The sequence below is a fragment of the Alnus glutinosa genome, chromosome 7 (genome assembly GCF_958979055.1).
Source record: "Alnus glutinosa chromosome 7, dhAlnGlut1.1, whole genome shotgun sequence".
Classification (NCBI taxonomy): Eukaryota; Viridiplantae; Streptophyta; class Magnoliopsida; order Fagales; family Betulaceae; genus Alnus; species Alnus glutinosa.
Window position 1 is genome coordinate 14,078,652 of NC_084892.1, and position 72,089 is coordinate 14,150,740.

Here is a 72,089-nt window from a genome sequence, read left to right on the forward strand (position 1 = left end):
AACGAAAGAACCCCAACACAGGTTCTTGGATTAATCAACATAAAGACAACTGGAATAGATACCATATTCCAATCTGAGTGTGTTTACCGATTTCCATAGATTTATGCTTTCTTGAAGAACAACTTAATAGATACCATCCTAAATCCTTCAAGGAAGAAAAGAGTTAGAGTAGATACCATGCCTAACTCGTTGCTTAGGGAAATCAATAGCTTTAGGAGAAGATACCATTCTCTTGTGGCTGGTAAACATTAAGCATCATGTTATGATTGTAGTATTGTGCATATTGCGAATCTTATTTGAGTATGATTAGCGGAGGATATTGAAGCCCTACCTTTTCTTCTTATTATTTTTAATTAAATATTTTATCTCTTCTTATTCAACATATCTCTTTCAGGAATTTCTCTTTAAATACAATTTATACCAATCCTCGTGGGAATGATCTCGTATTTGCCTGCTATACTATTGTTTTGATTTTGTGCACTTGGGAGTAAAATGTATAAGTATTTGCCTATTTATTTAGGTAGATATTTGCACAACAACACACTATACAATATGACAACGATCGTTTGTGAAAGGGATCACGATCGTTTGCGAATGGATAAGGATTGACTGGCCATGTCAGCTAGGGTTTCTCGCGATCGTTTGTGAAGGGGATCACGATCGTTTGTGAATGGATAAGGATTGACTGGCCATGTCAGCTAGGGTTTCTCACGATTGTTCATGAAAGGGTGAGAAACGTTCATCAAAGGTATAACGAACGTTTCAGTAAAAAATAGAGAATGTTCATGGAGGAAAATAAATTGATTAAAAGCTTTCTATTTATTTGTAGAAAATGTTTTTGGTGGTTGTGTGACTAGATTAATCTTTTACAAAAATATTGATTTTTTATATAGGGCATCACAGCTATCTTGATTCTTTTACTGAAGTGAATTCTTCCGTTGCATGAATTCTCTCTTGAGGGAGGGATTTTTAATGTCCCCATGTGTCAATAAGATGACGCGTCGTGGAATCAATTACCATTTAATTTTCCTCAAGGCGTTACAGTTGGTATTAGAGCCCGTTTTGTGCTCTGAGGATTTTTGGATTAGTAAAGATAGCCTTAGGAGGAGAATCATACTAGATTTAGGTAGGTTACGTATAGGGTTTAGCTAGGACTTGTTTGCTTCTAATTCTTTATGAGGATTTTGACTCGGCTATTTTTGCAGAAGAATGCCTCCTTGTAGAAACCCAACTACTGGACCTAACGCCATTGAGCTAGGAGACAATGGTGAGAGTAGCCTATGGTGGAACCGGGTTGTACCTTGAAGAACTTTTGTAGCCATAATTTCTCCAGCTTTGACGGGTATTAATAACTGTCTGAAAGACATTGAGGAGCTTCTGGAGACTGCTGGTTGTACTAACGAATAGAAGGTGACTTACATTTCCTTTAAGCTATCAGGGAGGCTAAGAGGTTGTGGCAAGCAAGGAAGACGTTGCTTGTTATGGAACTTGGTAATGAAGAAGCTATTTCTTGGGCTATGTTCTAGGACAAGTTCAATGGACATCTCTTTGAAAAGGTAGTGCAAGAGGCTAAGGCTCGGGAGTTCATGGACTTAGTACAGGGAGGGATGACTGTGACTAAGTATGCTGCTAAGTTCACCCAGCTGTCAAGGTTTGCTACATACCTTATTCCCAACGAACCTAAGAAGGCCAAGAAGTTCGAAGAAGGGCTGAATCCACGAATCAGAAACGATGATAGCTTGTTTCAACATTCTTAACTTCTCCAAGTTGGTGGATCATGCCTCTCTTTATAAGGAGAGGTTGAAGGAAAATGTTGCATAAGGCTTTCGTCCCTGGTACTTTATCTTGAGGGACTAGATTTGAGACGAAGATTTTGGTGGGAGGTTAACTGTCCTAACGGCCATCTCAAGGACGTGCTCTAGCATCCCTCAGCATCAGTAATATTAGAGGAATCAGGCACAAATTCTGTGCCGGCATTGCAATATTGTTTCAATAGGGAACTTGTAAGGTTGGCTCAGAAGTATGCAATGGTGTGGCCAGCTTTGTCACTTTAGCAAGGATTGCACAAATAAGTTGGCCGTACCACATCAAGGCAATGCATAGAGGCCATTGGCTCCAACTTGGATTTCTTCAATCGTTCCAAGAGAACCTAAAGGAGGATCAAATGTGGTAACTGTGATGACCCATTTTTTTTATATATACAACACACAGTCCTCATAGTGGCATGACGATTACTCATTAAGCCAACATCAACCTAATACATCTCATAACATATGCACAATATATTAGAGATAACACATTGTAGTAGAAACTAAAAAGAGTAATACAACATCAGAGCCATACATTTGTCCATTTATTTAGGCTTAATCAAAATATTAATTACATCAATGAATGGCTATATAAAATAAGTGTCACATGCGACATAAGTCATATACAAAATTTCTATACAAAAGATGGACTATTTGAGCCTGACACACATACGACCAAATGCGAAGAGCCTCAGTCGTAGTATCCCAAATATAACACCACATGGTCCTCATCAACGTCTGTGGCACCTGCAGTCAAAGTATGAACAACTATACGATTGTGGTGGTAGCCACATTCGCATAGGTAAAAGTATGAGTTTACCAACTTAGTTGTACAAAACTCCCTAAATTTTCAAAATGAGCCAACTCCTTTATTCCTGTCGTGTGTTTATGATAACGACTACTTTATGGATTGATGATTTTCATAAAAATGTTTCATAGCCGATAAGGTAAACAATGGCATTTATAAGCATAAGGCAATATTCTGCAATATACACACCATTACATATATATCATGTGACTCAGATATATTCGTATACAAGTTTTCCAACCTTTGGAAAAACACAGGCATATAGATATATCTAAGTAAGGAAACAATTGACACTATATTTTGGCTTTATGCGCAAACAAGTCTTCCAAACCTTTGAGGAACACAGATAGACGTATACTCCTAAGCATAACAGCACAAGAAAGCAATTGATATAATATTACGGCTTTACATGCATACAGGTCTTCTGAACATTTGGGAAATGCAAGTATACGTGCACACCCAACATTAAATTACAGGAAATAATTCGACATAGTATTTCGGCTATATACGCATACAGTTCTTCCAAACATTTGGGGAATACAAGTATATGTATACTACCAAACATTACATCTCAATAAATCATTAGCCTCACAAGCATACAAGTCTTTCGAACCTTTGGAGAATATAGGTATACGTGCATTCCAAATGCATGATATCTCATAAAACACATACGCAAAATAGCCGATTATCACTATACATATGATCTGTCTCATTCAAACTCATATGTTTACTAGTACGTCTAGCATGAAATACTTTACTAAAACATGTCACACACCATCATGCTATGCATGCTCTTATTATATTTCTTGGTTTCTAGTGCCTGCGGGCTTCAACCCCAAGTGTTGTTTCTAATGCCGTTGGGCTTTATACTCATTAGTTTTACACATGCTCTGCCAAGGTGCCTTTAAACTAGGGTCTTATGATCAGTGTTCTTGATTTCGTAACATGCTCATGCTCCCACACCATTATGCTTTGTATACATGCTTTCACACTTATGCAACTCATATCATCATATGCTTTTTTTAATCTTTCCAACACAATGTGAATTCTTAAATTCTCTAAAGCACATAAAACACAACCCAATCCACATATTCACAAGCACGTCTTAAAACTCATAAACATCATCAAATCATCTTTTTAACATAGTTAAAGGTATTGAAACAATCACAACCATATATCATACTAAAATATCGTTAGCTCGAATTTATAAAATTATAACATTTTATCATCTTAAAATATAACATCTCTTCTTAGTGAGTAAAATACTCACTTTCGCTGCTTGGTAATTGGCTTAAAGAATGATTTCTATTGAAAGCCTTGCAATGCACCACTGCATTATCACAATACATGACACATTAAAACTAACACATAACAATACTAATCCATAAGATCATCTTAGGGTTAGACACAAAATCTACCCATTTTCAACATTTAGTAAAAATCTAGGGTTTTGGGTCTTACCTTGATTTCTCACCAAAATGCAACCCAATGCTTGAAATTTGTTTGCTACACTCCAAACTACACAATACCTAAAGAAAATTAAGAGATCAAACTCAAACTCTTAAAAATCTACATAAAATTTAGAGGAACTAGGATTTTCAGATTTACCTAAAAAAAAAATCAGTGAAAACATAGATCTTGCTACGAGGATCACGTTTTCGGTGTTGGATTTGAGTTTGGAGGCTTCAAATACCAATATCTAGATTTTTGTCTCAAAAGCATAAGGAAAGAGAGAGAAATCAAGTGGGAGGGAGAGAGAAAATGATAGAAATGAGCTGGAAATCATCGTCCAACAACTGCCATAAAAGCCCGTTCGGATAGGCAAGTGAATTGTCCGAACACGCGTGTGTGAGGTGCCGCTCTTGGGTAAAGCTGTTCAGACACATAAATTGTCCGCCCAACACGCATAATAACTGGGACTCTTGGGAAGTCCTGTCCGCAGACCGTCCGGACATGGCAGTAGATAGAGACCTACTATTAACCCGTATGGATACAAAATTGGTCCATCCTAGGGGTGGGTGCGGGCCGGATTGGGCAGGATTTACATGTTTTCTACAATCCGCCCTCAATGAACAACTTTGAAAATTGGGATCCGCAACCTACGTATTGAATGGTCAATCCGATGGGCCACAGGTAGCACGAATTGGGGGCAGGTTTTGCGGGTTCGGGTATTCTTTTATATATATATATATAACAGGCTAGCAAGCAATCACACAAGTTCACTGCTCGTCTGCTAATGAATCGCTGATACAAGTCTTCAATCACACAAGGTTACCTAGCAATCACACAAGTAATATATATTGTAGTTCACTGCAGGATGCATCAATAATCAGAACAAATTTTAAATCAATAGCTAACTAAGCTAAGCATGAACACCAAAAAAAAATTTAAAGTTCCAACAAGAAAAAACATAAACTTGGTCCAACAAAAATTAAAAGTTCCAACAAAAAAATTAGAAACTTAGTCCAACAAATTTAAAGTTGCAACAAAAAAGTACAAAAAATTAGTCCAATAAATTTAAAGTTCCAACCAAAAAAAAAAAAAACTGAAACTTAGTCCAACAAAAATTAAAAGTCCCAACAAAAGAACAGAATCAGTAATTTAGTAGAATCAATGAACACAAAAAAAATCAATAGTCCCATCAACAGCTGAATGCTCTAAACCAGCAACAAAAAACAAGAAACCCTGCATGGCAGCATCTTCAACTAATCATCTTCAAGCAAAATGCTGATGTTCTTCAAAGTTATTTCTACAATGGAGAATAATAAAAAAAATTAATTTACAATCATATTTCAAATTCGATAAATAGAGTTAGTGAATATTTAAATAATAGAAAGCTTTCTTGATTCGAGCTTATAACTTTGAACATCATCAATTATCTTTGCATCATAACCATTGCCACTGCTTATGGGTTTTGACCTTAACCAATTCTGTGAACATATCAACGCTTCAACTGTTGTTGGAGCCAACGAACTTTGAAAAGGGTCCAAAACATGCCATCCAGTGCTAAATGCTGACTCTGAAGCAACCGTTGTAATGGAAATTGCTAAAACATCTCATACTATTTAGGCAATTACTGGGAATTTGGTTGAGTTCACCTTCCACCAATTCAAAATATCAAAATTAACATTCATTTTCTCTACATCCTCTATCAAATACCGATCTAGTTTCGATTTGCTTTCTACATCACTTTTAGAAGCGCGATACTTATGGAACTTACTCATGAAGTGAAATGAATGGTCACTGCTCTCACTTTCATCTATTGTGGTTGACGAATCACTACCGTGATGAACCCGAGAGGAACTCCCACCAATGTTATCATAGTGATCATATAATTTGTCCAAGTGGTACCTCAATTTTGTAATCATTCAAGTTGCTTGCTCAACTTTGAGAACTTCTTTGAACCAATAATCTAATGAATCCAATTTTGTGCGTGGATCAAGAACAACCGCAACAAACAACATCAAGTTAACCCTATCAAGATCTCCCCAATACTTGTTGTACTTCATCTTCATTTTCTCCGCCATGGCACTTAATATAGAATCCCTACTCTCACTAAAAGCCTGTAAATGTGATTGGATGCCACAAATCTCTTGGAAGTACATGTTAGATATCACATATAAAGAACCCGAAAGTCACATGGTCACATCATAAAAAAGTTTTAAAAACTTGAGAAAAACCCTAACATTTTCCCAATCCTCAAAAGTAGGAGGTCCCAAACCCCTTCTCCTTTGCCCTCCCTCAAACAACATAAAAACAAAGTATCCATCTTCTTCTTCCATAGATGTAAAACATTTTGACATTTTTCAGCTGCTTCTAACATCTTATATGTGGAGTTCCATCTAGTTGGAACATCAAGACACAACAAACCCTTAAATTTATCAAATCTTGAAGGTGAAGACTTCCCATATTTCACTGCATTTCGAACCTTCACAATAGAGTCACTAACTTCTTTTAAACCATCAGTCACAATAAGATTTAGTATGCGTGCACAACACCTCATATGCATAAACTCATTATCCAATATGGCGCCCACCTTATCTCTACTTCTCCTCTTCAAGTACTCAATAACAGTATCATTGGCACTAGCATTGTCAATCGTGACAGTAAAAATGCTACTAATACCCCACTCAAGCATACAAGACTCTATCTTTTTCCCAATAGTCTCTCCTTTGTGATTAGGAATTAAAGAGAAATTTATAATTTTTTTATGTAGATTCCAATCACTATCAATAAAATGGCAAGTGACACACATATAATTAAGGTTTTGAACTGAAGTCCACGTATCAGTGGTAAGACAAACCCGAGCACCAGTTGTCAAGAATATAGCCCTAAGCTTTTCCTTCTCAGATATAAAGATCTTCACACAATCCTTCATCACAGTGTAACGAGAAGGAATTTTAAACCTAAACTCAACCGTCTTCATGAAATCGTGAAACCCTTCACCCTTCACAAATTTAAAAGGCAACTCATCCACAATTACCATCCAATGCCTCCCTTTTTTTTTTAACATTATATTTCACAATGACAAGATTGCCAACAGATCCTTCTCCCACTTGTCCTTCCTTCTTAGCATAAAAAATCAGCATTGATTGTGACTTATCTAATTTGCCAAACCTACCAAGATATTTCTTGCAACTATTTCTGATACATGATAACATGGATGAAATGCCTAGCCTTCTGGGGTGACAACTAAACAATTTGCTACAATAGTTGCATTTTGATTTAGGATCTTCAGGATCACCCCCTTTACCTTGGTAAAATGTTCCCATACAATTGATTTTTGCACATTTGTTTTAGGTTATGGTGGGAAAGCTTCAATTGAATTAGGATTCTGAGTACCGACATTTGTTGTAGGTCCATTACCAACACATTCAACATTCTTATTATTAATGGGGGGCATAGTGCTATCTAAAAGACTAGGAGCAGGACTAGGTGAAACCGAAGCACCAACAATAGAACCAATATTCTTAGCACCACTAAATGTATTACGATCCATGAATCTACAATTAGTTTGAAAAAAACAAAAACAAAAATCATCAACAATTTATACAATATTGAACTTTATATATAAAAAAAGTAAGATTCATAACAAATACATGTACAAATTGTACAATCCAGATAATTGTGAAAATTAATAAGATTCATAACAAAATTAATTCATCCCTTACTACTTTATCCCCAATTTATCAAATGGCTAATTAAACAAATTCAATATTGTTTGCCTAGTTTGGAGCATCCTATTGATCATGTCCATTCCAAATGCAGAATCCGATGAACTGACCAATGGCAGCAAAATGTAATCTCAACACTCTAAACATGAGCTTTAGCTAAATTTTCTAACATAAATAATTATAATAAATAGGACATTATTAAAAGAGCAAGGCATGAAGGGCAGCCAATAAATTTAATCTGACCCCAAGGAACATACTTCTAAATACACTTTGTTCCAAAAAGATTCAGCTTGTTCAGTCACAAGAATAGTAACAAAGGATTAACACATAGTTATGAAATAAGCTTGAATTCATTATCAAGTAAACAATAGCTTGCCAACATCAAACCTACTAGTACTCCCTGGTTTTCCTAAATAGAACAGGCAGAATGTGAACCACATCAAATCCTTTATGAGACTCAAGACTGTGCTCATTGATCTCTATAACGTGCATTTCAATTTCTAGCTTCCCTAAATTCAGTCCATACATATTGAATTGGCCTTTGTTTGAAGTTTACTACTTTATCCCTTATTCACCAATTCAAACAAAAAATAGACAGATTAAAATAAAAAACCACATTAAGATCACATTTTGTTACCCGTTGAAGCTGAGACTCTGAGACTAAAAGACTGAGGGTGACAATATAGTTTGAAAGAGTCGTTTTTGAGAGAGAGAGAGAGATTGAACTACCTATACCAAAGGCCGGCGGTGGATGTTGACGAGTGAAGATTTCTTTAGCATAGAGGGGTTGAGGCACAAATTGGGTGGAAGAATAGTGATGGTCGATAGTCAAGGTTTTAAAGAGTGAAGCATCCATTTGATTTCAAACCCCAAACCGTGTAAGAAATCAAATAATGGGATAAGGAAAGAATCAATGAATCACAGGATTCACATTGCAGTTGCTTGATCTTCAGATGGAAATCGCAGTGCGCCGTCTGGTTTAAGAGAGTTCCAGACTCTTAGGATTTTTTAGGGGAAATTTTGATCGATGGTATTAGCAGGGCTGTTGCGGGGCGGGGCGGGTGTGCAGTTGGGGGAAATTATAATACCGCAACCCGCCCCATAAAACACAGATTGGCTTAATAAGGATCCGCATGTTTCATGGGTTGAAATAAATCCATTATTCATGGATCGGGAGGTTGCGGACTGGGTCGATTTTGCGGGTGCGGGCGGGTCCTGCCCACCCCTAGTCCATCCAGACCAAGAACTCAAAAACTCAATTCTAAAAGTTTTCTAAGTGTTCTTTTTGCACACTTTTTGCACACTTTACCTAATTATTCACTTAATTAGTCTAATTCATATTTTTAACAATTAATTAATATTTTGGACGTTACAATAACAGGTACCATCCCTATTCTTGGATTTAGAGATTCAATTTTATTTGATTCAGAGGCTACCCACTCTTTTATGTCTAACACCTTTGCTAAGTTATGTAAACGAGTGGTAGTACGTCTAGAGGTTAGTCTTTTAGTAGCCATTCCAATGGGAGGTACTGTAGTTTGGAGGGAGGATTCTTTTGACAAACTTGGTTGGGTTTGCCATGCACGAATTCAATGTCATCTTGGGTATCGATTGGTTGGCCAAGCACCATGCTAGCATTGATTGTGCTCAAAAGCAAGTGACACAGATGCAGGCAAGTTTTATTAATTTTTGGGTTAAATACAATTCACCCCCTAAAGTTGTCGGCCATTTTCAATTTGGCTACCAAAGTTTAAAAAATTGCAATGTACCCCCTCAAAGTTTCAAAAAAATTCAATTCAAACACTCCGTCTGGTTTGACTGTCAAGCTGGACGAAATTTTGACCACTTTGGCCATAATTCGTGAGCCTCAAATTCATCTACCAAATCCATTTTATGTGGAGGAGAAAGATGAATTTGTTGATGAAGAGTTCCAAGAAGACGAGTTCATTGATAAGGAGTTCAAATATGGAGATGTTCATGATGGAGTTGAACATGAAGATGTTAAAGATCCTTCACTAGGATTCGTGGATTGGGATTTTCCACCAATCTATGATATCGATATCAATGATGAAGATCTTGTGAGAGTTTCTTTGTCATATGATCAAGAGAAAGAATCTGAAGTAGATTGGGTCTCTCCACTAATATACGACATTTATCCTGAGAAAGAGGAACTGTTGGAAAAATTAAATCTCTCAAATAATATTGAAAATTTTGTTGATTAGAGTTCTATACATCATGTGCTTGATGAAAGCCTTAAAAGGGAAGTCTTTGATTTAGATGTTAATGAAGTTGATTTCCTTGGGGTAGAAAATATTTTATCAAATTCTCTTGATTTTAATGCTTTTGATGATTATTATGCGGAGAAGAATTTTATGTTTAAAAGTGAAGAGATCATTGACCCATTTTGGGAGATATTAATGGCGCATGAATGGGAGAAGATGTGTGACAATCGTGTGAAGGTAGATGATAAGCGTTGAATGTTTACATTCAAAGCCCCTTAATTTGCATATGTTAAACCCTAAAATGTGTTGTTAAATAATGTGTTATTGTGTTTTAGTGTTTCATCTCTTTTTTAGGTCCTAATTGGAATCAAGAGCAAAAATCAGCAAAATTAAGCCTAAGATACATCAAGGCTAAGTTTGAAGATATTTGAGGTTAAAGTGCTTCTGCCAAGAAGAAGAAATCAATCAAGTACATTCGATCGATCGAAATTTCCTTGAGTGAAAAATCGATCGATCGATTCTTCAGTCGAACTTAAAGCGATCGATCTACATTCGATCGATCGAAATCTTCAAGGCAAAATAAATCGATCGATCGATTGAATTCGGATATTTCTGAAAAGATCTTTAGATGTCGGCAAATTTTTGTGTGGCCTAGAATCATCCTCAAGTTGTGCAGTTCTAATCAGAAGTTGTCACCATCATTTTGTGTGGCTGAGAGTGATTATTTGAGGTGGATTTGTTGCATCAATTCCTCTATAAATAGAGGGTGGACGTGAGAGTTAAGAGATAGAGAGTTTTTAGTTGATAATTTTATTTTAGTTTTTGTGCATTCATGTGATGCACCATTTTCTTCATGTTTTCCAGAGAGCTTCGTTTTAAAGGTATGTTGATGTTGTAACTTATTTTAAATCCGTTTTTAGTAAAGTAAAGTTGGAATCTAGTTTATGCAAGTGTTCTTTACATTTTCCAGCAACTTCTTTCTTCTTCTTTCTCTTGTTTGTGTCATTTTATGTTTAAAACAACTCTGGAATCCTAAAATTCCAGGGTCTTTAGCTAGTTCTTTAATGCCTTTCTTATATTTTCTTTCCTTTAGTTCTTGTTTTTGATTATCCTTAGTTGTTAGGTTAGATTCCTTCATTAGATTAAATTGTTTTTCATATTGTTAGTGTCATTTGTAGTTCCTAGACCTCTTAGAGAAACGGGTTCTTCTTCTCCTATAAGAGAATCACATATCTCCATGAGTAGCTAATTTAGTTGTAGGGTATTGATGAACTCTTTCTAAGTGCCATGGTTTGATTGTGTTGTTCTTGGATTTCCATACAAGTTTAGTGATTACATAGCCTAAAGATGGTTATGTAATGGTGCTTATGACACAATTTATGTGAACTTGATAACTCATGCTAGGGAACACATATTACTCCACACTCTTTTAGTTTAATTATTGCTTAAATGCTTTTCAATTCTAGTGTAATTTTATGTGGAGATTATGTGTTAACTAAGATGGTTTATGCTTTTTCCATAGATGTGTATGCTTATTAAAAGGTCTTATAGTCCATACTAGGGAGCATGAATCATTCAACCCTAGATATTAGTTGAATGACTTTTGTATAAATAGATGGATTATCATTGTCTTTAACTAAAGTAATTTCATGTTGAGGTCGTCGTGTGATTGACAACCATTACGTGCTCGTATTACATTTGTGAAGGAAATCCGGGAGGAATATAGTATGCCATGTGTATGAGGATTGAGTGAAATCAATGCCCTATACTTTCTTTGTTCTTAAATCTCTCCATTTTACTTGTTTTAGCTTAGTGATAAAACTAAACAAATCATCTTTTTCATAATTAAATTAGGTAACGTCTTAAGTATTTCATAACTAAAACAACCCCCCAATCCTTGTGGTACGATACCCTCCTTAGTTCTATGCTGCAAAGTCTCGTACTATTGCGAGTGGTTAAATATATTAAAATCCACATAGTTGTGAAAACCGATAAATTGCAAAACCAAAATTCTTATTTTTAATCATCGGTTGGATCGCTACCAATTTTTGGCGCCATTGCCGGGGATTGCAAATGGTTGTTTATGAAGTATTTAGGATTTTCTCTAGTTTGATTCTGTTCATATTGTATATTATGTGCATAAACGGTTTCGGTTTTGTCTAAAATTGTTTTTGGGTGTATAAACTGTTTTGATTCTGTTTCTGCAGAATACAAATCAATCGATCTATTTTTCAAAATCAAAGGAATCGATCGATCTCATTTTCAATCGATCGATAGAGTTTGCTCAATAGCATCCCGGCTGCTGTTTCAAGGCAGAAACTGAATTTTCTCCTTTTATTTTGTCCATAATTGTCAATATTTCATGTTGTTCTTTTTGTGCAAAAAGTATTCTTTTAGGTTTTAGTAGAATTTGTTGAATGGGGATAAGATTCGATCGTGCGACAGTGGGATTCAATCGATCGAAAATCGATCGATCCAATTTTAAATCGATCGAGCGATTTTGCCTACAGCAACACTAACTGCTGCATCAACCAGAACTCTGCTGAAATCGGTATTTTTTCTAAAATCCTTGTTCTGTATATATTGTTTCATTCTTGTTAGTTTATGTTTGGTCGAAGGTCATTATTATTGCCTATTATTCCATACGACCTTGACCTAGAGCGGATTCCTAGACGTCGTAGATCCGAATGGAACTCACATTGAAAAGCTCGCTCTAAAACACCTATGGCTGAAGAACAAAAGCTCGTGTTGTTGAGGGACCACTATGTTCCCACTACATACACCCCTTCTTCAAGCCTTCAGCTGCCGGACATTACGGCAACTCATTATGAAATTAAGCCCAGCATTATTCAAATGCTCCCATCTTTTTATGGGCTTGATAACGAGGACCCCTATAAGCATCTGGATGAATTCCTTGAGATCTGTTTAACCATGAGATTACAAAACATCTCTGAAGATGCTTTGCATATGCGTTTGTTTCCATTCTCTTTAAAAGATAAGGCAAAATATTGGTTGAATTCCCTAGAGACTAATTCCATTACTTCTTGGGCTCAGATGCAACACGAGTTCCTTAAGAAGTACTTTACCATAGGGAAAACAAACCAAATACGGAAATCCATAATTGGTTTTTCACAAATAGAGGGGGAACCCTTTCATGAAACTTGGGATAGGATGAAGGACCTTCTACGGAGGTGTCCACATCATGCTGTTCCCAAGTGGCAGTTTATTCAGTGTTTCTATGATGGCTTAACAGAGCCTTATAGACAAATGGTAGATGCCTCCTATGGGGGTACGTTTATGCTAAAAAGTGAAGATGATGCGTGGATTCTTTTTGAAAACTTAGCTGAAAATTCTTTACACCATTCATCATCCGGTCGTAAGGCACCTGCATCTAAGAACCAAAGAAGTGAGACAATTTTCAGAGTAAGCCATTCCTTAGATGTGACTACTAAGGTAGATGCCTTATCAAGAAAATTAGATTAGATCATGGCTGCTGGTTTTGCACCTACAACTGTTTCTCACATTTCACCTCCACAAGAAGTTTGCTCATTTTGCTCTAATCCATCACAGTCATAGGACAATTTTCTGAAGTTCCTCATGAGCAAGTAAATGCAGCCATCTCTAGACCGGTTAATGATCCATATTCTCATTCATATAATCCGGGATGGAGAAATCATCCAAATTTCTCTTAGCGACCTCCAGGGAATCCGGGACCTTCTATAGGAGTGCATAATCAGGCGCACCCTTTGCCTCCTAATCAATCCTATAATCCAAATTATCGGCCCCATCAGTATCATTACCAGTCAGCTGCTCCTCCAAGAAATTCTGCTTTTGAGGATAAAGTTTTAACTGCACATGGCAACTTGTAAGCAAATACTCAATTGCTGAGTTCTCATTCCCAATCGATTGCCAAGTTAGAAGGTCAAGTTGGACAGCTGGCAAATTCTTTTAATGAGAGAAAAGAAGGGAAGCTTTCCTCCCAACCAATAGCTAACCCTAAGGGACAATACATGGTAGATGGGAGTGCTTCCGGCAGCACCACCCATGAGCAAGTCCAAGCGGTTACAACCTTAAGGAGTGGAAGGACAGTGGATAATTAGGTTAGGCAGAAAGACACTGAAGAAGATGAATCCCGATTAAATCCAAAGTTACCCCTTGAGAATCCAAAAGAGAAGTTGAAAACCACTCCTGAGATACCTTATGAGCCTAGAGCTCCATTCCCTGAACGTCTTAAGGAGCCTCCTAGTGCTGTGAAGCAAGGAGAAAGATATCAAGAAATGATGGATGTTTTTAAAAAGGTACAGATCAATATACCATTTCTTGATGCTATCTGACAGATCCCACCTTATGCTAAGTTTCTAAAAGATTTGTGTACTCAAAAGCGTAAGATGAGGAAGCGTAGTCCAGAAAAAATTCTTTTGACCGAGCAAGTAAGTTCTTTGATACAACACACTGTAGCCCCAAAGTTAAGGATCCGAGTGCTCCCACTATTTCTTGTATTATTGGAGACCATACCATTGACAAGACACTCCTTGATTTAGGCGCATGTGTTAATTTGTTACCTTACTCAGTCTATGAGCAATTAGGACTAGGAAAGTTGAAGCCCACGACGGTTATCTTACAACTTGCAGACAGATCCGTAAAGAAACCCCGTGGTATAATTGAAGATGTAATCATTAGAGTGGACAGGTTTTACTTCCTAGTAGACTTCATTGTTCTAGATACAGAACCTGTCCTAGACCCCACAAGGCTTATCCCAGTCATCCTTGGACGCCCTTTCTTAGCTATGGCTAATGCGTACATAAATTGCAGGACCGGAGAGATGGAGATAACCTTTGGGAACATGACAGTAAAGCTAAACATTTTCAAGGCTTTTCAGCATCCGTCGGATACTAATGAGTGTTTCTTATTGGACATGATTGAAGAAACTGTTAAAGACACACTCCCCCACCTTTTGATTAAAGATCCATTGGAGGCTTGCCTATCTCACTTTGACTTTGAGGACTTTGATATTGAGCATTATGTTGGCGAAGTCAATTCATTACTTGACACTGCGGCTGCAACAGACTTTCCTTCTTGGAGAGTACCAAAGGAGCCGTTACCTAACACGTCAGGCATCCCTCCTATTCCTTCTCTGATCTCCCCACCAAAGCTTGAGCTTAAGCAGCTTCCTGCAACACTTAAGTATGTTTTCTTAGGTATAAATGATATTCTCCCAGTTATTATTGCATCTGATCTACAAGATGACCAAGAGAGTAATTTACTTGATGTTCTAAAGGAACACAAGGAAGCGATTGGTTGGAGTGTGGGAGATTTGAAAGGGATTGATCCCTCCATTTGCATGCATCGTATTCATTTAGAGGATAATGTTAAGCCCTCCAGGGAGGCACAGAGGAGATTGAATCCCAACATGAAGGAAGTAGTTATGAAAGAGGTGGTAAAATTGTTAGATGCAGGTATCATTTATCCCATCTCAGATAGTACATGGGTGAGTCCCATACAAGTGGTACCTAAGAAATCTGGTATCACTGTGGTTGAGAGTTCTTCTGGTGACCTAATTCCTCAACGCATGACCACTGGATGGCGTGTGTGCATAGATTATAGGAGACTCAATTCTACAACTAGGAAGGATCATTTTCCATTGCCATTTATTGATCAGATCCTAGAACGTCTTGCAGGCCAAAGTTATTATTGTTTCCTGGATGGTTATTCGGGATATAACCAAGTGGCCATTGATCCTCAAGATCAAGAGAAAACAACTTTTACCTGTCCCTTTGGTACCTTTGCTTATAAACGCATGCCCTTTGGATTATGTAATGCACCTGCAACATTTCAAAGGTGTATGATGTCTATCTTTTTGGATATGGTAGAAAAATTTCTTGAAGTGTTCATGGACGATTTTTCTGTCTTTGGACCCACATTTGATGAATGTCTCCATAACCTTTCACTCGTTCTTCAACGATGCAAGGAGACAAACTTGATATTAAGTTGGGAGAAGAGCCATTTTATGGTTCAAGAAGGGATTGTTCTGGGACATGTAGTGTCCAAAAGAGGTATAGAAGTAGACAAAGCTAAAGTGGATTTAATTTCTAAACTTCCACCGCCTACCACGATTAGGCAAATACGCTCATTTCTCGGACATGCCAGCTTTTATAGCCGTTTCATCAAGGATTTTAGCAAAATTTCACGACCCTTGTGCAACCTTCTTGCCAAGGGGACTTCGTTCAACTTTGATGAAGCATGTTTAGATGCATTCGAGACACTTCGCTCTCTTTTATCCTCAGCTCCGATTATGAAGACTCCCAATTGGTCTCTCCCTTTTGAGATCATGTGTGATGCATCCGACTATGCAGTGGGTGCTGTTTTAGGTCAACGTGAGGACAAGCTCCCTCACGCGATTTATTATGCTAGTAAGACTCTGTTAGAAGCACAAGCAAATTATACCACCACAAAGAAGGAGTTACTAGCAGTTGTTTTCGCCTTGGACAAATTTCGCTCTTATCTTTTAGGATCCAAGGTGATTGTATACTCTGATCATGCCGCGTTAAGGCATTTCATGGCCAAAATGGAAACGAAATCCCGTTTGATTCGATGGATACTCTTATTACAAGAGTTTGATTTAGAGATACGGGACAAGAAAGGATCTGATAATGTTGTCGCTGACTATCTTTCTCGTATATTTCTCGAGTCCTCTCTCATTCCAGTGCATGATTCCTTTTTGGATGAGCAACTGCTAGAGATCACACCTCAAGGAATACCTTGGTATGCTGACATAGTTAATTATCTTGCTACAGGTAAGGTCCCTTCTTATTGGTCTAAGCAAACTATGGAACATTTCTTCAAGCAGATCCGATCCTATTTTTGGGAGGATCCTGAACTTTTCAAGTACTGTGCTGATCAGATTATTCGCCGTTGTGTACCTCAAGGTGAAATTCATAGTATCCTTACGTTTTACCATACTCTGGGATGTGGAGGACATTTTAGTGCGCAAAAGACTGCGGCGAAGGTTTTGCAGAGTGGATTCTTCTAGCCATCCTTATTTAAGGATTCTTTCAAGTTTTGTAAGGAGTGTGATCGATGTCAACGCCTTGGAACAATGTCCCGAAGGGACATGATGCCTCTAAACCCCATCCTAATTGTGAAAATTTTTGATGTATGGGGGATAGACTTCATGGGACCCTTCCTGCCATCTTTCGGATTTGAGTATATTTTAGTAGCGGTGGACTATGTATCAAAATGGATAGAGGTTGTGGCAACCAAAACCAATGATCATAAAGTTGTTGTGAAGTTCATTCAGACAAATATTTTTAGTAGATTTGGTATGCCTCGAGCAATTATCGGTGACGGAGGAACACATTTTTGTAATAGATTCATAAAAACATTACTTGTCAAATACTCTGTCACTCATAAAGTTGCCACACCCTACTATCCTCAGACAAGTGGCCAAGTGGAATTATCTAATAGGGAGAAAGAGAATTTTAAAGAAAACGGTTCAGCCAGATCGCAAGGATTGGTCCTTGCGCCTCAATGATGCATTATGGGCCTACCATATAGCTTTCAAGACACCGATTGGCATGTCGCCATATCGGCTTGTTTATGGCAAGGCATGCCATCTCCCTGTAGAGTTAGAGCACAAGGCTTGGTGGGCAATTAAGACTTATAATTTTGATATGCAATCTGCAGGATCCCACAGAAGGTTACAATTGAGTGAGCTTGAAGAGTTGCGCAATGATGCTTATGAGAGTGCCCGGATGTACAAGGAAAGAACGGAAGCATTTCATGATAAACACATCCGGCCGAAGACTTTCGTTCCAGATCAAAAAGTATGGCTTTACAATTCTAGACTTAGCCTGTTTCCTGGTAAACTCCGTTCGAGATGGGATGGGCCCTTTATAGTCACATATGTATCCCCTTACGGAGCGGTTGAGTTAAAGGATCCCAAAACTGACCAATTTTTTAAGGTTAACGGTCAGAGATTAAAACCCTACATTCAGGGCATTGAGCATAACGAAGACGTGGAATCCGTTGATCTAACGGATCCCATCTACTTTTGATAATTAGAGCTTCATGTTATACATTATTTACCTAAGTATATTCGGTTGTATTTTTGTTTTGTTGTGCATATGTTTCATCACCCTTTATTTTCTTTTATATCATTTCTTTTTATTTTTCTTGTTTCTCTCTTTTCTAAGTGTCTGTACAAAAAAAGAAAAAAAAAAAGGTGGGTAAATTTCGATCGATCTCATTTCAAGTGGATCAATCTAGTTTCGATCACTCTCTTTATAAGTCGATCGATCGACATCGCCCAGTAGCCACATGACAGGGTTTTAAAACCCCCGTTCCCCCCCCCCCCCCCCATTCCCTCATTTCTTCCTTTCTTTTTCAAACACCCGAGAGCTGTGTTCTTCCTCCTCTTGGTACCTTTCTCCCAACCTTCCCATTTTCTCAATTTTTGATCTTTTTCACTCATTTCTTTTGCATTTAATCTCTTCCTCTTCCCTTTTCTTCCATTTCCCACCAATTCAAAGTTCAAAAATTTGCCTTCCTTGGTAAATTTATTTAGGCCCACCAAGTGTTCGTAAAAAGTCCTGAAAGAGTATTTTCCTTGGAAACTGCCCAACCTTCCTCCCCCGACAGTCCCGGTCACCCCGGTGAGTTCATACGAAGGGAATGGCAGCGACGCACTTTCAATGTCGAAACCCGTTTCGACATTGTCGGTGCTTTTCGAGAAAAAGAAGAAGTGAAGTGGGCATATCGCCAATTCCGGAAGCGCAACTTGTTGCCACTTTTGAAGCCCGCCAGTGATTTCTTCTACCCGCCGTTTGTCCGTGCCTTCTATCAGAATCTCACTTACGACACAGACAATTCGGCCTACTTGTCTTCCGTTGTTTTGGGCCAACATGTTTATGTGAGCATTGACGACATTGCCAATGCACTTGGATGCCCTACTACCGGCCCGAGAGACCGCTTTGGTGAGTACCCTCCACACTGTGATTTGCATTTCATTATTCGTGACATGTTTGGAGGGGCTTACAGCGATATTCGACGCACTTGTGTGAAGAGAGCACAATTGCCACCTCACCTATTACTCGTCGACTCGGTCTTAAAGAAGAATGTGTGTCCATTGGGGCAAAAGAGACAGAGGATAGGTGACGTTTTAGCTACTCTTTATGCTTTTGAGAAGAAGTATTGGGTGAGCATCCCAGAGCTAATTTGGAGGCAAATGCACAAGTCCTGGGAAGATATGATCGAGAAGAGGCTGTCGAGTGCTGCACAGAGACCACTTCCCTTTCCATGCCTCGTTACCAAGCTCATCATAGATAGTGGAATTCCTCTTCCAGAGCGGGCCAACTTAGATAGGAATATCCCCGTGTTCGGACTAGCTCAGTGGACGCAGAGTATTTCCCACATGCCCCAGTTCGGCGAGCCACAGGTCGACATAGAGGTCGATGATGCACGTGCATATGAGACACACGCGGGTGAGCAGTCATCTCCTGGGCAGGCTTCAAATCCGTCCTTTGTCACCGATTTCTCATTACTGCAGAGTCAGTTGGACACTTTAGCTAGAGAGATGCACGACACGCATACTGAGATGCGAGAGACTCGCACGGAGATCTTGGCTCGGCAGAGTGCTATAGAGGACATGTTACGTCAGATTCTAGGACGTCTTCCACCACCTTCGGAGGCCGCGCCATGAGTGTTGTTGGGCACCTATCTTTCTTTGTTTTGTTTTGATTATGACATGTATTTTTTATAGGCATTGTGTTTTCTTTTGGATATTTTATGTTTTGCACAATGTACTTTTAATATGTCATTTCGATGTAACAGACAGTGTTTTTGTTTCAACACTACCATTCGGAATGTGAAATGTTTCTTTCTTGTTTCTTTTTCTTTTGTATATTACTCTTGTTTTTAATTTTGCTCTTCAGGTTAACTGTTTCCACCCTCTAAGTTTGGGGGTATGCTCTAAGTCATACCTCCCCCGATCAGGTTTTCTTATATCCCTGCTCTTGTGCTTACGTTTGCTATACACATTGAGGACCATGTGTCCTTTAAGTTTGGGGGTATGGAGACACTTTTCTCATTTTGTCCATAATTTTTGTTTTAACATGTACATATTTTTATATTACTCCTTAGAATACGGTTGATTTATAATTATGAATTGCATTTCATTGACAAATTTAAGCTTTTGAACACATGATCATACAAGTAGAGACTCTAAGTGTGTTCACTCACCTTTGGCTATGAGAATGCATGTGTTGAAAAATTTGAAAATCACGAAATACATTGGCATTTTGCTTGTGGGGTATGATTTTATGTTATAAACCATACATAATTGTTTTGAGTGTCTTAGATGGAATTTGAATGTCTTATGGGATGGATGACTTGGGCATTATAATGGCATAGTTGGAATCTAAAAAAGAAAAAGAAAAAGAGCTTCATTGAGTAACTAGACTTCTTGCCTCATTAAGCAGTGAGTGTTCGTGTCAAAAGATGTAAGTAAATAAATATAATGGTTAGTTTGACTTCGTAGTTCCTTTTTACTTGAATTATTAAGCCCTTTGGGATGTTCTATATCTAGTGCCCTAAAGCTGTTCGGTTTGAGAGTCACTGGCCTAACACTTGTACATAGGTCAATTAGACGCTTAATGGAGTTAAGCATTGCACAACCATATTAATATTGTAAATAAAATTAAAACATTGCCTATGCCTTGGTTATTCCATCTTGTGAGGAATTTGAAGAAGTTTGAGACATTAGAAGCACATATATGTAGAAAATACTTTGAAGCCCCATAGTTATATGTTAATATCTGAGTGCATCGATTTGAACATATGATATCTTGTCCAGCCATTTGTGAGTGAGTAGACATGAATTCTCTAAATTGAGTGAGATGGGTTTGTTAGTTTAAGATTATTCATGAACAAGAGTCCATTATTGTGAAGATACTTCATTCTTAGGGTTAACATGTATATTTTGTAAAAAATGTTTGTAGGTAGCATTTCTGCTAAACCTTCACGAGACTTCACTCGTCCACTAGGGTAGCTTAGGGGTTTAAAAGGCTTATTGCACGTGCTAAATGCAATCTTGTTTCCCACGAAAGAGGATTTATAGTAGTTGTTTATATTTAATTTTTAAATTGTAATGCTAGGGACTAGCATTATGTAAGTTTGGGGGTGTGATAAGCGTTGAATGTTTACATTCAAAGCCCCTTAATTTACATATGTTAAAGCCTAAAATGTGTTGTTAAATAATGTGTTATTGTGTTTTAGTGTTTCATCTCTTTTTTAGGTCCTAATTGGAATCAAGAGCAAAAATCAGCAAAATTAAGCGTAAGATACATCAAGGCTAAGTTTGAAGATATTTGAGGTTAAAGTGCTCCTGCCAAGAAGAAGAAATCGATCAAGTACATTTGATCGATCGAAATTTCCTTGAGTGAAAAATCGATCGATCGATTCTTCAGTCGAACTTAAAGCGATCGATCTACATTCGATCGATCGAAATCTCCAAGGCAAAATAAATCGATCGATCGAATTCGAATATTTCTGAAAAGATCTTCAGATGTCGACAAATTTTTGTGTGGCCTAAAATCAACATCAAGTTGTGCGGTTCTAATCAGAAGTTGTCATCATTATTTTGTACGGCTGGGAGTGATTGTTTGAGGTGGATTTGTTGCATCAATTCCTCTATAAATAGAGGGTGGACGTGAGAGTTAAGAGATAGAGAGTTTTTAGTTGATAATTTTATTTTAGTTTTTGTGCATTCATGTGATGCACCATTTTCTTCATGTTTTCTAGAGAGCTTAGTTTTAAAGGTATGTTGATGTTGTAACTTATTTTAAATCCGTTTTTAGTAAAGTAAAGTTGGAATCTAATTGATGCAAGTATTCTTTACATTTTCCAGCAACTTCTTTCTTCTTCTTTCTCTTGTTTGTGTCATTTTATGTTTAAAACAACTCTGGAATCCTAAAATTCCAGGGTCTTTAGCTAGTTCTTTAATGCCTTTCTTATATTTTCTTTCCTTTAGTTCTTGTTTTTGATTATCCTTAGTTGTTAGGTTAGATTCCTTCATTAGATTAAATTGTTTTTCATATTGTTAGTGTCATTTGTAGTTCCTAGACCTCTTAGATAAACGGGTTCTTCTTCTCCTATAAGAGAATCCCATATCTCTATGAGTAGCTAATTTAGTTGTAGGGTATTGATGAACTCTTTCTAAGTGCCATGGTTTGATTGTGTTGTTCTTGGATTTCCATACAAGTGTAATGATTGCATAGCCTAAAGATGGTTATGTAATGGTGCTTATGACACAATTTATGTGAACTTGATAACTCATGCTAGAGAACACATATTACTCCACACTCTTTTAGTTTAATTATTGCTTAAATTCTTTTCAATTCTAGTGTAATTTTATGTGGAGATTATGTGTTAACTAAGATGGTTTATGCTTTTTCCATAGATGTGTATGTTTATTAAAAGGTCTTATAGTCCATACTAGGGAGCATGAATCATTCAACCCTAGATATTAGTTGAATGACTTTTGTATAAATAGATGGATTATCATTGTCTTTAACTAAAGTAATTTCATGTTGAGGTCGTCGTGTGATTGACAACCATTACGCGCTCGTATTACATTTGTGAAGGAAATCCGGGAGGAATATAGTATGCCATGTGTATGAGGATTGAGTGAAATCAATGCCATATACTTTATTTGTTCTTAAATCTCTCTATTTTACTTGTTTTAGCTTAGTGATAAAACTAAACAAATCATCTTTTTCATAATTAAATTAGGTAACGTCTTAAGTATTTCATAACTAAAACAACCCCCCAATCCTTGTGGTACGACACCCTCCTTAGTTCTATGTTGCAAAGTCCCGTACTATTGCGAGTGGTTAAAAATATTAAAATCCACGTAGTTGTGAAAACCGATAAATTGCAAAACCAAAATTCTTATTTTTAATCATCGGTTGGATCGCTACCAATAGAGTTGTTTGAATCTAGTACGACAAGTTTTCAAGTTGATCATCGTAGTCTTGTGGTGATTAGTTTATTTCTTGTGGGGTATTACATTATTTTGCTTTTGAGGAGAAAGTGATGGAATGGATTGATTGGGCATCCGAATGATCGGGGCAAGAATCTTTTGTTCTGTCAAACCCAGTGAGAATGATGCGGGCTAGTTTTATCAATTTTTTGTTAGACCTGTTTTACTTAAAAATCCTACCTTTTGATTCTGATATTGGATTGAGACAAACTTGGCGGCGTTGGAAAGTTTATTCAAAGGTTACAATTTTGCATTTCATGTAAATTTTGTAATTCTAACATTTACTAGGTAAAAGTTGTTGTTTTGTATTATTTGTACCGCAAAGTGTTTTTATTCTTATTTTTATTTTTTTCAATTATTTTTTAGGTTTTCGGATTTAGGCTCTATATAAGCATATTAAGATGGCTTTAGCCTCTGGTTTATGTATTTTTATCAGTTTATCAATATAAAACACTCAATGAGTGATTTTATATCCCTTTTGTCTCGATTCCTTAATAGAATTTTGGTTTCAAAAGAATTGTGATTCTATTGTTGTTTGTTATTGCAAACCCACTACGCCACCTTACATCAGACACTCAAGCCATGAGGAGAGGATGAGATTACTTTTGTGGGTTTACAAGTAAGATCCCTACTCCGTGTTTTGTAAGCTGTTCAAACCGAAAAGCTCCTTGTGAACGGAGACCAAGCATTTTTAGCTTTCGTTGTTGAACCCTCTAAGAAGGTAGATAAGGATTTGCGAGAAATCCCATTGGTGCGAGATTTTTTGCACGTCTTCTCAACGAAATTATAGGATGACATCAGCAGAGTTAAAGGAGTTGAAGATCCAATTAGAGGAATTATAGAATAAGGGTTGCATTTGCACGAGTTCGTACCATGGAGAGCACCGGTGTTGTTCGTTAAGAATAAAGATGGGTCGATGAGGATGTGTATCGACTGCCAAGAGTTGAACAAGGTCACTATCAATAACAAGTGTCCTCTGCCAAGCATTGATGATTTGCTAGATTAGTGTATAAGTTTGTCTTTGTAAAACTTTTTTTTTTTATCCGTCATTTATCTTTCTAATAATGGGTGTAAGACTAATACTATTTTTCATAACCATTTATCAAATTCATTTCCTATTGATTAATGTAGCGTATTTGAAGTTGCTTTTGTTTTATATGTTTTTATTTTTATTTTTAAATGTCTAATATGGATTTCTTTTAAGAGGTTTTTCTTTCGTTTATTACTTTCATTTTATATTAGTTAGCGAAGCGATTTTATTTATTTATTTCCAAATATTTGACTTGAAAAGTTAATATCAATTTTGAGAAGATAAAAAATGGCCATAGCAGGCTCTTTATGTACGGACGAGACATCCACGTGGACCGCACATGCGTCTTGTCGATGCTCCAAGACATGAAGCCCTGGGTTCAGAAGCCCTGGGTTCAGAGCATGGCAAGAAGATGCTGAAACTGGCGATTGAGTGCGTGCTGAGAAACTCAAAGGGAATTATACCATCATCACCATCATCACCATCATTGATAAGATGTATGATGCGGAAGGATTTGTGCACCAGAACCCATACAGAGGCCACAACGGAGAGGGCGGAATGCGTGGTAATAGGGGCCGGTGTGGTGGGACTAGCAGTGGCCAGAGAGCTTACTCTCAGAGGCAGAGAAGTACTGGTTCTCGATTCGGCCCCCACCTTCGGCACCGGCACTAGCTCTCGCAACAGCGAAGTCATCCACGCCGGCATCTACTATCATCCTCATTCTCTCAAGGTCTCTCCTCTTCTCTCTCTCTTTACTTGCTCCTACAATCCAGGCCCAAACTTTATCGACTGGAATTTTGAATTTCGGATAGAGTTTGGAATTTTGATCATCCAAACTCTATCAAGACCAACCGGGTGCCTTTGTATTAGATTTTTTTTTTTTTTCCCTGTGGTACTGTTAATAAACCCTGTTTCGGTCTAACTAGGAAGAGATGTAATATCGTGTACATGTTACTTACTAGTACTTTCTAGATAAACGAGGTTTTACCACTGAGATTATGGGAAGCAGAGGTGGAGAAAAGATGGCTTTTTAGATTCTTGCACATATGTTGGGACTTTGGATGATCCCCGAATTTGATTTTCTGTTTTTTCTGGTTTTGCAAAAACAGCACTCAGCCTAGCCTTGTCTTCGCTCTGTTTATATGAGAAACTGTAATGAACCTCTTTAATTTTCGTATGGAATTGATGTAATATGGGTTGTAGAAATGTATTTGTGAAATTGTATGAATAAAATTGATGAAGGGGGTGACTGATTCGAGATAGTCAATCTTTAAGAAGAAGAAAGATAGGAAAGGAGAAAGGATTCTGTATTATTCATCAAAGATAGCTTGTACAATATACTTTTGGAGTTTTATACCATTGAACTAAAATCTAACAAACTACTGAAATGGGCCTAATTACTCAACTAACTACTGAAATAGGTTTAACTATTCAACTTACCTAACTATAGTAAATGGACTACACTTGCAATAAAATGGTCAGCCAAACTACTCATATCATATCATATCAAGTCATACCCGTTAGATATCCCACCCTTTCAAAGCACCTTGTCCACAAGGTACAGTTTGAACGAATCTGCTTAATCATCCCAATGAATATTCAGTCCAGCCCAGCACAGCCCATTAACAAAAGAAAAAAAAATCCAGTTCAACTGCCAAATCATTCAACCGATTAGCACTACATCAGCTTTATTAGAGGACCTGTCTTGCACTCACCCTTTCCCATTTCTCATGCCTCATTTGCCACAATTCTGCCACCCACTAATATGCCTCTTTTACTTTTTCATTTCCAAAGTTCTGCCAACAACCATTAACTCCGTGAACCCAACGTCAAGAAGTCAAAGAAATCATTCGGACATGTTAGAAGAGTTATTAGGGTTTGTAATCATTAGGGTTTATGGGTATTTTGGTTATTGTTATATTTCTCTAAACCTATATAATAAGATGTGTGTGGTAGGCTACGTAATATTGTAACAAGTAGAATAACACACTAATGTGCCTTCACCTTTTGTGTCTAAACCGTTCATACAAACTACAACATGGTATCAAAGCCTGACGCCGGAACAGAATAGCGATTATTCTGTAGGCTAACCAACAGGTAGTTTGCAAGGAAGAAAACAGGAAAATTACCCCAAAGAAAACAGAGATAAACTCTGAATTTGATAAAATTATCAATAATCAACAACTATCGGAAAACGCCCACAAGCCGGGCTAATATAGCTGAAAAATTACCAAAAATAGCAAAATCCCGAAAAGCCTAATAAATCTCCTAAGGCTTGAAATAAATACAAATAAGCATATTATGGAAATACTTGGTGCCAAAGAATATCTCCAAATTAATGGGAAATACTTGGTACCAAAGAATTACCATATTAGAGAAAATATAATAACTATAATATTACTTGACGACAACGTAAATATAAATATGGAAATTCTTTAAAAGATAAATCAAGAGATTTGTCGATAGTCTCTTCTTTCCTTCTTGGTCTTTCTCTTGATGGATGTTGACAACTCGGTAGAAAATATCTTCTAAATCACAATTGCCAAAGGTCTCTTTTTTCCTTCTTGAGTAGTTGACCCTTTCCTTTCTTACCTAAGCTAAATGAATCTCATCGCCACATCATAGACCAATTAATTCTATAGTTGTATCTGATTTCCTCCTACATCAGTCTCACCGAGTTGGAAAGAATTCGTCCTCGAATTCGAATCTTCTTTACCTCGATCTTTTGGATGGCCGATCAATTCATTCCATCTCGTATTTTTCAATACCAAAGTAACTTGAAACCAGAAGATAAATAAGTTGCAACCCATCACAACGACTAGTCTCACATAAAATGGAAATAAATCAATCTTCTCACGTCTTTCATTTATTTTTTCCAATTCACGCTCCATAAAAGTCTTCAAAGAATTATCAATTCTTTCTTGACCACAAAAATTAAAATTGTCAGCTAACACGCCAAAACCAATATCCAACTTATTACTAAGGGAATTTGATAGAAATCTTTCAATCCCAATGAAATCAACATAACTAATTTCCTTATTACTCCACTGAAATCCCTCGTTATGTGGACTTTCATCAAACACATGGTAATCATTATTTTCTTCAATAAATCTTATTTCATCAACCAAAAAACTTACCTCATTCAATAAATTCTCTTCGTCAGGATATATGTCGTCACAAATTATTGGAGAGGCCCAATCTAAATCTACTATAGATTTTTTTTCTTGATCATATGACAAAGAATCTCCCATAAGATCTTCATTCATGATATCAATATCATAAATTGGTGGAGAATCCCAATCTACGAATCCTTGTGAAGGATCTTCAACATCTTCATGTTCAACATCATCATGAACATCTCCATGTATGAACTCCTCATCAACGAACTCGTCTTCTTGGAACTCTTCATCAACAAATTCTTCATCCCGACCACGCTGTTCCCGGTATGGAGCAGGATTGTGATACGGGTTGTCGAAGGTGGAATCGGAATCGGAGTTCATCTCACGATTGCCGACTTCCTGCACCGCAAGGCGCTGGGCTAATTCTGCAACTTGCCTCTGCAAATCCTCAATCATCACATCCTGAACGCTGCGATCACGGTGCGGAGCTTCCTCATTCGGAACCTGCTCACGACGACCACCATGACCACGACCACCATCCATCGAAACTGATGAAGAACTCGTCTCAGGAAAGTGCTGAAGCTCTGATACCAATTGACGCCGGAACAGAATAGCGATTATTCTGTAGGCTAACCAACAGGTAGTTTGCAAGGAAGAAAACAGGAAAATTACCCCAAAGAAAACAGAGATAAACTCTGAATTTGATAAAATTATCAATAATCAACAACTATCGGAAAACGCCCACAAGCCGGGCTAATATAGCTGAAAAATTACCAAAAATAGCAAAATCCCGAAAAGCCTAATAAATCTCCTAAGGCTTGAAATAAATACAAATAAGCATATTATGGAAATACTTGGTGCCAAAGAATATCTCCAAATTAATGGGAAATACTTGGTACCAAAGAATTACCATATTAGAGAAAATATAATAATTATAATATTACTTGACGACAACGTAAATATAAATATGGAAAGTCTTTAAAAGATAAATCAAGAGATTTGTCGATAGTCTCTTCTTTCCTTCTTGGTCTTTCTCTTGATGGATGTTGACAACTCGGTAGAAAATATCTTCTAAATCACAATTGCCAAAGGTCTCTTTTTTCCTTCTTGAGTAGTTGACCCTTTCCTTTCTTACCTAAGCTAAATGAATCTCATCGCCACATCATAGACCAATTAATTCTATAGTTGTATCTGATTTCCTCCTGCATCAAAGCCTTAGGGTTTAGATCCTTGGTCCCTTTGCTTGTAGTTTAGGTTTTTCTCTATTTTTGTTTTTCTCTCTAATCGCTTTTTTTGATGAATAATAATATTTTTATTAAAAATCGTAAATTCCTCGTACACAAAGAATATACAAGAGAACCAAGAGTACCAAATTACTAGCTGGTACTACAATTTAGAAAAACAAATCAGATCTACCAAATTCCATGATGGGAAGTTAGGAACATGAACAATGGCCCAAACCAAAAGAGATCTCAGGAAGGAGGATTTAAGAAACACATTGGTCTCGCTATCCTTAAAGAGCCGGCACTTCCTTTCTCTCCAAATACTCCACAATAAGAAGGTGAGAATAACTTTCCAAATAGCTTTTCAAGGATGTCCATACCCAAGAAATTTCTAACAATGGAGAAGCTGAAGTACGTTACTAGGCGTGACCCAAAAGACCCCAAATCTGTTAAGAACTAAGTGCCAGATGTCAACGGCATACTCACAATGAAGGAGAAGATGATTAATAGTTTCCTTATCCTTCTTACAAAGGCAACACTGGTTAATCAGCTAAAAACCCCGCCCTTCTAAGATTGTTCACCGTGAGGATTCTACCCAAAGCCGTAACCCAGAGGAAGAAAGTAATGCGCGGAGGGGCCTTCACCTTCCAAATGCTTTTCCAGGGGAACGAACTAAGCTCTTCATTGCCAAGCGAAGTTAACATAGCATAATAGCTCTTCACTGCAAAAAAAAAAAAAAAGAAAAAAGAAAAAAAGAAAGAAAGAGAAGCTCTTCACTACAAAGCCATTGCGGCTTGAAGGAGTCCATACCATGCTATCCATTACTCCCGGAAAGGGGTTCATAGAGTATAAAAGAGTGAGAAAAGAATTCAGCAATTCAATTTTCCAATCATGAACATCTTTTTTTTTTTTTTTGATAAGTAATATGATCTCATTAAAAAGCGCAGAGGGGCGCAACCATAGTACACATAAAGTATACAAAAGTGTCCCTAATCAGAGGAAACAAAAGAACATGAATGTAAAAACTCAGCAAACATAAGACGACTCGGGCTATGAACTGAGACCCATACAAATAGCGTATTAAGCACATTTTGACACAAGTCCAAAACCGGTAATTCCACATCTTCAAATAGCCTTTCATCCCTCTCACGCCAAAGACCCCACATAACACACAAGGGAACCTGCTGCCAAATTTGCTGAACTTGACCACGACCCAACGAAGTGCCCCAGCTACTCAACAAATCCAGCACTCTTCTTGGCATGACCCACTCCACCCCGAACAAACTATAGAAAAAACTCCAAACAGCTCGTGCCACATCACAGTGAAGTAAAAGGTGATCAATGGATTCCCCATTCTTGCACATACAACACCACTCAACCACCACTATATGACGCCTACGCAAGTTGTTATGTGTCAAGATCTTTCCTAATGCCGCCTTCCACACAAAAAACAACACCCGCTTCGGAGCCTTAACACGCCAAATACTCTTCCAAGGAAAAAAGACGACCTCTTGACTAGCTGAGGCTCTATATAACCCAATCATGAACATCTCGAATGAAGTTAAGATTCCAAAGGGTGTGGGGACTGGAGCAATCCATGTAATCTGAAACCAAAGCCTCCTTGTTACGAGCTAAGGGGAAAAGAATTCTGGGAAAGAACATTTTAGAGCACTATCACCACACCAAATATCATGCCAGAAACGAATGTGAAGGCCATCCCCAACCTTATAGGTAACAAATTGGAAAAAGCTCCCCAATTTTTTCTAATATACCTCCAAAAACTCACCCCACAAGTACCTTGCGCTTCCTCTGAGCACCACTCCCCTCTCTGGATCCCGTACTTCGAAGCAATCACATGTTTAGTCTTGTTGGTAGCACTGCCCATGTGGGCTCTGTTATATCTAGCCCATACGAGCAGTCCCTTAATAGAGCTCTAAAAGCGTTGTTTGTTGTGAGACTCTGGTGAAAAAAAAAAAAAGGGTTTGCCGTGTGTCTTCACTGTGGTTCTCAGTGGTTGGCTATGGTGCAGTAATCTTTGGCGGTGTTTGTGACGGTGGTGGTTGTCGGTTGGCCCTTCGGAGTTTGTAGTAGGTGTTGTCGACGAGTTCTGAGTTTCCGACCGGCCCTGGTGTTTTGTGGTGAGATCCGATCAACTCTTGGTTGTTTGTTGTTGGTTTATGAGATTCGACTGGCCTTGGTGTTTTTCAGTGAGATCTGATCAGCCTTGGTGTTTTGCAGTGGTTTTTGACTGGTTATTGGTGTTTTCTGACAATATTCTACTGGCCTTGGTGTCTTATGATGAGATTCGACTGGCCTTGGTGTTTTGCGGTGAAATCCAATCAATTCTTGGTGTTTTGCGGTGAGATCCGACTAGCCTTGGTGTTTTGTGGTGGGTTCCAACCAGTCCTTGGTGTTTTCCGGCAAGATCCTACCGCCCTTGGTGTTTTGTGGTGAGATCTGACCGCCTGTTCCAGTTTTCTGGCGTGTTTTCGGCCGGCATTTAAGTTTTAGTGGATTTGCTTGTTATTTTTTATTTTTAGAAGTCTTGTATTGTGTGCTCCAAGCTGTTCCATCTTCAGGGAGAGTGTTAGAGTATGTTTTTCTAGCTGTTTTTCGTTTGCGTGTTTCTTTCAAGCTGAGCTTATATGATATATATGCTCCAGCTTGAGGGGGGAGTGTTAGAAGAGTTATTAGGGTTTGTGAGTCAATGGGTTTGTGGGTATTTTATTCATTGTTATATTTCCCTAAACCTATATTATAAGATGTGTGTGGTAGTAGGAGGCGAGACAGGGGCCATATTACGCGAGAATTGCAGAGGAAAGTTGAGGTCTATTCTGCTGGATAGAGACGAGATTGCGTGGTTGGTTCGCATCTTTGAGGAACTGGTGGAGGTGGAAGACTCTCGGGTCTTCTGGGATCAAGGTCGCCCTGGTTTTCCACAGATCATTGCTCAACGATGTTTCAATCGACACGGAAGTTTCCTGTTGGTTGAGGAATATGATGGTCGAAGGAAAAGCGGGGTGGTTCTAGTTCCAGAAGGAAGAAGAGGTGAAGGATGGGATCTTTTTGGCGCGGCCCTTCGTTGGGTGAACGAGTTTTTCAGAAAAGGAGCTACTATGGGGAAGGCACGGCCTGTGGTTCAGGCGGTGAGGGGAAGGAGGACCTTTGCCTAGGTCTTGAAGAGGAACTCAGTATCGGTTCATACCCTAGCTCCAGCTCCAGTTCCTGGGGTCAGAAGGGAGAAGATGATGAAGAATTCCTACCCTACGGTGAAGAGTTCTACAGCCAGGCATGGACCAACAGTCTTTGCGCAGGAAGGGTGTCCAACGGAAAAGATGCACACTGGCACAAGCAAACTGTCAAGGGTAGGGTGGATATTGACACTCTCCCACACTTCGGTGAAAGTATCGTGATTTCAAACCTAAAAGAGACGTTGTTGAAGCTCAAAGAGGATGTGGACCAGTGCTTGAAGAGGCTGGGCTCAGCTGAAATTGGGCTTATGGGATGGGATCAGGCTAAGCCTCACAAGCCCATTACTGGAGGAAAATTACAAGCCGGTCAAGACGTCTCCAAGCCCAAGCCTAAGTGGATGAAGAAGGCCGATACCAAAGGAAAGGCCGTTGTTACGGAGAACCAAGTCGGTGGTGGGTTGGCCCTTTGGTTGGATGGCTCGGAAACAAGCAAGACGGATGACCTAGGAGCATCGACGTCATCCGGGCCGGTAGGGAGCTCTTTCTCGGCGAGCGGGCCTGAGGGTAACCGCTCTGAAGCTTTTCTCCTTTCCGGTGGTCAGAAGCAAACGACACCGGTTTGTGCTAAGTGGTTCCAATCAGTGGTCGAGGCGGAGGATGTCGCAGCTCAGACCGACTTCGGGGCTGAGAGGAGTCAGAGGGCGACGGGGATGCAATTTCCGGTGGCCACTTTGACCGATTTCAGGGCTGAGAGGATTCAGAGGGCGCCGGTGATGCGTTTTCCGGCAATAGGAGTGAAAATTTCGGGGCCATGGTCGTTGGGCTTGGACGTTGCGGATGCTGGATTTGGTTCTTCAGTGTCTTGGCAGCACGGGTTGAAGAGGCCGCTGATCTCTCCTCAGGTGAACCGGCCAAGGCAGCATGCAGTCTGTACCAGATGCTCTGAATTGGCTGAGGTTCAGGAGGATACTCGGGGTCTTGAAGAAGCTGGAAGTAGGAAGGAATTGAGTATTGCTGAAGAGGGGGCAGGAGCGTTGACTGTAGCGGAGGAGGTGGGAGGTGCTGCTGATTTGGGTACACTGCCTCCCCTTTATTCATATTCTCCAACATCAGGGGGCTTTTCGGGGTATTCTGATTGGGTTATTCAGTGTGCAAATGAAATTTATCCCATTGTGGGAATTTCATTTGAAGGTCACAAGCTACAACTGTTGGCACTCTTAACATTTCTTGAGGGGGAACGACGTTTAGAAGCGATGGGTGAGCGGTCTAGTATTGCGGAGAAAGGTAAGAGGGAGGTCAAGAATCTGAAGAGTGCAATCAATTACGATGCTAGAAGCGCTTCTTCCAGACGCTGGAATAGGAAGGCAAGGGGGGACCAAGTTGTGTTATGAAGCCAAGAATCCTTTCTTGGAATGTGAGGGGGCTGAACAAGAGGAGAAAACGACTTAGGATTAGTAACCTGCTAAGAGATTGGAAGGCGGATGTTATTTGTTTTCAAGAAACTAAGCTTAAAAGTCTCTCTCGTAGTGTTTTGCGCAGCTTATGGAGATGCAACCATTTTGACTGGTGTTCTTTAGACTCCAGTGGGGCCTCTGGGGGCATTCTCATTATGTGTGACACAAGGGTGGTGGAGATGGTCGAGAAGTGTGTGGGGGAATTCACTCTCACAGTCTCCTTCAAGAACGTTGCGGATAATTTTGTATGGGCCTTCGCAGGGGTTTGTGGCCTGAATTCTGGGTTCGATCGAAGACGTCTTTGGGATGAGTTGGCTGGTTTGTGTAGTTGGTGGAGTCTGTCGTGGTGTATAGGGGGAGACTTCAATGTTACACGCTTTCCGAGTGAAAGATCTGGTGACGTTCGTCTTTGCTCGGCTATGATTGAGTTTTCGAATTTTATTGCAGACCAAAGACTCGTAGATCTCCCCCTAGCTGGAGGCACCTCTACTTGGTCGATTGCTCATGATCCTCCCATGTGGTCAAGGATTGACCGCTTTCTAGTGTCACATGATTGGGAAGCCCGGTTTCCTTTGGTTTCGCAAAAGAGGCTTTCTCGCCTTATTTCGGACCATTTTCCGATACTTTTGGATTGCGGCGATGTTTCTAGAGGGAGAAGGCCTTTTAAGTTTGAAAACATGTGGCTCAAGGAAGAAGGGTTCGTGGGTTTGGTGAAACAGTGGTGGGATTCTTACTCGTTCCAAGGTTCGTCTAGCTTTGTTCTAGCGTGTAAGCTGAAGGCTTTGAAGTAGGTTTTGAAGAAATGGAACGATGAGGTGTTTGGCAACATAGAGCAAAACAAGAGGAAGCTGACGGAAGGTATTCAGGCTTTCGATGCTATTGAAGAAAGAAGGGCATTAGGGGAAGAGGAGATCTTGAGAAAGGCTGAGACTGTCAGGGAGCTAGAGAAGTGTTCTCTTTTGGAGGAGGTGAGTTGGAGGCAGAAATCTAGGATGCTGTGGTTAAAGGAAGGGGATAAGTGCACTAAATTCTTCCATTCTATAGCCAATTCCAATAGAAGGTACAATTCTTTGAACTCCTTAGTGATAGGGGACTCTCTATCCTTTGATCAGTCAGAAATCGGTGTGCACATCGTCAAGTTCTATAAGAAGCTGTTTACAGAGCAGTGCAGGTGGAGGCCGTCAGTTGAGGGTATCTCCTTTGATTCTATTCTAGAGTCTGAGGCCAGTTGGATGGAGAGAGCTTTTGAGGGGGAGGAGGTCAGGAATGTAGTTTCAGCAATGGAAGGAGATAAGGCGCCAGGTCCTGATGGCTTTTCTATGGCCTTCTTCAAAGAGTGTTGGGATGTTTTAAGGAGGGACATTATGGAGGTGTTTCGGGAGTTTTTTATCGGGGGTTCTTTTGAAAAGAGCCTCAATACTTCGTTCATTTCTCTTATCCCGAAGATTCCAGGTGCTAACGATTTAAAAGACTTTCGACCTATTAGTCTTGTGGGTGGAGTTTACAAAATCATTGCCAAAGTTCTAGCAAATAGACTTAAGACGGTTTTGGAAAAGGTTATTTCTAAATCTCAAAGCGCCTTTGTCAAGGGGAGACAAATTTTGGACCCAATACTTATTGCTAATGAATGTCTGGATAGTAGATTAAGATCTGGGGAGCCTGGAGTCATGTGCAAAATGGATCTAGAAAAAGCTTATGATCATGTTAATTGGGATTTTCTCTTGTTTGTATTGAGGAGATGTGGATTTGGGGAAAAATGGTGCTCTTGGATAAAACATTGTATATCCTCTGTGAGATTCTCAGTGATGGTTAATGGCTCTCCTAATGGATTCTTCAGCAGTTCTCGTGGGTTGAGACAGGGGGATCCTCTCTCACCCTTGTTGTTTGTTTTTGTGATGGAGGCATTGAGCCGAATGATTTCAGCTGCGGTAGGAGGGGGCTTACTCGAAGGATTTAGTGTGGGTAATGTCTCATTCTCACACTTGTTATTTGCAGATGATACTTTGATTTTCTGCAATGCTCGCCATGCTCAGTTGCGTTATCTTAGAAGCCTCTTTCTTCTGTTTGAAGCTGCTTCGGGCTTGAAGGTTAATTTGGCCAAGTCAGCTTTAATTCCTGTGGGAGACGTAGTTCAAGTGGAAGGTCTTGCCGATATTTTAGGGTGTGGGGTTGCCAATCTACCGGTGAAGTATCTAGGCCTTCCGTTGGGGGCTTCCTACAAATCTATTCATATCTGGGATGGTGTTATTGAGAAGGTTGAACGTCGGTTGGCCAGCTGAAAAAGGTTATACCTTTCCAAGGGAGGTAGAGTTACCCTCATCAGGAGTACTCTTTCCAACTTGCCCACGTATTTTTTGTCTCTTTTTCCTATCCTGGCAAGTGTAGGTGCTCGTATTGAGAAGCTACAACGAGACTTCCTTTGGGGAGGAATTGGTGATGAGTTCAAGTATCATTTGGTGAAATGGTCTAAAGTGTGCACTCCAGTTTCAGAAGGCGGGTTGGATATTAGAAATCTGGTGGTGTTTAACAAGGCTCTATTAGGCAAATGGCTGTGGCGTTATGGGATTGAGAGGGAAGCTTGGTGGAGAATAGCGGTGGATTCCAAGTTTGGAAGTTTATGGGGAGGTTGGTGCTCCCTAGAGCCTACAGGTACTTTTGGGATGGGGTTGTGGAAGAACATCAGGAAAGGGTGGAAGAATTTTGTAGGATTCTCTAGATTTGAGGTGGGAGGCGGGGCTAGAACAAAATTTTGGCATGATTTGTGGTGTGGGAACTCAACTCTTAAGGAAGCTTTTCCTGTTTTATATGGAATTGCTTGTGCGAAGGATGCTTCAGTTGCGGATAATTTGGAGCTTGTGGGTGGCTTCAATCAGTGGAGCGTGTGCTTTTTCAGAGAAGCGCATGATTGGGAAGTGGATACCTTTGCTGCGTTTTTCCAGGTATTGCACTCGATCAGTTTTAATAGAGGTAGTGAAGACAAATTGTGGTGGATCCCTTCCAAAAAAGGTTTGTTCAAGGTTGGGTCTTTCTTTAGCTCTCTGGCTTGCGATGTGAGAAGTCACTTTCCTTGGAAGAGTGTATGGCGAACTCAGGCTCCTCTGCGGGCAGCTTTTTTCGCGTGGTCTGCGGCTCTAGGCAAGATCCTAACGGGGGATAACCTCAGGAAGAGGCATGTCATTGTGGTGGATAGATGTTGCATGTGCAAGAGAAGCGGGGAATCAGTGGATCATCTTCTTCTTCACTGCGATGTTGCATACGCTATGTGGAGTGTTATTTTTTCTCGTTTTGTTCTGTCTTGGGTTATGCCTCTGAAAGTCCTTAACTTGTTTGCGTGTTGGTGGACGGCTGGTAGGCCGAGGAGTGCTGTTATTTAGAAAATGGTGCCAACATGCATTCTCTGGTGTGTTTGGAAGGAAAGAAATGATAGGTGTTTTGAGGATTTGGAGAGATCCTCGGAGGATATTTTAGCTTCTTTTTTTCATACGTTGTATTTTTGGACGGTGGCTTTTGTGTCACCATTGTCGTTTACCTTTGATGAATTTCTTGTTCATTTTTCACTTTCTAGCTAGGTGCGTTCTCTTGTATACTGCCGGTGTATTGAGGGGCGCCTTACGCTTTTAATAAAACCAACTTATTACTTATCAAAAAAAAAAGATGTGTGTGGTAGGCTATGTAACAAGTAGAATAACACACTAACGTGCCTCCACCTTCTGTGTTTGAACTGTTCATACAAACTACAATAGGACAAAAGGAAGAAGCGATGGTTAATAGGAGAACTCAAAGAAGTGTTTGAGAACAAGTGACTTTTCATCCACCAATTTTTCAACTTCGAGATGCCTCTCTTAAAAGCAAGTCATCACAACCTTTTGTCATTCCCATACCATCAGACCTTGAGCCAACCAAATATTTCAAAGAAGTCAGAGAAGTATTTGAGAATGGAAATGTCTGTTGGGTAACTTACATTGGGGAATGGGCGTGATAGGCAAGTTAAGCGGTGCTGTCTACGAAATAGAAATTGGCAGAAGTGTGACCTATCATGCTGTTGACTCACGTCTACCTTTCCGCTTTCCAAAGCCATTTTGCTTGTTATGCTATCAACCCAATCAAGTGTCTGACAACACTTTGTGATACGACACTTTCTAGAAAATTTGACAGGAAAAGTCTCATTGCTGCCCACTTCGTTGTCTTCAATTAAAGCGAATTCGGAAGCCTGATTAGTCCCATTAGGGAGATTACAAGACTTTTCACAGTTGAACACTCCTACCCATGCAGGTCTTGAGCATAACAATTTATGTTCTCAACTCCATTTGTGCCTCAAGCCATAATCTTTGAGAATGCAAGAAAGTTTCCTTATGGCACATATGCTTGTATAGTGTCAAATGATTTTTTTTCCAAAACCCAAGGAAGCCACATACCAGACCACTTTTGACTCTCTTCAAGAGCTAATTGCATGTCCCGAGTATAAAGCAATTCTAGTGTTTTTGCCAATTCATCTTGCACGTACTTTTATGCTTTGTCAATCGTTTAGCAGTGTCCCTCATTAGATGAAGACCCTTCTCCATCTCTATTTTTGTTTGGCATCACGATTTCTCTCGACAGAAATCGAAAAAGCCAATAAAGCCATGCGAGCTAAAGAAATATCCCTATTTTTACTTGCCTGAGAAACACAACCCACTTAGTAAAAATCATTTTGTACATCATAGATGCGGGGTAGAAAATACAGACAAAGTTAGTCATCAATGAAGACTTCTCGGCGGCGCGTGTAGGCGCGTCCCGTTGGCCATTTCAGTTGTTGGGCTCTTTTGGTAGCGACAATGGTGCGGAAATCGAGGTGGTGTTTTATTGAATCTAAAGCTTTTGAGCTTCTAGTGGAGGGTGGGACTACAATGGTACGAATTCTTGAAAGGAGTCATGCCGTTGTTTGTTTGGGTAAAGTTTAGCATTGCGTGATTGTTAACCACTGTGGAGGCCATGATTCAAGAGGAAGGGACTTTAAGAGAACTTCCAGAGTTGGGTTCTCAGCCTTCCTTGCCTAGTGGTGCTCTAATAAGCATGAACGTTACCTGGCTGTGGTAAGAAGGGCTTTATAGTTGTGCTAGGAGGAAGAGGTGGTAAAGGGTCGCATTCCATCTTCACCGAGCTATGATCGGTGCTGCAGTTTCTTAATGCGATATATGGAGGTGGGAGCAGGCCTCAGCTAGTGGGGGTTCAAGAAGGTAGCCGGTTGCTGCCTGGCTTGGGTGGATGTGTGTCGGTGCATACTTTGACACCCTCGGAGGAGGTGGTTGGGTATAGGTCCTTTGCAAAGGGTCTTGAAGGAGCGTTCGACAATATCCTTTTCGACTAGGGGTATTTTTGGGAATTTCACTTCAATTTTGTTGAAGGGACAGACGACTGGGACGGCAGCGCCTGGCTTTTTGTCTAGGGATTCAAAGGATCGGGGATCCTTTGCTGGTGCAGTCTGCTTGAGGAAGGACATGGGACATATGGGTGAAAGCTTTGATTTTAGACCTCTCAAAGAAATGTTGGAACGCCTAAAAATAGAAGTCACCTGTTGTATTGAGTGGGTTGATTCGGGATTGGATCCTGTTGGCTTAGGTCCTAGGCCACTCCTAGAGAAGGTTGCGTTAGCCGAGCCCAAACCTAGCCCAATAGTCAATAGCCTTTCCAGAACGTGCTAGCAGTATCTTTGCACCCTTGGTTATCTCCTATCAGGACCTCACTAGTGGTTCTTCTCAGCCGCTAACTCAATGCCACTCTTTAGACACTAATGAGGAGGAGGCAGCATTGGTTGGTTTGGGGCTTGAGCCCACTGGTACTGGTGTCGTTGGCGTGGTGCGAGTAGTGCAGTATGCATCGGGGGATTCAGATGTACCGTCTGTGCTAGATGCTCCTCCCTCCATGGCAAAGCCTCTAGCAAAACAGTCGCAACTCTTGGCTCTTACCCCCCTTCAGAATATGCCAGTGAGCAGGTTAAGTTGGGTCCCTAACCACTAAGCTCTCTTTTTTGAACTCTGGAAGCATAGTGTTTGGTCCATTTGGAGGTTTGCCTCGGCAGATCTGTAAAATTAGCCCATTAATAGGAACATGGACTGATTTTGTTTGCTTAAGAAATGTGGACACAAGGGTTAAGTTAGTCCCTATCTTTTTTGAGGAGGTGCCTTCCATTTATGGCTGAGCATGGGGCGCCGGGGGGGGGGGGGGGCGAGGATGGGTTTTTTTGACCCCGCACCCCGCGAAAAACCCCATGCACCCGCACGGGGCGGGGATCCCCGCGGGTTATGCCTCATAAAAAATTGAAAAAATGAAATGAACGGGTGATGAGAAATCACCAAGAAAATCACAGAAGAAATTGCAGAAGATGATTTCTGATATCATGGAATGGGAATAGAACAGTGACATATAGACAAGAATCAGCAATTACTTCATGTGGTAGTACCGTTGAAAGCAGAAGCACCCGTGCGTGCAATCCCGTATCCAATCAAAACAGCAGCTGGGGTGGCGAAAAAAGCTAACGCAATTGAATTGGTGGTAGTAAAGGAAGCGAGAGCAGTAGCATTGCCAGTAGCGGTTGTTAGCCAATCAACGGCAAGCTTGAAGAGGAAGGGCACCTGAACGTTCAAAACCTGAAAAAGAGAAAAATAAAATTAGACCCAGTGAAGAAGGGAACGGGGTGAAGCAGTAGTGAGTAGCGATTACTGACCACTAACCTTAGCACCAACAAGAAAAGCCAAGGCAGTGAGGACCCTGAGCCGGAATTCGGGGTTATCTTTCATCCATAAGTAACTGGCAAGAGTACGGAAGATTTTGGTGTCGGCAACTTCATTCTGGGGAGGTCCCTTGGCTTTCTCAGGCTTATTCGAATCGGTAGTGTTAGTTTTGGTTGAGAACAGAAGGCGCTCTGCTTACGGGCTGCGGCGCTCTGCTTAGAGAAGTTAAAGGTTAGGGAGTTAGGGTTAGGTTAGAAGGGGCTGCTTACTTGCTTAGTGCCTACCGTTTTTTCCTTTTTTCTGTCTTTTCTTTTTCTTTTTCTTTTTTCAAAATCTACGGGGCAGGGACCCGAGAAATTTCAAGGGCCCCCCCGGCAACCCGCCCCGCACCGCGCGGGGGGCCCAAATAAGGCCCCATGGCCCGCACCATGGGTGCGGGTTTTAGGCTTTGCGGGGCGGGGATTGCGGGGATTGCGGGGATTTGCTCACTCCTACTTCCACTAGTTTGAGCTTTTTGTTGGAAAACTCAAAGTGGGATTTTGTTGCTAAAGGGGGTAAGCGGGTTCCTTTGCCGGATTTTTTTCTCTCCTCTTCTCCTTATGTGTTGTAGGGAGGTAGTGCTAGGGTGGGTAAAAGGAAAAGGCTCTAATTTTGCTTTGTCAATTGGGTGCGAAGTGGGTGGTGTGGCTAGCAGTGATGCTCTAGTAAACCGACCTTGTATGGATGTGGATATGTTCTTTGAGGAGGAGCCCACTTCATTGAGATCTTGTTCGACAGTTGCTAAACAAAATTGTGCAGGGTCTATGCCTTCTGCCTGTGTTTTGCAGACAGTGAAGGAAATTCGCCATTCTGTGGGGCTATCGTGTGAAGGTTTTGAAGAGGAACTTTTGGCCTTGTTCACAGGCATTAAAGCGAGCCGCTCTAATCAAGTGTCGACCTCTTGCTCAAAGTTGGAAAAAAAAGGTAGTAGAGAATTAAGAAGGTTATGTTGTTCCATTCACTATGATGTGAACAACGACAACGTTAGCTATGGTTGAGTTAAGGGGAGGGTTGTAGGTGGTTATGTATGAAGGCCAAGTTGCTATTATGAAATGTAAGAGGGTTGAATGAGGTAGACAAACACATGAGAGTTGGAAATTTTCTTAGACAATAGAAGGCGGATATTATTTGTTTGCAGGAATCTAAGTTGGAGCTCATTTCAAGCACTGTTGTGCGTAGTTTGTTGGGGTGTCTGCATGTGGATTGGTGCTACTCAGCCTTTAGAGGGGCATCTGGTGGTATCTTTCTTATATGGTATAGGAGGATTGTGGAGAGGATCGAAGAGTGTGGGGGGGACTTTTCTGTTGCATGTTTGTTTAGAAACGTCGAAGATGGTTTCTCTTGAGCTTTTGCAGGGGTTTATGTGCCTAATTCAAATTGTGATAGAACGTTTTTATGGGAGGACTTGGCTGGCTTGCTTTGTTGGTGGATCTACTGTGGTGCATTGGGGGAGACTTTGACGTCACCCGTTTTCCTAGTGGGAGATTGGGTGAAGCCTTTTTTAGCACTATGATGGAGTTCTCTGATTCTATCTTTGAGTAGGGTCTCAGGGACCTTCCCCTTCTAGGAGGGACTTTTACGTAGTCTAATAATCGGGAGTCCCCTACTTGGTCAAGAATTGATTGGTTTCTTTTTTCTCCAGAATGGGAAGCTAAGTTTCTTGATTTAGCTCAGAAAATGCTGCATGGGTTATGCTTTGACCGCTTTCCCATTCTTCTTTATTGTGGTGGTATTCAGGGGGCAAAAATCCTTTTAAGTTTGAGAATTTGTGGTTAAAGGCCGAGGGTTAGCAGTGGCGGTCTTCTTATCGCTTTCAAGGCTCCCCTAGCTTTATTCTAGCTTGTAAACTTAAGGTCTTGAAAGCTGATTTAAGAGTTTGGAATGAACAGGTGTTTGGTAATGTGAAGACCCAAAAATATCTCTTTTGGAGGAGTTACGTGTTTATGGTTTAGAGGAAGAGAGACTTAGATGATGAAGAGAAATTGAGGAAGACCGTAGTCATTGGGAATGGGAAGAAGCTACTTTATTGAAGGAGATAAGTTGGAGGCACAAGTGTGTGAATTTTTACTTTGGTCAAATCCTTTTTTTTGGTGACTCTTAAAATTGCACGCTACTAGGACTCAACTTGAGTTAGCTCAATAGTGGCTTGCCTGAGATCACTCAAAAGGATAACCGAAACAAGCTTGAGCACCCTAGTTCTTGGATCATTTATAATCCTATAATTGTTTTGTAATTCATCTGGTAATAGACAATGTACCGAATTGACCTATCAGACTGATTCAGTTCATTCACATGGCAGAAACTGAAAAGGACCCTTATTCAAGTACCTTATTACATTTAGCTCCATATGAAGGTTGACTGATCACATTGCCTAACTTTCAAACAGCAGCATGACGGCCGAGTCATCACCTGTAATAGGCAAAGACATAGGAACATAACATATTAACTAAGTGGTTGTTGTTGTGACAAATTAAATTTTAGGGATCCCCAATGAAGCAGAAAATAGCAGAATAGAAAATAACACAATCGCATAAGACACCAAGATTTAAGTGGTTTGGCTTAACAAGCCTACATTTATTGGTGGAGAGGACTCGGAGGAAATTTACTATCAAAAGAATGGAGTACAAAGAATAGTAGAGAGAAAACTACTCAAATCCAAAAGCTGTAATACACTCAAATCTCACTCTCACACAAAAGAGAATTAATACACAAGAGAAAATCTTCTTTAATTCTCTAAGTTGTGAACGGCAATACAAACTGTGAGAAACCGAGGTGAGATTGCAATGAAGTTACATTCTTTCTTCGTTGCTAAGTTACTGCCTCACATGGAGCTGCTGGCTTCCACTCCCCTTAATGACTGAATAGCTGCTTCCTTTAAATAAGTGATAGTCGGTCAAGGGAAAACTTCAGCTTGAAGTAAAGAAGGCAGCAATCTTCACTGAGAAGAAAAACACAAGAGACAAAAGGAATATTGTTGGGCCGACACGTTGACTTGAATTCAAGTCATACACGACAGTTGTATCCTTGCGAAACAGATATACTGGAGTTGCAGTAGTGGAATAATAATATCATATCATTCCCTCTACACTATCTAGACGTACTATTCCTAAGGCTGATAAATACACATTAACCTATCATCAAATTGTTGCTCTTGGAACCAATTTTGTTTGTTTATCTTCATAAACTCAACCAATTTTGTGTACGAGGGCTTTGCTTGTTTTCTTTTCAATAAATTATTACTTATAAAAAAAATGTCTCGTTTCTTTTCTAAAGACATCGTTTAACCATGTAATTGATTCGACCAACCTGTTGAGGTAGCTGCTTGAAAGTAGCTTTTGAAATCAGGGTTACTATTGCCTTAAAAATTGTTTGGTAGTTGTTAGGTTTATTCTTACTCTAGTTTGAGTGCCATTTTAGTAAATTTTGACTCTCTTCCCAAAGGGAGAAAGGGAGAAAATTAGAGATCCTGTGGCTCAGTAGTTAGTATGGTCACTCTGTCTGCTACTTGTAAGATCTAAGCCATTAGATTGTAGTAAATTCATCATTCCAGGTATTTAAACTGAACGTAGTATAAACTTTTTGTACTGAATGTAATGTAACTTCAACCATCTTTTTCAGGCTATTCTTTGTGTAAGAGGAAGAGAAATGCTGTACAAGTACTGCTCTGAACATGATATTCCTCATAAACAAATTGGTAAGCTCATAGTTGCTACTGGAACCTCAGAGATTCCGAAGTTGAATGATTTAATGAATCATGGAATTCGAAATGGGGTTGATGGGTTGAGGATGATCGAGGGTTCTGAAGCCAAGAGAATGGAACCTGAGCTGCAATGTGTGAAAGCCTTACTATCACCTGTTTCTGGGGTTGTTGATACTCATTCCCTAATGCTATCTCTAGTGGTATGCAGCTCCATTTATATTTGTTCCTAAATTGAATAGATTTCAAGTAATTACATGCTCAATGTATGCATGCATGTACACTTATTTTGGTAGAGCTATTGTAAATTCTATCAAATTGTCTCTATTTAGAGTTAGTACTGTACATTGACATGGATATTACCCCTGTGTGGGTCCAGGGGGAAGCTGAAAATTATAGAACAACCTTCTCCTACAATACTACCGTCATTGGTGCCCATATTGAAGGAAATAACTTTTGCCTCCATGTATCTGAAACTAAACATCTTGAGAACTGGAATGGGAGGTCTCTCTTGCACCCAGAGCTGATACTCATTCCTGACCTTGTTGTGAACTCTACAGGCTTGAGTGCCCCTGCCCTTGCAAAGAGATTTGATGGCCTGCATAGTGGAGTTATTCCCAGTGCATATTATGCACGTGGTTGCTATTTCACATTATCTAATACTAGAATCCCTCCTTTCAATCATTTGATATACCCAATACCAGAAGATGGCGGTCTTGGAGTGCATGTTACTCTGGATTTGGATGGCCAAGTCAAGTTTGGCCCAGATGTTGAATGGATTGAAGGTATAGACGATATTTCAGGCTTTCTGAACAGGTATTCTTTCTATATTCCTTTGTTCAGAGTCTACTTCATTCAGTACTTCCTTTGTTCAGGTATTTTTTCTGTTTCATGATGATGGTGTTTGTGTTCTTAATTCTTAAATCTAATGTTGAACTTTTATTATTATACTATTCTATTGGGTTGGCCACCAAGTAGTGCTAAGTATGCCTCTATAATTTTCCTGCATTGTATGGTTGTTACAGAATTGTGGAGTTTGATCTTGCAGCTGTTTGGTGTGGTATGGGTAATGCTGCCATCGGTGAAAGAGATGTTGGGGAGTTAGAGGGGGCAAAAGGGTAACCAGACGTTGGTGCCGATTTGGCGAATGGCTCCGTTGTGTTTGATGCGTTGTATATGGAGGGAGCATAATGCACGTAGTTTTGAAGATTGTGAGACTGGTTTGATTAACTTGAAAAAGTTGGTGATACAAACCTTGTTTATGTAGAGAGTGAAGATACAATCTATGTTTGCGTGTTCTTATTCTGATTTTATAGTATATGTGCTCTATTTTCTCTTTGAATTAGGGGTATCATGTATACATCCTGTGTACTATGGGTTGCGCCCCTCTGCGCTTTTTGAAATATACTTTGCTTATATATAAAAAAAAAGACTTACAAAGCTCGTATAGACTTATAGATCGACTCGCTTCTTGAGATGCAAGTTATACTGCTTTTGCTTTTTCACTGAGCAGTACTTCTATGATCCTAGCTTTCATTCGCAAATGTCATGTTTTGAATCTACATTGCACTCTTTACATATGCTGACCCTTCAATGTCTTCAAATTGCTCTAAACCTCACACATTGTGGTATAGAAGAATTGACCTCAAAGGCGTGTGCTTTTGTGATTTCTATGGGTCTCTAGAGAGACCTAAACTCAAGATAATGAATGATAAGCTTTTTTATTCTCTCTCAAGTTCTCACAAAGATTTCATCAATGGGAAAATTGTGTCTATGAACAGCCTTGTCTTCTTTTTGTAAAACACACTAGGGCTCTCTTGCCACTCAGAGAAAGTGTCTGTGGTCGTGTGAAAAAAAATGAATTTTATAAAGGCTTTTTGCAAAACCCTAGAAATCACCTATTAAAATTCAAAATGGCATGGCACTGATTGAATGCTTAGATGCAAAACTGGATTTTTAGATTTTACATCCGAATGATATTCTAAAAGTGCTTTGAAAAGAACATATCTAAGATCTGTTTTTTATATCTACTAGAACTCTCTCTCCCTTTCCCTCTTTGCGCTAGCGGTGGCGCGTGTAGGCGTGTCCCGCTAGATCTCAGCCTTGGTCCTCCTTACATCTTCTTTTCTTCCAGAGTTCTTCCTTGCTGTTGGTTTTTTGGCTGGGCCGTGGCGCCGGGTGCTTTTTTGGGGAGTTTGCTTTCTGTAGCTACCGGCCTTGTTTCACCTTGAGGTGGAGTAGCTGCCGCGAACCCTCCGGGGGTTGCCGTATAAGCTTGGGGATGGAGAGCCGTTTCTTTGTGGAGGCTAAATCTTTCCTCTTCTCGGTAGAGAATGGGTCAGATGAGTTGAGGATGATGGAAAGGAGGAAAGGGTTTTCTGGGTTTGTTCTGTTAAGCTCGCGAAGCACTGTGTGGCTGGTTTCAAGGGTGGAAGAGGCATTGCATAGCACTGTTTCGAAGGATTTTGTTAAATCCTTTAGGGAAGGCTCGAAGGTGACAATCGTTAGGAGTGGTGGGAACAGATGCTGCCGGTTTGTTGAGGTGGTGGTCTACGCCATGGGCGGTCGGAGAGGGATGACCATGTTTCCTGAAGGCCGGGATGGTTGGAGTTGTTGTCGTGTTTCAAGGCTCCGTATGCTGGTGGAGCTCCAGTGGGCAAGTGCTTGGGAAAGGCAGCGGGCCCTCTGTCATTTGCGGAGGTAGTGCATTCAAAGCCTACCTTCCCTTCGGTGGTAGGCCTCTGGTCTAGTCTATGGAGGTGGCTTGGGGTGAGGTGGAGCAGTTTCTTCTGTGGAGTCTGGAACAGGCGACAGTCCAGCAAGTGGTGGATTGTTTCGCCTTGGAGACGTCTCCTTCTATTCCCTTAGGTATTGACCGTCATGCTAATGGCTCCTTGGATCGAAGCTGTTGTAGATGCCGAGGCTCCAGGCTTCAAATCAGCATCAGCAGTTCAGAGTGTGCAGGCAAGCGCGACATCGTGTGTGCAGGTGAGGCTTAGGGGCAAGAGGGGAAAGGGATCTTCAGGAAGCTTCTCGAGATTTTTGATGTTTGGTTGGATTGGGTTTGCAAGTTCTAATGCAATATGGGCATGATCTCTTCTGTTGGGCTGAAACGCACCTTAGTCAGTAGGGGCTTGGGCCTGGTTTTTAAGAGTTTTTATTATGTGTTTATAGGGGCCCGGTTACGGGCTGGATCCAGGAGATGGGGTTTGAGGCTCAAGGTTAAGAAGGCCAATAAGTCAGGTCATGTTCCGGGTTTTGGTTCCGATTTTTTCTCAACAGGTTTGGGTTTGAATCTTTCAGGTTAGGGCATCTCCTCGCCTTCAGCGGCCTTTTCTTCGGTGCCGGAAGCGATGGGTTCTCTTGGCCGGTCGTTTGGTGCACTGGTAGCTTCTCCGACGGACGTTTTGCAGTCCCTAGTCGGGTTTGATTCAGTGGGGTCTGGTCTCTCATCCCAGTTAGCGTCCTATAGCCGCGTGTCTTCTTCGGTGTTTCTAGATTCCGCTAGTGGTGCTTCTGGTATGGCTGGGTCTTTGTCCAAGCCAGGTGAGGTCTCTACTTTAATGGGTCCAGCGCTTTCTTCAATGGTCCCTCCCCTCTTTTCGCCAGAGATGCTAAGCTAGGGCCTTGGTTCGCTTGCCCCAGTTCTAGTTGCTGTCCGTGACTCCTCAAGGGTCTTGAGTTCTTTGCAGCAAGCTTCTCCTAGTCAGGTGAAAGTTCCCCAGCCTGAGAAAGCAGGCTGTGGGTTAGCTTTTCCCGGTGTTTCCTCAAGGGCGGTAGAGTTGGGTGAACGGCTTCGTCTCTCGCTTCTCGTGATGTCAGAGTCTAGGGTGCCTTATCTATCCTTCAGAGTTTAAGTCGGTGATGAGGTATTCTCGAAAGCAAAGGGATGCACAGCTAAACAAGTTTTTGATAGCTGAGTCTTTGGTGGCGATCACCACCTCTCTTTCTCTGCTAGGTTTTCATCCTTCGCCGCCTTTGGAGTCTCTGGCAGTTAGGGAGCCTCTGGTTAGCTTTTGTCGGCGTGGGTTCCTTCTTCCGCATAGTCATTCTTCCCCGCCTCTTAAGGTGGGAGAACCTTTGAAGGGAGGTGTTTCTGAAGAGGCTGTAGGTTCTTCTGGGGCAGGTTTCGATGCTACAATGTGCCTCCAAGCTGTTGGGATCTTCTTTGAGGGGAATGTAAAGGGTTTTTTGGATGTCATGGCTTAGGTGGTTGAGGGGCAATATCTTGAGGTCCCAGTCTCCACTCCTAAGATTAAAGGGAATAGAGAAATACATAAGCTTGAGTGCGATATCAATTATGATGCTAGGAGTCGTGGTTCTACTCGGGCAAAAGCAAGAGGGCTCTTGCTGTGAAGTAATGTTGGGGTGCTTTGGGTTTTCTGTTGTGATTGGGTTTTTGTGGGTGTTTTTTTTCTTGTTTCTCTTGTCTCTTTTGCCTTTTTTGTTTTTGTGTCCTTTGGTATGCTCCTTATATGCTCAAGACCGCCTACATCTTTTATAAAATTTATCTGCTTATAAAAAAAGTATTTTCAGACTTCATGCAATTAGTCTTCAATATCAACAACACATGACTCACTTAGGTTTAACTACTGTTAATGTTCTGTTAAGAAAATATGCCAACACAACATATAAACTTAACAATATCCAATTCTTAAAAGATGTGTCTAAAATTTTACATTTTTTAATTTTTGAAGCATTGCCAATAGTTTTTTAAATACTCGCAGATACACCTTGAGCATTAAGATATAATGTAGAGAATAGGAATAATATAATTGATGATGGTCATGATGATGAAGCCAATACCTTTTCAGAGTAGGATATGACATATAGAATAGGACTAGACTAATATTATCAAATTCCTAGGTGATCAATCTCCAAATAACCCCTGTGGGTATATATATTGACTCTTAAATTCTATGTTTTTCTAATCAGATTACGATTCCCTAATCTGACTGTTGAACCAAGTTAAAGACTACATGGAGAGCAAATAAATTGAAAGCCAACACATTGACAAATTAAGATAATAACCCAATAAAGTACCATTACCGTAAAGTCTTCTATATGATCTTGGGCTTATAGCTTTAGCATCAGGCATCTAGAGGGAATATTTCCATCGAACTAACTACTGTGGCATCAAAAGTTAAAGGCGTGCTTCGAGTGATGTATTTCAAAGACTCTAAAGTAAAATAATCTTCTTAGAAGGGCATTGTAGGAGAAAGTGGAGATATTTCATTTTACTATAAAAGGCAGATAGGCTATCAATGTTTGTGCAACATATGTTTGAGACAAATAAGAAACTCATTTAGCACTCTAATTGCTTTCTAACATGTTGGATCTTTTGTTATTGGCTTCACTATCTTAAATGCTTGTGTTCTTTTTTGGTTTGCTTGCATAAATAATATTTCATACCAGCTCAGAAATTCAGCTGAAAGGAAACCTTGATCGCAGGATTGACTATTCAGTATGTCCTAATCGTGCCAAGCGATTTTATCCAGAGATAAGAAAGTACTACCCAAATCTGAAAGATGGATCTCTAGTCCCAGGATATGCAGGGGTCCGCCCTAAAATTTCAGGACCTCGGCACTCTCCTGTTGATTTTCTAATACAGGTTATTTCTTCGATACTCATTTTTATGTGAACTTAATTACATTGTTGATAAATAACCAAGTATCTTAGTAAATTAAACCCCCAACAATTGCAAATCATACCTTTTTTTTTTTGGGTACGTATGGCAAATCATACTGGTGATAGCTAATAGCAAATACGACCACCTCTAACATAAACTTGAAGAAGGATGGAATCAAAATGATCCATGCATGTAGACTTTTTTAGTATTGTTAAAGGTATAAGGATCCAAACTGATGGGGAATTCGAGATGGTTTGTTGTTGAATCCAAGTCATTCGAGTTCGCGGTAGAGGGGGTAATTCCTTCAGACTGAGAATTGTGGAATGAGGGAAAGAATACCTTAGTTCGGTTTTTTTTTTGTTAAAATATTGATTAAATAATTAAATTTACTTCTTCCTATCAGTTTAAGCTTTTTAGAAAATTAGTGATTTAATTTGGTATTAGAGCAGAGGTTGTAAGTTTGAAACCTAACACTCACAGTTTGTTTTCAATCCCGATAAGGCTTCAAATTCTAAAAGGACCTTCTTAACAGTAGCTACTGACCTTTCATTTGCTTTAGAAAAAAGTAATAAGTCATTTGCGAAGCACAAATGAGTGAGTTTTATCTTTCAACATCTATGGTGAAATCTGAAGCCATTCTTGCTCCCCACTAAATTTCTGTTGCAATAACAAAAAAGTATGTAGACAAAGGATCACCTTGTCTAAGTCCCTTCTTTCCTTCAAAATAACCAACTAAAATTCCATTTAAAGCCACCGAAAATCTAGGGGAAGTGATACACTCACGAACCCATCCAATGAATTTTTCAGGAATTCCAAAACATCCAAAGCTATGCAAAACAAACTCCCAATTAATAGTCGTCAGCCTTCATAAGATCAACTTTTATTGTACATCTAGCTTGCCCCTCATTCTTATGATAACCCTTGATCACCTCTTGTGCCAAAAGAATGTTTTCTGCAAATACTTCGAGTTGGTACAAATGCAGTCTGATTGGGGCTGATAATGGCATCCAAGCGTGGGACTAATTGATTGGCTAAGATTCTTTGGTACAAATGCAGTTGCAGACTGGTTGGGGCTGATAATGCTTGGGGTCTTTTTATCCTTCTCATTCCTATTCGAATACTTCTGTGTCTAGTCATAAAAGTGTTTACTTCTTCAAAACAGAAAAATCTCCTCCCTCCAACCCCCCCCCCCCCCCCCCCCCGGCCGCAAATGATACTGGTTATTGTTTCCATGGTATTTAGAATTTAACAATGCAGTGAGCTGGCTTTCAGGCTGAGGGTGGAATTCTAGGGAGATATGTGGACTAATTGCAATTTCATTTTGTGCAGGGTGAAGAAATTCATGGGATACCTGGTCTTGTTAACCTTTTCGGAATTGAGTCACCCGGTTTAACTTCAAGCTTGGCAATTGCAGAACATATAGCTGTTAGATTCTTGAGATGATGGCATATATAAGCTACCAGTTACTTGATAATATAGAAAACCAGTCTGGATTTTATATATTTGAACAAAAAGATCTGATCATGCACCTTACTCTGACAATGAAGTCTTCAGAGCAGATGATTGTCTCTATCCCTTCCCCTTTGGTGTCAAAAACTATCCAATCTGTTACACAATCTTCTTCTTTTTTCCTTCAAGGTGATGGGCCCCAGAGTTTCTACTAGGTTTCGGAATTGACAAATGACAAGGTTCAGAGTTTCCAACTAAAGCATGATGTACAACATTGTAGAATAAGCAAACTGTAGATTCAGTACCACTATACTCTTATATTAGCTTTTAGATTATATGCAGTGTTAATAAGATCTTTGTTGCATACAGATTTGACAAGAACTTCATTGCGAGTCTCCATTGTTGGACTTTTACCTTTCACTTTTAACTATATTTTCTTGTTTTTAGGTTGGATTAAAGCTGTGTTAAGCTTAAGTTCAAGTTATTTTCATTTTTTCTCTCGAGGGCATATACCTATTGTTGAGAATATTTGTTTGGTTTTTAGCTGCAACAGTATATATCTTCCATGAGACAGGTTTTTTGAGCTGGGATTGAATGTAAGGTTCCCAGTTCCGGCTAACTTTTCTCAGTCCAAGAGCAGGCTGTTCTTTGTTCAAGATTTCTTGGTCAGTTAAGTCTAGATTGCTCAAGTGATCCTTGGCTATTATTCTATTGGAGTTCTCCAATGATCAATGGAAGGACTGGTTGGGGACAGCAGTGCTGTTATTGAAGATTTGAGCATAACAGGGGCTACTTCTTTTGGTGCAATCACTGCAAGTGGGCTGGAGAATGTCATGAAAGTTTTTGGAGGGATGAAATTTGGAAGGCTTCTGGAGATGAGAGTGGGTCGGCAATGCTTCATAGAAAGCTCGACTTTCAGAAGTTTTTTCAGATTCAAAAAATGGGAATAGATGGTCTGAAACCCATGTATAGGCCTGTATTTGCTTCTCGTCCAATGGCCCAATGAAACCTATAACCCATCAAGGCCCAGAGTGAATTTGGACACCACTGGAGGGAGTTCCGACCAAGAAGGCCTGCAGAAAATGCTAGTACTATTCAGGGGTCAGCCTCTTCCTTCTTCCAGTAATTATTATTTTTTTATTTTATTTTTTGGATAACGAGGAGAAACTTCATACACAGCTGCTCACAGGATTATAATGTGTTCATATGCATGGATAAACCCCAAACACTTGAAGCGTCCCTTACCCAAACATTAGGTTAGTCAGGGGATTCAAAGTTGGGTCTGGGAGCATACCCGTTTTGCATTGAGATGAGGCCAACAAAACAAGCAGAATGCCTTAAACCGGGTGGGGGGTTTCTCAGCATCACTCTTGTAGCCTTTGATAGGTCAATCCAGCTTTATTCCAATAGCTGCACTAAGGTGGTGAAGGTAGGGGGTGTTAAATGAGCCAAATCATTCGTACCTAGGCATGAGATTGATGAGTTTATAAGTACCACAGGTTTTCTTTCGGTCAGCAATTGCCTAGATAGGGTATCTTTGTAGGTTCTGCTTATAAACCATTCTGTCGTATTCAGGTCTAGTGTCATTTCTCCCCTTACCTAATCTCCTTGGTATTGCTTAGGAAAAAGAAATGTAATAAGTATGGGATATTATAAAGGTTACTTAAATATCTGGGCGTGACCATGGTAGCACCTGTCTACTGAAAACCACACACATGAGGGGCCTAGACAATGGGAACTGTAGGCTTTCCTTCAAGTTTGATTGAGTCATAGCCTAATTCAGCCCCATTAGAACATTAGTGGGATCCATGGTGGTTTACATTAATCAAGCATGGAGATTCTCATTGTGGTATTTGAACCTATGTCATAGTGTGTACTTGATCACTTTGGGCATTTACTTGCGACCACTGAACCACCAACTTAAATGGTAACTAACATATTGAATAGTTAGTATATAACTATATAACTATATACATAAACATAATATATCAAACATCACATATGGTTAACTATAGTTATATTCTATACCTATTCTATATAGTTAATTAGTTATATATTGTAAACTACTATTATTTACTCACATAGTTACTTATACTATAGTCTATAGTTATAACTTATTAGTTAATAAATTAATGAGTAATTTTACTAGTTTCTTTTGTGTCCCTTCAATAATGAGATGGCTTTTAAAATCACCATTTGATTAAAATTCAATAATGTCAATCATAAGTTCAATGGTAATTTTACAAGCCACATCATTTTTGGAGGAAAACAAAAAAGACTTCTAACATTACTCTATGTTAGTACTAGTTAATATGTTACACTTATTAGTTCATAATTAGGGCTAAATGCCTTTATGTCACTGAGTTTTAACTACTTTTTTTTTTCCACCTCGGTTTCATTTTATTTGACAGATGGTACCTCGCTTGTAGGTAAATACGGAGATGATACCTCCATCCAACTTCCCGGCGATTAAACTAACGGAATTTCATGTCAAACTAATCAAAATATGTCACAATATGCCTTATTAAAAAAATAAATAAAAAAACTTTAAACTTAAAAATTACAAAAACAATTAAAAAAAAACTAAAATTAAATAATAATAATAATAATAATAATAATAATAATAATAATAATTGAGGAAGGGGTGGCTCCACCCCTCATGGCCAGTAAGGGTGGTTCGGCCACCCCTAACTTGCAAAATGGGAATACGACCCACTTTGATTTTCCCCTTCTTCAACCTCTTCTTGTTCAGAATTCAACTGAATTCCTCAAAAACAACAAGGTCAGAAGGCAATGCCATAGCTTTGTGAATTTTGAGATGGGTTTCAGCTATATTGGAGCGCAACTTGACCTCTAATCTTCTAGCTAGGTGGTTAGCTCCAAGAGGTGGTGAACCTTGTAGGGATTGCAGTTTCATACAGGGTCCTCAATTCGGTCTCTATATGGGTAAGCAAGATCCAGTGTTGGAGCAACATGCACGCCTTCGAGAGAAATGCAATTCTACAAGCTTTCTGGATGTTATGAGCGACATCGCATGATCATTAACTCTAGTAGGTATTGTTGGGATTTCTCCTCCACCCCCACCACACCCACCCCCCCCTGGCGCCAAAAAAAAAGAAGAAGAAAGCTTTCCATGGATGATGGAACTTAAACAAATCGAAACCTCAAGTCCCTCAACAAATCCCCAAATCAGCCAATCCAGAAATAACCCTCAATAGATCATTTGGCCAAATACCCACAAATCTCATGCACCAGCTGCATGTGTGTGTGGAGCTTAACCCCTGCTCGGCCGATGAGAATGATCATGTTTGGGAAGAAGATCTTCACGCCTCCAAAGGAGTTGAAGCAAGTGGTCAAGAGCTTGACCCATTTTCTTTTCTTTTCTTTTCTTTTTTTTTTTAAAAAAAAGTTTTTATAATTTTTAAGTTTTAAGTTTTTTAATTTTTAATTTTTCTTAATGAGGCATATAACACACGGCATGGTTTGATGTGGAATTTTGTTAGTTTATTGGATGGACGTGGAACAGAGGTAACATCTTCATATTTACCCATAAACGAGGTGCTATCTGTGAACAAAATGAAATCAATGTGAGAAAAAATAAAATAGTTAAAATCAAAGGACCAAAAGGGCATTTAACCCTAATAATTATAATATATTAAACTTATATGTTATTAGTTAATATGTTTAGTACTAGTTATTATATACACCATGTTACTAACATATTTAATAGTTAGTATATTACTATATTTAATAATTAGTGTTAGGAATAGTGCTCTAAAATTCAATTATTTTAGTTTAAATCGAAAAAAAAGTTGTTTATTCACTGATTCATTTAATGAGCATTGGACATATAACTATTTACATGTATACTTTTAATCATTATCATTTATCATATACATTTAAGGTTCATGAGTGCATTTAATATGGTTTAAGATGTGAGTAATGAGATTATCACACAGAAGATTTTAAATCATAAACCTTGCAAATTATAAATTGTTGTTCATAATTAGTAATGGAATTAGGCAACATTTGATAAGACTATAACACATCAATCATGATAATTTATCTTGATTATGTGAAGTATAGACTTCAGATTGATGTGTTGGTGCTAATACAATCTGAACGTATCACATGAGATGACATCCTTTTATAAGATTGTCCAAAAAATGATGTGAAATTCACGACTACTTATTGTATTGACTCCAAATTTTGAGAGGGTTTTGAACTCAAATGTAAAATAGAGGTCACTTTAATACACTTAGTAGTGAGATCCTGAACAATCAAAAATCTCAGGGTGTTGGTGATCACATATACCATTATGGGAACACCACTCATCAAGAAAAAATCCAAATCATTTAATTATATCAAAGAGAAAAAAAAATATCTCATTGAGATAGATTTAATAGAATAAATTATTCTTAATCTCCGGGCAAGAGTATTTTAGTAAGAGTTACTAAAATTATTATGTACATGGTGAAATAAGATTTTACAAGTATGAGAATAATTAAGGAATTAAATTGGGTACTCAAGGATAAGATGTAATGAATTAAAGTGACAGTCAATTTATGAGTTTAATTCGACTACGAAATATTTCATAAAGGTGTCAAATGTAAAATATAAGTACAATCAATGGAATTAATTGAATAAATAGTAGAATGAAATTACAATTATTTAGTGGAATCAATTGTAATTAATAGCAACTTATAACTAGTCATAAGAGGACATGCATATAAGCCTATTGGAGCTAGGTTTTTTTTTTTTTTTTTTTTAATCCATTTAGGTCAATCTTCAAGCTAATGTAATTTGACCAAAGTACACAAGCTTCTAAAACCTTTAGCATGGGGTGTGTTTTATGAGACATAGAGGCTAGGGTTTTAACCCCTATGGCCATGTATCACTAAGTGAAGGCTAGGTTTTTTCTTTTTCCCTCTCTTCTAAGTAAACACATGCCTATAAAAGGAAAGCATGTGTAGGCATAAGATGCACTAGAGCACACTCTCTTGGTCATATTTACTTACGAAGAAAATATTTAGAGATTCTGAAATCCCATTCTAGCCGTGTTCTATAGAGAGAAGAAGAGAAATCAATTCAGCCCCAAATTCCTTGAAGTGGCTGAATAGTCCTTACAAATGTTCTTCTCTTTCTAATTTAATATTATACATGATCTATCCATGTTTTCTTGAAGTGTTCTTTGGGTTTTTCTGTTGTGCATATAGTGTACATCATTCCAACACATGGTATCAGAGTGGGCTTCAAAGAAAACATCGCATGAATGGAAGTTTGTGAAACTTTCTGCTTAAAGTTATGGTTTTCCAGTTTAAAGGTGCTGCTGTCCGGAACTGTTTCGGCAACCTCCCAGGCTTGTTTAATCATCCTTGGTCCTTTGACATGTCTATTAACATGTTAGGACTCTGATTGGACTATTCCAAGTGGTTTAAAGCACATTCAATATTTTATTAAATCATTGAATTCGAAACAGTGTTGCTGTAAAATTCTACAGCAACATGTGCTCATGCCTTAAATCAGTTTTTTTTTTTTTTTTGATTGATTTGGCATGTTGAAAATATGGTTAACATGTTGGAACAGTTGGATAAGTGTTTTAGAAGCGTTCTAAACACTTCCAATTGTTTTTAACATGGTAACACGGCTGGAATTATGAATTCCAACAACATGCATAAACTTGTTTTGAGTCTTTTTTATGGATAACCAAAGAAAATTTGTTTCTTTATTTATGATACATGTTGTGATCATATTAGAATCGATATACAAGTTTATTTCATGTGTTCTTGTAGCCCTTGAAGGTTGTCTTCAAGTTCATGGCCTAAAACCATGTTTTTTTTAAAACTCATTTTTGTTCGATTTAAATTCTTTTGTTGCTTCTCAATGATTCAAAAAGTGTTTTTGATCTTGAGACATGTTTTTAAATGGCAAAGAATTTTTTTATTTTTTTATTTTTTTATTTTTTTGTTTATTGTATGGTAGTTGGACCACCATGCATGGTGGTGCCATGGTTGTAAACCATGGAGCACACCATGGGTTGGACCCATGGTTACACCACCTTGGGCAGCCAACCATGGGTCCAACCCATGGTTAGATCACCATCATAGGGATGGTGGCTTGCAGCGCAAGGGGTTGTCGGTACCCCCTAGGTTTTTGCCTAGGGTAGCCGTACACCACATAGATTGGGTGGTGGCTACCACTTAAGGATGCTAGGGCTCTTTCAAACCCTAACCCTAATTTTCTTTTTTGGAAATTAAAATCTTTATTATCTAAAAATTAATTTAGGTTGATGATTTTCATAATGGGATAGGTTGAGATAAACTCCTAGACCTTAGACAATTATAAAAGTAGAGATGTACCGGGCTTTATTGCGTGTTCTAGATGGACTAGAGAGCTTTGGGATGTTTTTTCAAGCCCAACCCAAGCCCAACTATTTTTTTAAGCAACTTCCTTTTAAGCCGGTGGTGGTTCAATGGTCTCAAAAAAATCTCCAAAGTGCTTGGACATGTACTAGGGTGAGAGTTCGACTTTCTAAATGTGAATCCTTAGTATTAATATTAGCTGCTTTGGGTCTCAATGATGCCCTAATGGGGCTGAGTCAGGCTATGGCTCAGTTGGATTTGAGGGAGTGCATTCAGTTTCCACCATCTAAGCCTCTCTTGTGCGACTTCCATCGAACAGGTAGTATTATGGTCACCTAGGTAGAATAACTATAGCTGGTATTGTTAAGAATATATTATGTGAGAAAGAACAAAAATCTGAAATAAAAAAGATAGCTTTGAGGCAGATGAATCGCTATCTTTAAGACAATATTTGCTCCCACTCGGAATGAGTTTGCTAATAGGTTGCTACCAAATCGCCTCCAGGATACAACAAAGCTATAAATTCTACAGATAGCAATTCTGGAGAATTCCTACAATTTCACTTCTGAATTTCTAAAATTGAGAATGACAATCTGAATAATAAAATCGGTAGAGGAATGTTATATTTATAAGTATTGAAGGGGCACATGTGAAAAGTCATAACTTTTCATTTCATGTAACTGCTGTCAGTTACGATATTAATATTATTAACCGTTCCACAAATTCCAATAGAGCAGTTAGTCTAATGGATGGGGCGCCTCTTTATATCAACCAATGCATAGGCTTGAATCCTCATAATTGCAATTATACGGTTTTAATTCTTTTAAACATAAAAACCGTCATTTTGCCAAGGAAAAGTCTCGAACCCTTGCTCTTTAGGTTTGTAAGATTCCGTTAAACCACTATGCCACCAAACAACAATTATAATATAACAATCTAACAATAATATATAACAATCCCCCTCTTAGATTGTGATATTAAATTCTCGACTTTAGTATTGATATTATCATGCATACAAGAAGGGGACTTAAACCTTCTATTAGTGTAGTCATTTTAAAGTTATGAAAAGTTAGTGGTGGCCTAAGCTTAAACCAAAACTTTTATAATTCATAACCGGAAATAACATACACATGAAATTATCTAATTCACGTAAGAAATTCATAATTGTTAGCACTATTATGGCCTTGTGCTATATCCTGGTCTAATGAACATTTACAAGAGTAAACTCCAACTCTTGTTAGAAGCGGCACCACTTCTATGTTCATATATGTGAAGTTCTTTTTATGTCCCTGTTACTAAGACATTTATTTTTAGATTTGAACTTCATTAAGAGTGTAACTCATCCTTCATAATTGTAACAGTCAGCATTGATCCATCCTGAATGAGACTTAATTATTCCAGTGCTAAACTAATCACTTATCAATAACTTGTTATTACCCATTAAACCTTTTATAAGAATAAATCTTAAAAAAAGGTTGGGTTACCATTATTGGTGATTCTTTTAAAAGAGTTTTAGTCACATTCCAATAGATGTTACCCTTACCAATTCTCGAGATAAACCTTTGGTAAAAGGATCTACCAAGTTACTACTTGACCTTACATAGACAATAGTTATGATTCCATCAAAAATCAATTGTCTAACATACTCACGTCTTAGGCTTATGTGTCTAGACTTCCCATTATATACTTTAGGGGTAATTACCTTTTCCCCCATCAACTACCAGCCATTGCAACATGCCCCTATGAACTAACACCTCGACCAAAAGAGAGCATCCAACTACCAATTTTACACACTTTGCCCCCTTCCGTCAAGGAATTCCGTTAACTTGGACGGAATATTCCATTTTTGGGCGTTAATTTTGGTTTAAAGACCAAAATGCCCTCCAACAGTAATTAATAAAAAAATATTAAAATTAATATGTTTAAAAAAGTTGAGGGCATTTATGTCTTTTTACGAATTAAACTGACGGAAGGGGGCAAAGTGTGTAAAGTTGGTAGTTGGAAGCTCTCTTTTGGTCGAGGTGTCAGTTCATGGGGGCATGTTGACAATGGCTGGTAGTTGATGGGGGAAAAAGGTAATCACCCCTATACTTTACTATAAGCTCTAGACATTGTAGCTTCACTATCGCAATGCAAGGAAATGGCTGGCATAGGTTGTGGCCACAAATTTATGTCTAACAACATATTCCTAAGCCATTGTGCCTCTTTTCCTGCTGCTGCCAAAGCTATAAACTCTGATTCTATTGTGGAATACGAAATACACGTCTGCTCTTTGATGCCCAAGAAATGGCACCTCCTCCAAGGGTAAATACCCAACCAGACATAGACTTATTGTCACTTGTGCTAGTAATCCAACTAGCATCTGAATACCCTTCTAGTACAGCTGGAAACTTTGAATAAAACAATCCTAAATTGATGGTTCTTTTCAGATACCCAAGGACTTTGCCGATTGCTTTCCAGTGATCTATACTAGGATAACTAGTGTATCTAGAAAGTCTGCACACTGCAAAGGCAATATCTGGTCTGGTACAATGCATAGCATACATCATGCTACCAATCGCACTAGCATACTCAATCTGTGTTATTGCCCTTCCAGAATTATCGTTTAATTTTATACTAGAATCAAAGGTGTATTTGCTTCTTTTATTCCAAGATGTTTGAATTTAAAAAGCACTTTCTCAATATAATGAGATTGACATAGTGCATAACCTCCACTATGTTTCTTTACTTTAATTCCTAAAATAGTATCTACTTCATTTAGATCTTTCATCTTAAACATTGAAGTAAGATACTTTTTAGTTTCATATATGCATTTCATATTGGTTCCAAAAATTAGCATGTCATCAACATAAAGGCAAACAATGGCACCATATTCTTTTGCGAATTTTGAATAAATACACTTATCAGCTCCATTATGTTTGAAATCATTAAATAAAATAACAGTATCAAACTTTTCATGCCATTGTTTGGGTGCTTGTTTCAACTCATATAATGACTTGACTAATTTACAGACTTTCTTTTCATTATTAGGCAAAACAAACCGTTCTGGTTGTTCCATGTATACTTCCTCATCAAGATCACCATTTAAGAAAGCAGTTTTTACATCCATTTGATGCACATACAAATCATATATAGATGCAAGAGCCATAAGAGTACGAATAGATGTGATCCTTGCTACAGGTGCATAGGTATCAAAATAATCTATGCCCTCCTTTTGTTTAAAGCCTTTTGCAACTAACCTTGCCTTACAGGTTTGAATTGATCCATCAGAATTAAATTTCCTTCTAAATACCCATTTACAACCAATAGGTTTGGAACCTAGAGGTAGATTCACTAGTACCCAAGTATTATTTGTTAATATTGAGTCCATTTCATCATTTACAGCTTCTTCCAGAAGGCTACATCTCTAGAAGACATAGCTTCACTACAACTTTTTGGATCATCCTCTGTGTTAAGTACAATAGGTATTTTATTAAGGACTATATCCTTGTTTCCTTCTACAGGGAAAACTATAGCTTGGAATGAAATAAAATCAGGACCAAAATTCTTTTCTTTTCTAACTCTCTGACTCTTCCTTTGTTCTATTGGTAAATCTGTAGCTAATCTCTTATCATTGTTAAAATAAGTACTAGGATAAGAATCAGATGCTTGTGTTTGATTAGGTTCTGAAACATATTTAGAATCATAGTTAAACTTATTTTCAATAAATTCAACATCCCTTGATTCCACTATGACATTAGAGCTTAAGTCAAATAGTTTATATGCCTTAGAATTTTCAGCATAACCTACAAACACACTTTGGATTGCTCTAGGTCCTAATGTAGTTCTTTTTGGATCAGGAACTCTGTAAAAGGCTAAACACCCCTACACTCTGAGATAATCCAGGTTTGGTTTTCTGTCGTTCCATAACTCATATGGTGACACTTGCATTTTAATAGAAGACACTCTATTATGCATATGGCAGGCTGTAAGTAGTGCCTCTCCCCATAAATTAAAATGCAACTTTGCACTTAAAATTATGCAATTAACCATGTCTACAAGTGTCCTATTTTTTCTTTTACCAAACCATTTTGTTGTGGTGTGTAAGGTGGGGACTTTTGGTGCACAATTTCATGTTCTTTACAAAAAGTAGAAAATTCATGTGGAAAGTATTCTCCACCTCTATCAGTTCTAAGAATTTTTATTTTCTTCTCTTTTTTATTTTCTACTTCATATTTGTAATGTTTGAACATGCTAAAGGCTTCATCTTTATTTTTCATTAAATACACATAAGTGTATCTAGAAAAATTATTTATGAATGTAATAAAATACATTCTACCTCCTCTAGTTAATATATCATTTAATTCACATATGTCAGAATGTATGAGTTCTAAAATTTGTGAATTTCTATGAATTGTGGAAAATTGTTTTTTAGTCATTTTAGCTTGAATACATATTTCACATTTTTCATTATTATCATGCTTATAAGAAATTAAGCCATGCTTAGATATATATTTCAAATATTTAAAATTCAAATGTGCTAAACGTCCATGCCATAAAGAAGATGACTCAACAATATAAGAAGGGATAATTACACTTAACCTCCCTGATTTATCCACGGTGTGGCGATTTACCCCCCAATGTACCAAAATTGGTACATGACCCCCTCGAACTTGCCAACGTGTGCTAAAATCAACCTTCCGTCCAATCGACCGTTCGTTTGGACAGAAAATCGGTCATGTGCAAGTCACGTGACCGTTTAAGACAGAGACCCTCCCCAAGTCACGTGACTTGCACGTGACCGGCTTTTTGTCCAAAACGAACGGTCGATTGGACGGAAGGTTGATTTTGCCACACGTTGGCAAGTTCGGGGGGGTCATGTACCAATTTTGGTACATTGGGGGGTAAATCGCCACATCGTGGATAAATCAGGGGGGTTAAGTGTAATTATCTCATATAAGAAAAATGTGAAATAACTTTATTAATAATACTGAGTTTGAACAATCCATTACAAGAATAACCCTTTCTTATAAATATCTCATTCTTAGACAATATTAAATTATCAGACTCGATGACTACTTTTATGCCTCTTTTACACAACAAACTAGCAGATACAAAGTTCATCTTAATTTCTGGGACATATAAGACATTAGTTAAAATTAATTTCTTCCCAGAAGTAAATTGCATCTCTACAATCCCTTTTCCATGAACCTTAGAAGAATTGCGGTTGCCCATCAGAACTTCTTCGTTATCAATTGATGTGACATAATTCTTGAACTGTGTTTTCTCGTTGCACACATGCACGGTAGCACTAGAATCAAACCACCAATCAATTCTATTTATAGCCCCAGCCATATACACTTCTATAATCATGCCAATTTGCATATTAGTCACCATAGCGATAATTTCTTCAATTGTATTTGCCATGTTTGAACTGCTGTCATTTTCTTTCTTCTTATTATTTAAGAATCTGCATTCACGAATATAATGGCCCTTTTTTCCACAGTTAAAACATGATCTGTCTTTATTGGGAACCTTATAGTTATTCTTCTTAAAACTAGTTCCCTTCTTATTCACTTTAAGATAATTTTTTGTTCTACTACCTCTGTTGTGGACATTATTAACATTCACATTAGACTCAAATTGAATACCATCACGAATTCGACTTTCTATTTTAATTCGTATATGTTTTCCAATTTACTCTAATGTAAGATCTTCTGTCATATGCAGAAGCTTCTTCTTGTAATTATTCCAACTTGGTGGGAGTTTTGCAATAATTGCTCCCACTTGAAATGACTCAGGAATATTAATAGAATGATCACGGTGTTTATAGACCAAAACCTGCAATTCATGCATTTGGTCTAGAACAGACAAATTATCTACCATTTTAAATTCAAAGTACTTCAAAATAAAAAATTTATCCATACCTATTTTTTCTATTTTGTACTTTGCTTCCAGTGCATTCCAAATTTCCCATGGTGACTCAATTGCAGTGACCAAATCATACAACCGATCAGAAAGTGTGTTTAGAATATGCCATCTGCATACAAGTTCTTCATTTTCACGTTTCTTTCTCTCTGCCTTGATAGCATCGGTATCTTCAGGAGTTGGTTCAGAAAGTGGGTTCAGGTTTGGATCGAGAACAAAGAAAATCTTTAGTGCAGTGAGGAGAAATTTCATCTTATCTTGCCAACGAGTGAAATTGGTTCCATCGAACCTATCAATTTCACAAAGTCTTGATTCATAACTTTGAAACCTGTTACGTCTGATCCTCCTTCCATTGTTAAATATCGTCTTAAAATTGTTAAGAATATATTATGTGAGAAAGAACAAAAATCTGAAATAAAAAAGATAGCTTTGAGGCACGATGAATCGCTATCTTAAAGACGATATTTGCCTCCACTCAGAATGAGTTTGCTAATAGGTTGCTAGCAAATCGACTCCAGGATACAACAAAGTTATAAATTCTACAGATAGCAATTCTGGAGAATTCCTACAATTTCACTTGTGAATTTCTGAAATTGAGAATGAAAATCTGAATAATAAAATCGGTGGAGGAATGTTATATTTATAAGTATTGAAGGGGCACATGTGAAAAGTCATAACTTTTCATTTCATGTAACTACTGTCAGTTACGATATTAATATTATTAACCATTCCACAATACCCAATAGAGCAGTTAGTCTAATGGATGGGGCACCTCTTTATATCGTCCAATGCATAGGTTCAGATCCTCATAACTGCAATTATACGATTTTAATTCTTTTAAACATAAAAACCGTCATTTTGCCAAGGAAAAGTCTCAAACCCCTGCTCTTTAAGATTGTAAGAACCCGTTAAACCACTAAGCCACCGAACAACAATTATAATATAACAATCTAACAATAATATATAACAGGTATCCCCTGCCAGCCTTTTTGAATAGAGAAAAAAGAGAAAGAAAAAGAAAGAAAAAGCCCTTTAAAACCTCAAAGGGAGCAATAAAGATTTGGGCTGGGCAAGGCCGCCTTTAGAGAGGGCCCTGAACTTGCACATCAAGATTATGATGGCATACTTCGATATTCAAGTTTTCTCCCAACTAGTGGATCACGCTTCCATTTATGAAGAAAGCTTGAAGGAGAATGCAGCAGTCGTTGCAGAACAGAAGAATATGACCTTTGTCCTTGGAACTTCATCTATAGGGGTTGTACCCCCCAAAAAAAAGGATGGTTATGAGTAGCCAACCATCTCAACAACCACCTCAAGGACGTACTCTAACCGCCCCTCAGTAGCAACCTCAACAGTATCAAAGGAATCAAGTGTTGGAGTTGTGCCTGAAGTGCAATAGGATTCACTGAGATCTTGAAGAGTGAGGACAAGAACTTGCTACCGATGTAGCCAATTTGGTCACTACAAAAAGGACCGTACAACGGTAGCAGCACCTCAGCAAGGAATCAAGTGTTTCTTTGGCCCAAGTGCGAGTCTATTCGCTTATTTCAAGAGGGCTTGAGGGAGATTCGGATATGGTGACAAATACCATCCATATTCTTGGATTTAAGGCATCAGTTTTGTTTGATTTAGAGGCTACCCATTCTTTTGTGTCTAGTGTGTTTGTAAAATTGACTAGACTAGCAATAAAACCCTTAGAAGTTGGATTGGTGATAGCTACTCTAGTAAGAAATGTTGGGAATACGTTAGCGAAAAAATGTTTGCGCAACAGAAAATATTTAATTCCCATCCAAAGATCGATTTTAAGAAGAACATGTGAAGAATTATACTATTAAAATTAAACTACAGAATGAGAATTACTTACTTAAAGAATTCGGCAACTCCTTGGCTTTTTGGGCAAAACTTTGCACATTGCTCCTTAATGAAGAACGTGTGATCTCAGAGATTATGAGACCTTCAGATCTTCTTACCAATGACTGATGATAACCAAGACCTTGGGCTCTTACTCTTGCTCTTCAAAACTTAAACTTATTATCGAGAGTTAACTCAAGAATATTAATTCTTAGTAAAAACTAAAGAACTATTGTTGCCAATTATTTTACAAGAGTTATAGGAATATCTATTTATAGGCTCTGATACTAGGAGATGTGGGAGATCTAAAAATGTATGACAAGTTGTAGTAGAAGTTCCAGTCGAACTACAAATCCTACTAGGGGTAGACGGCTAAGGCTAGGAAATTAACGCATAAGGCCAAGACATTCTTTCTTGGCCCATCCATCACTTTCCCAAGGACTGGGCCTAAGTTTTATCCCAAGCCCAGTCTCCCTCTATTGCATTTTTTGCACAGTTTCTCTTTAGCCCATATTTTAATAAATTAAAACAAGCTGCCCAAAAATTTTGATCTAATTAAATTAAATTAGCTTGGTAAAGGACCTAAAGGAAAAATACAAACTAACCAAAATAGTCCCGATTCATCAAGTCACTATTTAATTACAATTGATTCCACAAAACAATTGTAATTGCACTCTAGTTTATATTTTTTTATTAAAATAATTAATCCATTTGACTTACTTAATATTGACTTTTGATTCCTCTGTGAAATCTTCCGTAGCAAAATTAAGGCAAAGGATATTGCCACTTAATTCTCAACCTCTTTATCCTTGTGTCACTGATTTTATTATTATTCTCATACTTGTGAAAACCCTATCACATGTAAATAGTATTTTGGTATCTCATATCAAAATGCCCTAACAAGCGACTGAGAATAGGCAGTCCATAAAATCTATCTCAAGGGGAAATTTCTTGTCATTTTTAAGAAAAATGATTTTGATTCATTCTTGAGAAAAACTTTCTCACAATGTTATATGTGATTACCCAACACACCGGGAATGTTGACCCAAGTAAAGGTCTCATCGATAGATTTGTCAAAGCAACCTGCATTTTACATCTGACTGCACGATCCTCTCAGGATTTAGAATCAGTATCATACGTAATCTTTTAAGAGTTATTGTCTTTCCATATTGACAATATCTGTTATGAAAGACAACTGCTTGGTCCGTTTAGTACATAACACCTACACATCAACTTGAAGCCTTCAGTTTCACTCGATCAAGGTAGATGATTAAGGTTCAATCTATAATAGTCTTTTGCAAATGGGATGCCCAATTCCATTACAAACTGCGAATTATTTCATAATTTAGAACTACAAGGCTTATGGACTAAGAACTTGTGTGATAACCCCGTTACTTACACCCATAAACCATATTCAATGTAATCCAAATAGCTTTCACATACACAACATATATACCTTGTAATAAGCATGTAACGGATGTTATATGCCATATGATCAAATAATTTTATTAGTAAATAACGACTTATAGTCATTACAAACTTTGAATGTCAACATAGATATAAAATCATTTGGATTTAGGGCATAATCCCTGATAAACTCCCACTTGTCCTCAATTCCAATTAATCACAGATTTGACTCCCATTCCTTCTAAGTGAGATTCAAAAATCTCTTGTGGCTAGGTCTTTGTAAATGGGTCTGCCAAATACTTAGTCAATGGAATCTTAACCACAACTATATATCCTTAAGATAATATATCTCTAATAAGATGATACTTGCACTCGATGTGACTCCCACTCCTATGGTTCCTTGGTTCGTTGGATTTGCAATTACTCCAATGTTTTCACAAAACAACGTAATAGGAGATCGCTCTATCCTCAAAACACCAAGGTCGACTAGGAACTACCTGAGCCACATTGAATTCATTTGCTTCCTCACAAGCCACAATACATTCAGTTTACATAGTGGAGTCAGCAATCTAAGAATGCTTAAAACCTTCCCAAGTATTGGGTCATCTACCTAGGGTAAAGACATACCCAAGGTAGACTTTTGGGAATCACAATTTGACTAAAATCATGTTACTTATTCGAATAAAGGTAAAAATGTTATTGTTCATGATCATGTTAAAATTGAATCTGAAATACATGTCAAGAAGAAATCTAAGACTAGATTCATGCCTACTTGTCATCATTGTGGTATCATTGGTCATGCTCGACTATACTGTCTTCATATTCGCTCTCAAAGACGTTTGACTAAGAAGCATGATCCTAAGAAAGGTAAAGCTGGTACAAAACCTTCCATGCCTAAATATGCTCCTCGGCAAAGGAGAAAACCTTCTCAAAGGTCTGTCCCTACTTGCCATCATTGTGGCAAAATTGGTCATAACCAATCTAGCTACTTCAAGCTGAAACTCTGTGAGCATAAGCATGATAGTTCTTATTCTAGGAAAAACTATGAGGGGCCGTGCAACATGATGAGAGTTGTTTTGAATAGGTTAGATAAATTGGACAAGGGTCACAACACTTCACCTAGGGTTAAGAAGGCTTGGGTTAGGAAGATTGATACCATTCACCCTTTGAGGGGGAGTGGCAGTGGACCTAGAGTTAGGTGGTTTCTTGGCATGTCTAGGATCTTTGTTCTTGTTTTGTCTTATATCCTAAAGCATGCTGAGTTACATGCATTGTATTTTATGGTTTGCATATACTTTGCATCAATACTTGAGTAATTTTGTTTGATCTGAGTTTTTTCTATCTTTAAATCTCTTTGCATTTAATGGTTTGATCTTGTTTAAGAGAACAGCTAGCAGGTCTAATATTGTTTGCAGAGATTCTTCTAATGTTGACTGGGCCGGTAATGAGAATGATAGAAAAAGCACATCCGGCTACTGCTTTTCTGTTTTTGATTGAGTTTTAGGTGGTATCAAACCTCTTATTGGAGGCAAGTTTGAATTTCTTAGACTCACTTTGTTGTTTGTGACATGTCTTTTTTGATAGCTTTTCAGATATTTCATGTCTTTTTAACTGATTTCTCAGTCGCTGTGCTTTGTGGAATATCTTTACATATAATTGAGATGATCTAGTTTGATATCTGCATTGTCTTTCTACTGCATCTAAAGCTTGATAGTTCATTCCTCTCATGCTATCTCTTTTGTGCACTATCAAATCTTCCTTAAGAAAATATTATTTTTCTCTGGTTTTACTCTGGATATCTTTTTGAGAGAATTTTTAGAGTGTTAGTCAAATTGACCAACATGCTTGTTGAACCTAGAACCTATAAATTATGGCATCCTTCCTAGGCTATAGCACCAAGAATGAAAGTAATAAATTTTCAGAAAAATGTGGATATAAAAAGTCAACTGCTAAATATGCTCTTAAAAGTGCTTACACTTGTCCCTAAAGAAATAGTCGATGACTAAATCATTGCGGAAAAAGACGGTCACTAACGGACTAAGTCAAAGATAAGTGTTGTATCTTAGGGAGAGTATCAGATGAGGGTGATTAGGCCCTAGTAAGACAAGGTTTGACTTTTGACTTGTCATACTTCGTATTTTCTCTTGATAGGCAATTCAGTTGTTTCAACCTAATCTATATTCTCTTTACTCTTTAGTTAGCTTTCACACTCTTTAGTTCTCTTTTCTCTTGCATGGCATTAGTTGAGTGAATTTTTGGGTTCCTTTTACTGCAGAGAAACCTTGCTTATGATTACTTATATATATTTTTGGATATTTTGCCTTGCTATTTGACTGGTTTTTCAGTTTTAAGTTCATGCGTGTTTTGGGGCTTTCATTGAAAAAATTTCTCCATTTTTGCCTTTAAAAATTGTGTTTGTATGTGGAGTGTCCGGACAACCCTATCATGTGTCTGGACACGCGTCGAGTTTAGGCGATATATCTGCCGCTTCTGTAATATTTTCGGCACTTGTTTGCTTTGCCTTCTCCAATTTTTTTTGCTCCTCTCTTGCATTGTGGTGCATCTTATTTTTTCCTTGCAATCTCTCATTCTATCATCATCAAGGTATGTTTCTTAATTCCTATCCTCCATCCTTATTTCCTTAAGTTTTTTTAAAAAAATAAAATAAAATGTAGGGTCTTGTTTGGATTGTTGGGTATTCAAATTGTTTAGATTTTGGAGCCTTGATTTCTCTTTGTCGATGGTTGTTACTCTGAGGTTGAGATCATTGATATCTTATTCATGTAATTTTGGGAAGTTTTGAAGTTATCACATGATCTTGTTCTTTTCAAAATTGCTTGTGCACACGAAGTGTTCGATAAAATGCCTCAACCAACATTCTTTGTTTGTTCGGCATTGTTTTTGGTTCTTTCTTATTCCATTAACTCTCTATGGGATTAACTTGTGATTTCATCATGGTTTTTCCTGCATTTGGTATATTTTTGTTTGTGTTTTCAGGTTATGTATACTCTATACACCGATACTTTGGTGTTATTCGTAAGCAGTCTAAGGCTGAAGCTACTACTGCCATTGAACGCATTAGTCATCGAAAGATAGTAATAGAGTGTGGAGTCTTAAGATCTGACATCTGGGTTCACCCATTTCAGTTCATATATCAAATCTTTCAAGAAAATGGGTGGCTGAGTATCTTTGATGCGGTGAACATTTATCCACAGCTTGTTCATGAATTCTATATGAACTTGAAGGCCAATGTTGACTATGATACTTCTTATGTGGATACTAAAGTATGCGGCACCAGGCTCCACATCATTCTCACAGTCATCAATGAATTCACCAACATTCCACTTACTTAAGCTCTCAGCATGCCCTTTCCAAATACAGCTGCTAAGCCTCCACGAGAAAACCTTATGGCATGTTTGAATCCAAGTGGGGAGTATGAATGGGAGGAACATAGGAACAAGATTCCTATTAGCTATTTGCGAACTCCAAAGCGTATGTTGGCCGGGATTGTCATGAAGAATATCTGGTCCATCTCTTGCAACAGTGATGTTCCACTTATTCGGGCTCGATTGATTTTTGCTATCATCAATCGGGTTCCTTTTTGTATGTGCAAGCACATGGTGATGACCATGATAGAGCTGCAGGCTAACAACAACATTGTGTTGCCGTTTGGAGGACTCATCACGAAAATCCTCAAGAAGAAGCTGCCTTCTATCCCTCCCACTGAGCTAGTTGAGATACCTAAAGGATGTTTTGGGAAAGCTACAATGCTAAAGTCAAATGCTTAGCTTCATCGGTTTCAGGTGCCTAATGAACCTCGTTCCTCTCCTCCCTCAGTGTCTTCTTCTTTTTCTGGGCCCTCTAATGCTAAGCTGATGAGTCAGATGATTCAAATGAATGAATTGGTTCTATCTATGGATCAACGTATGCGGCTCATAGAGACAGATGTTGTGCAGATCATCAAGCTAAACGTTCGGACCACTCTCCGCAACATACTTCCAGAAGATTAGCGGGATCAAGTGCCGGGATGTTTGATGTTTTTGTTAAACTGTTTTCTTATTCTTTTCTGGCTTCTATTTTTATAACTGGGATTTGTGGACTATTTTCTTCTAGGTTGTATACTCTATTTTACCCTATGTCCTTTTGTGACAAAAAGGGGGAGTATTTTTATTTTTTTGGTATAATTGTTTTGTCCTAGAATGGCCAGAAAGGGGGGGGGGGGGGTTGTTAGTTTTTGATATTGGTTGCATTCCTGTGACAAAAGGTTACTTGTTTGTCAAAGAAAATGGAGTTCAGAACATTCAGAAATCAAGTTCCTTCTTCAGTGTCCGGACAACCATAAGTCGTGTTTGAACACGACCCACAGAGAGCTATCGTTCTGCAAGATGTCCGGATAGCCAGCGGACGCAACTTCCAGATAGCTTCTGTTTTGCATAGAGTTCGAACAAGTCAGCAGATGCTACTTCCTGAGAGTGCCTATTCTCAAAGATGTCTGGACACCCCAGTTGACGCAACTTCCCGAGAAGAATTTTTCATGCACATGTCCGGACACTAAGGCTACGTGTCCAGACACACTTCACATTAAAGTTTTTCTTTCTAATCAATGTTCGGACACGCGTTAGCCTGTCTGGACGCCGCCACCTAGAAATCTGTTCCTAACTTGTTTTAGGGTTTCTAAAACCTATTTAAATAGGCTTCTAGGCAGTCTTTCTTTAAGAATTCCTATAGAGAATTTCGTTGTGCTAAGAGAAGGTTTATTAGGCTTAAACAGATTTATGTATCTCTCTTAGAGTGTTGCTTGTATTTGTTCAACCATTGAAACCAAGTGGAGTGGGGCTCCAGTTAAGGAAGATCAATTGAAGACTCTCCAGAAAGGTCTAGGAGAGAGGCAGACAAGTAGGCACTTATTATAATTCAAAAGAGTGACTACTGCAAAGGGTTGTGAGTACAAACTTCTTGTAATTCGCTATTTCTTCAGTATAATTGATTTTCTGGGTTTGGCTGTCCCGTAGTGGTTTTTGTCTCTGATGCAAAGAATTTTCACTTCGTAACCAAATATCTGTATTATCTGTTTTTACTGCTTTACATATTTAGTTATCTGTTTGGTTGTGGTTGTTTGGAGTCTTTAATTATTTTTCAGGTAAAAACACATCATACCTTGTAGATCTTGCAAGGATGCTTTAAACCTTGCAAATCCAAGAGCTTTTCATAGAGACTTGGCCAAAATTCCACTTGTAAGAGAGTTTTAGGAGAACATGGGGGGTTTGAAATGGATTTTGGCAAATGGGGATGGTTTAGGGTTCATCCTAGGCCTTCTTATAGAGCAATATTTGCATATATGGCCAAAAATGGTTCCATTTTTTTAAAAAAAAAAAAAAATTGTCAGAGTACGAGCGATCATTTGAAGGATATGTCGTCCGTTATTTAGAGATCGTTTGAAGGAAACTTCGAACGTTGTCTATCAATCGTTCCAAAGAAACTTTGAACGTCCGTGTGTTGTGGATTTTGAAAATACATTGTTTTTATTTTTTAAAAGCATTTTACTTATTTGCAATATTCGAAACTTATAAAAATTGGTGTAAGATCATGTTCTTTTTTTTCATAAAATGGTTATTAATTATTCGGGGTATTACATCGAGGCACCAGTATTATACAACAAGTCCCTCAGGACACCACTAACACTACAAAGAATGGGTCAAGAGTTTGAGTAGACCATATGGAGTACGTCTATAATATGTTCACTTGATTATCATGTATCTTATATCAATATTGTATTTGCATGAATTATAAACTGATGGAACAATATTGCATATTATTTTCTTTGGATTAAACAATCTTTTTATACAAAATAAGTCCACAAATATGATAACATAAAATCCTTGTGTATCCTACTCACTAAGTCATAGATTTACACTTTATCTTTTCCACCTGTAAAACATATGTGTTTTATAGCTGTTGACCCTTTTAAAGATT

The 72,089-nt window shown here is 38.6% G+C and overlaps 1 protein-coding gene across 3 annotated transcripts; it reads left to right on the forward strand.

Annotated features, from left to right (window-relative positions):
- Positions 1 to 24,402: 24,402 nt before the first annotated feature.
- On the forward strand, positions 24,403 to 51,086 carry LOC133872518 (L-2-hydroxyglutarate dehydrogenase, mitochondrial). 3 transcript variants are annotated; one of them, XM_062310042.1, is made up of 5 exons: positions 24,403 to 24,808; positions 43,433 to 43,714; positions 43,891 to 44,327; positions 48,963 to 49,122; positions 50,470 to 51,086. In XM_062310042.1, exons 1-5 carry the CDS (start codon positions 24,419 to 24,421, stop codon positions 50,581 to 50,583), a joined length of 1,383 nt encoding a protein of 460 aa, XP_062166026.1. In that variant the 5' UTR covers positions 24,403 to 24,418; the 3' UTR covers positions 50,584 to 51,086. The 3 variants fall into 3 exon arrangements, with proteins under 3 accessions (XP_062166026.1, XP_062166027.1, XP_062166028.1); XM_062310043.1 differs by lacking the exons at positions 48,963 to 49,122; positions 50,470 to 51,086 and adding an exon at positions 44,560 to 44,905 and having other exon boundaries at positions 43,891 to 44,386; XM_062310044.1 differs by lacking the exons at positions 48,963 to 49,122; positions 50,470 to 51,086 and adding an exon at positions 44,537 to 44,904.
- Positions 51,087 to 72,089: the final 21,003 nt, after the last annotated feature.

Bases quoted from the DNA above. Each gene is read 5' to 3' on its own strand.
- LOC133872518 (XM_062310042.1), top strand. From the start codon at position 24,419: ATGCGTCTTGTCGATGCTCCAAGACATGAAGCCCTGGGTTCAGAAGCC. The intron at 43,715-43,890 runs GTATGCAGCTCC...GTGTGGGTCCAG, and splicing joins CCCTAATGCTATCTCTAGTG to GGGGAAGCTGAAAATTATAG. The intron at 49,123-50,469 runs GTTATTTCTTCG...CATTTTGTGCAG, and splicing joins CTGTTGATTTTCTAATACAG to GGTGAAGAAATTCATGGGAT.